At 35.4% G+C, this 72,089-nt stretch overlaps 1 protein-coding gene and 1 long non-coding RNA gene across 2 annotated transcripts; both read right to left on the bottom strand.

Moving 5' to 3' along the window:
- Positions 1-9,513: 9,513 nt before the first annotated feature.
- Positions 9,514-55,401, bottom strand: LOC120055299 (M1-specific T cell receptor alpha chain-like). The gene is made up of 6 exons (XM_039003175.1): positions 55,388-55,401; positions 53,632-53,726; positions 10,584-10,763; positions 10,388-10,432; positions 10,154-10,261; positions 9,514-9,961 (listed from the first exon to the last, which is right to left on the bottom strand). Exons 1-5 carry the CDS (start codon positions 55,399-55,401, stop codon positions 10,155-10,157), a joined length of 441 nt encoding a protein of 146 aa, XP_038859103.1. The 3' UTR covers positions 9,514-9,961; position 10,154.
- A 427-nt stretch (positions 55,402-55,828) lies between these two features.
- Positions 55,829-56,627, bottom strand: LOC120055560. Its single transcript, XR_005477701.1, has 3 exons — positions 56,524-56,627; positions 56,272-56,381; positions 55,829-56,133 (listed from the first exon to the last, which is right to left on the bottom strand). It is a non-coding gene; the product is annotated as an uncharacterized LOC120055560 (long non-coding RNA).
- Positions 56,628-72,089: the final 15,462 nt, after the last annotated feature.

Consider the following 72,089-nt stretch of genomic DNA (forward strand, 5'->3'; position numbering starts at 1 on the left):
ATGTTGTATGGTTAGCTGCAACATTCATAATTGACATATTCATATACACACTTAGCGCACATACTGAAATGTACTGTGATTTGGCATTGCAGTAGTGATACACCCATCAGCCTCTTACCTTCAATGTATTCACCTCCATTTTCCTGACACCTACTTGGCTGTTTTGTACTGTAGGGATTACTGTTGTTTTCTTGTGTTTTGTCTGTATTGTGTGTAATCCATCAGGGACCACCTTGGAGACAAGTCAAATTTGTGTTATCCCCTGGGTTGTACTCAGAGCATTATTCCCAAATGAATCAATCAATCAGTAGTTACATTGTGCTGTGGAATATTAAATAGATGATTAAATGGATTAAAGAAATGGCAGAAAACATATAAACTTTTAATCAAAAGAATGAGAAAAAGCTTGTCTTAAGATACAATTAAGAATAACTTTTGCCACTTATACACAGCCCAGTCGGTAAACTGGAGGCCATAGGATGAGAGAAATCATCTGACCTGCTTCTACTAGAAACTATTCAATAGACATTAATTTAGCAGACTATCGGTACATATAGCGCCTTGCAAAAGTAATCAGACCCCTTGGATTTATTCAAATTTTATTGCGTTACTGTCACGCCTGCTCCCGCTCCCCCTCCCTGGCGCTGTTACGTTTAATGTCCGTCAGCTAATAAACCTTCACTCCCTGTACCTGCTTCTCATCTCCTGCTTCGCTCCCTTACAGAATGAGGACACCACTACAAGAGGCATCGGGGAGTTCTTTTTGTTTTGTGGGTGACGTCGGACCCGGGGGCCGCAGCCGATGGAACTGGGGGTGCCTAAGCCAGCTCGTCAGACTTCCACGCCCTAGCTAGCTCGAGAGGTGTCCTTGCCCCGGTTGGCTCGGAAGGCTCCCATCCCACGTCATGCTTCAGCTGGCTCGTGGGGCTCCTATGCCTCAGCCAGCCCTTGAGCTTTCTTGTTTTGTTGGTGACATCGGGCTTGGATTCCGCCGCCGGGGGTGCCTAGGCCAGCTCGTCGGGCTTCCACGCCCTAGCTGGCTCGAGAGGTTTCCTTGCCTCGGCTGGCTCAGCAGGTTCCCATCCCACGTCATGCTTCAGCCGGCCCATGGGGTTTCTACGCCGCAGCGGGATCTTCAGGCTCCCACGCCTCAGCAGGTTCGCCAGGCTCCCACGCCTCTGCCGGTTTGTCAGGCTTCTACGCCCCAACCGGCTTGTCCAGTGCCCATGCCTCGGCCGGCCCATCAGGCTCGCCCAGTTGGGACGCAGGGTGGGGCCCCTAGAGGGGGGGATACTGTCACGCTTGCTCCTGCTCCCGCTCCCCCTCCCTGGCGCTCGAGGGTGGCAGGCTACCCGTCATCATACACACCTGTTACCAACATTACGTGCAGCTGCGCTCATTGGACTCACCTGGACTCCTTCACTTTGTTGATTACCCCCTGTATATCTGTCTGTTCCTTGGTTGTGTTCCCGGTGTCCGCATTATTCTGTATTGTGTTTGTTATGTGTTCCTGTCCAGACGCTGTTCCTGTTCTGTTTCATGTCCGTCAGCTATTAAACCTTCACTCTCTGTACCTGCTTCTCATCTCCTGTGTTGCTCCCTTACAGTTACAAATTGGGATTCAAATGGATTTGATAGAAGAAAAAAAATCAATAATCCACACAAAATACAATGTAATGTCAAAGTCAAAGAAAATGTGTATATTTTTTAAGATAGATAAAAAATGAATGACCAAAATATAGTCGTTGCATACTGTAAGTATCCAGACCCGTTGTTTAGGCAAGCCTAAATTAGTTCAGGATAAACATTGGGCTTAACAAAACACATAAAACTGTAAGTTACGTGGACTCACTTTGTGTGAAATAATAGGGTTTGACATGATTGTTGAATGACTAACCTTTCCTCTGTACCCCATACACACAATTCTGTAAGGTCACTTAGTCAATTATTGAATTTCAAGCACATATTCAACTACAAAAACCAGGGAGCTTTTTGAAAGCCTCCTGAAGAAGGGCAGTGATTGGTAGATGGGTAACAAAAACAAATCGGACATTGAATATATCTTTAAGCATGGTCTAGATAATAATTATGCTGTGGATTACATATTAAACCACATCAAAGATCAAAGATACAGTCATCATGCTGAACTGAACTGCAGGACAGGAATGAAACTGCTCAGGACTGTTACCATGAGGCTAATGGTGATTTCAAACGGCTACAGAGTTCAATGGCTGCGATGGGAGAAAACAACGTTGTACTGACTCCAAAATAATGACTTAAGTGACAGAGTGAAAGAAGAATACAATATACAGAATATAAATATTCCAAAACATTCAGCTTGTATGCAGCATGACACTAAAGTAATACTGCAACAACAAAAATACAGCAAAATAATAACATTTTGGGCCTAAATGCAAAGCCCTATGTTTGGGGCAAATCCAACACATCACTGAATAACAGCCTCCTTATTTCCAAGCATGGTGGTGGCTGAATCATGGTAGGGGTATGCTTGACAGGGCAAATCCTAGAGGGAAACCTGCTTCAGTCTGCTTTAGACCAGGAACTGGGAGAGGAATACACCTTTCAGCAGGACAATAAGGTGAATTCACCTAACACCAGGCCAAATCTACAATGGAGTTGCGTTCCAAGAAGAGAGTGAACGTTTCTGAGTGCCCAAGTTACAGTATTGTCTTAAATATGTTTAAAAATCTACGGAAAGACTTGAAAATAGCTGTTTAGCCATGATCCCCAACATCTTGACAGAGCTTGAATATTTTTTTTAAGAACAATGGGCAAATATTGCACAGTCTAGGAGTGCAAAACTCTTAAAGACTCAAAACTGTAATCGATGCCAAAGGTGTTTCTAACATGTATTGACTCAGGGAGCTGAATACATATGCAAAGACTATATATATATATGTGTCTTGTATATTGACATTACAGAGTATTTTGTGTATATTGTTGGCAAAAAATTACAATACAATCAATTTTAATCGCACTTTTGTAACATAATAAAATGGGAAGAAATGTAAGGGTTCTGAATCCTTTTGCAAGGCAATGTATATTGAACTACAGTATGAATAATGCTGAAGATAATTCTGGAAGCAAAATTTCAAAACACTGGTAATTCTGTATGCAAGTATGTTACAGAGGGCTTTGATTTATGAATTATGAAATCACAAAGGGTGTTCTTTAATGAAAGCCTCTCCAACAAAATTCATAAACTAAAAGCATTATATTTGGGACACATCATTCACTAAACCTTAAACCTTAACTAAATCTTGCAGTATATAATGTGGAAATGTAACAAGTTGAGGAGACTAAACTGCTTGGTGTAACCCTGGATTGTAAACTGTCATAGTCAAAATATATTGATGCAACTGTAGCTAAGATCGGGAGAGGTCTGTCCATAATAAAGTGCTGCTCTGCTTTCCTAACAATGCTATCAACAAGGCACGAAAAAGGCAGGTCCGACAGGCCCTAGTTTTGTCGCACCTGTACTACTGTCCAGTCGTGTGGTCAGGTGCCAAAAAGAGGAACTTAGGAACATTATAAGTGGCCCAGAACAGGGCAGCACGGCTGGCCCTTAAATGTACACAGAGAGCTAACATTAATAATATGCCTATCAATCTCCCCTCTACTTTGAGCCAGGAGAGATTGACATGCATATTAGTACATCTTGTATTTGTGAGAAGTATTGTCATGTTGAACCAACCGAGCTGTCTGTTTAAACTACTAGTACACAGCTCAGACACTCATGCATACCCAACAAAACATTCCACCAGAGGTCTCTTCACAGTCCCCAAGTCAAATCAAATCAAATCAAATTGTATTCGTCACATACACATGGTTAGCAGATGTTAATGCGAGTGTAGCGAAATGCTTGTGCTTCTAGTTCCGACAATGCAGTAATAACCAACGATTAATTTAACCTAACAATTTCACAAAAACTACCTTATACACACAAGTGTAAAGGGATGAAGAATATGTACATAAACATATATGAATGAGTGATGGTACAGAACGGCATAGGCAAGATGCAGTAGATGGTATCGAGTACAGTATATACATATGAGATGAGTAATGTAGGGTATGTAACATATAAAAGTGGCATTATTTAAAGTGGCTAGTGGTACATGTATTACATAAAGATATATAAAGATAAATACACCTTATGGAACAGTGGGACTGTGAAGAGAGACACACACAGGCACAAAAATATGATAACATACGCACTATGAAGACACGTACAAATGGATTTTGTGTTGTAGATATGTGGTAGTAGTGGCATGAGGGCACATACTTAATGTGCTGTGAAATCTGTTTTTTTTATTGTATATAACTGTCTTAATTTTGCTGGACCCCAGGAAGAGCAGTTGCTGCCAATGGGGATCCATAATATATACAAATACAAACAGTCTAGAGACTAGTAAATGTCCTCATATTAGTTAAATACACAGACTCAAATGTTGCCGTGTACTATCGGGTTAATCATCTCTATTGCACTCCACACTGCCCTTTCCCACCTGGACAAAAGGAACACCTACAGTTGAAGTCGGAAGTTTACATTCACTTATGTTGGAGTCATTAAAACTTGTTTTTCAACCACTCCACAAATGTCTTGTTAAAACAAACTATAGTTTTGGCAAGTCAGTTAGGACATCTACTTTGTGCATGACACCAGTCATTTTTTCACCAATTATTTACAGACAGATTATTTCACAATTCCAGTGGGTCAGAAGTTTACATACACTAAGTTGACTGTGCCTTTAAATAGCTCGGAAAATTCCTGAAAATTATGTCATGGCTTTAGAAGCTTCTGATCGGCTAATTGACATCATTTGAGTCAATTGGAGGTGTACCTGTGGATGTATTTCAAGGCCTACCTTCAAACTCAGTGCCTCTCTGCTTGACATCATGGGAAAATCAAATGAAATCAGCCAAGACCTCGGGAAAAGAATTGTGGACCTCCACAAGTCTGGTTCATCCTTGGGAGCAATTTCAAAATGCCTGAAGGTACCGCGTTCATCTGTACAAACAATAGTATGCAAGTATAAACACCATGGGACCACGCAGCCGTCGTACCGCTCAGGAGGGAGACGCATTCTGTCTTCTAGAGATTAACGTACTTTGGTGCGAAAAGTGCAAATCAATTAAATGACTTAAATGTAAAGATGGCAAGATGCAGTAGATGGTATAGAGTACAGTATATACATATGAGATGAGTAATGTAGGGTATGTAAACATTATATTAAGTGGCATTGTTTAAAGTGGCTAGTGATACATTTTTACATCAATTTCTCCATTATTAAAGTGGCTGGAGTTGAGTCAGTATGTTGGCAGCAGCCACTCAATGTTAGTGGTGGCTGTTTAACAGTCTGATGGCCTTGAGATAGAAGCTGTTTTCCAGTCCAGAACAGACTATGGGAGGTGCACAGTACTGTACAATATAAAGCCATGAATACATGGAATTATAGTCCACATCAAGTAACTCATGCAAGCAGAAACTCTGATTTAAAAAAACAGATACAAATACACCTTATGGAACACATACACAAAAATATGATAACATACGCACTATGAAGACACGTACAAATGGATTTTGTGTTGTAGATATGTGGTAGTAGTGGCATGAGGGCACATACTTAATGTGCTGTGAAATCTGTTTTTTTTATTGTATATAACTGTCTTAATTTTGCTGGACCCCAGGAAGAGCAGTTGCTGCCAATGGGGATCCATAATATATACAAATACAAACAGTCTAGAGACTAGTAAATGTCCTCATATTAGTTAAATACACAGACTCAAATGTTGCCGTGTACTATCGGGTTAATCATCTCTATTGCACTCCACACTGCCCTTTCCCACCTGGACAAAAGGAACACCTACAGTTGAAGTCGGAAGTTTACATTCACTTATGTTGGAGTCATTAAAACTTGTTTTTCAACCACTCCACAAATGTCTTGTTAAAACAAACTATAGTTTTGGCAAGTCAGTTAGGACATCTACTTTGTGCATGACACCAGTCATTTTTTCACCAATTATTTACAGACAGATTATTTCACAATTCCAGTGGGTCAGAAGTTTACATACACTAAGTTGACTGTGCCTTTAAATAGCTCGGAAAATTCCTGAAAATTATGTCATGGCTTTAGAAGCTTCTGATCGGCTAATTGACATCATTTGAGTCAATTGGAGGTGTACCTGTGGATGTATTTCAAGGCCTACCTTCAAACTCAGTGCCTCTCTGCTTGACATCATGGGAAAATCAAATGAAATCAGCCAAGACCTCGGGAAAAGAATTGTGGACCTCCACAAGTCTGGTTCATCCTTGGGAGCAATTTCAAAATGCCTGAAGGTACCGCGTTCATCTGTACAAACAATAGTATGCAAGTATAAACACCATGGGACCACGCAGCCGTCGTACCGCTCAGGAGGGAGACGCATTCTGTCTTCTAGAGATTAACGTACTTTGGTGCGAAAAGTGCAAATCAATCCCAGAACAACAGCAAAGGACCTTGTGAAGATGCTGGAGAAAACAGGTACAAAAGTATCTATATCCACAGTAAAACGAGTCCTATATCGACATAACCTGAAAGGCCTCTCAGCAAGGAAGAAGCCACTGCTCCAAAACCACCATAAAAAAGCCAGACTACGGTTTGCAACTGCACATGGGGACAAAGATCGTACTTTTTGGATAAATGTCCTCTGGTCTGATGAAACAAAAATAGAACTGTTTGGCCATAATGACCATCGTTATGTTTGGAGGAAAAAGGGGGACGCTTGCAAGCCGAAGAACACCATCCCAACCATGAAGCACGGGGGTGGCAGCATCATGTTGTACGGGTGCTTTGCTGCAGGAGGGACTGGTGCACTTCACAAAATAGATGGCATCATGAGAAAGGAAAATTATGTGGATATATTAAAGCAACATCTCAAGACATCAGTCAGGAAGTTAAAGCTTGGTCACAAATGGGTCTTCGAAATGGACAATTGCCCCAAGCATACTTCCAAAGTTGTGGCAAAATGGCTTAAGGACAACAAAGTCAAGGTATTGGAGTGGCCATCACAAAGCCCTGACCTCAATCATATAGAACATTTGTGGGCAGAACTGGAAAAAGTGTGTGCGAGCAAGGAGGCCAACAAACCTGACTCAGTTACACCAGCAGTCAGGAGGATTGGGCCAAAATTTACCCAACTTATTGTGGGAAGCTTGTGGAAGGCTACCCGAAATGTTTGACCCAAGTTAAACAATTTAAAGGAAATGCTACCAAATACTAATTGAGTGTATGTAAATTTCTGACCCACTGGGAATGTGATGAAAGAAATAAAAGCTGACATAAATCATTCTCTCTACTATTATTCTGACATTTCACATTCTTCAAATAAAGTGGTGATCCTAACTGACCTAAGACAGGGAATTTTTACTAGGATTAAGTGTCAGGAATTGTGAAAACTGAGTTTAAATGTATTTGGCTAAGGTGTATGTAAACTTCTGACTTCAACTGTATGTGAGAATGCTATTCATTGACTACAGCTCAGCGTTCAACACCATAGTGCCCTCAAAGCTCATCAATAAGCTAAGGACCCTGGGACTAAACACCTCCCTCTGCAACTGGATCCTGGACTTCCTGACTGGCCGCCCCCAGGGGGCAAGGGTAGGTAACAACACACCCGCCACACTGATCCTCAACACAGGGGACTCTCGGGGGTGCGTGCTCAGTCTCCTCCTGTACTCCCTGTTCACTCATGACTGCACGGCCAGGCACGACTCCAACACGATCATTAAGTTTGCCGTTGACACAACAGTGGTAGGCCTGATCACCGACAACTACTAGACAGCCTATATAGAGGAGGTCAGAGACCTGGCCGTGTGGTGCCAGGACAACAACCTCTCCCTCAACGTGAGATGATTGTGGACTACAGGAAAAAGAAGACCGAGCACGCCCCCATTCTCATTGACGGGGCTGCAGTGGAGCAGGTTGAGAGCTTCAAGTTGTCCACATCACCAACAAACTAACATGGTCCAAGCACACCAAGACAGTCGTGAAGAGGGCACGACAAAACCTATTCCCCCTCAGGAGACGGAAAAGATTTGGCATGGGTCCTCAGATCCTCAAAAGGTTCTACAGCTGTACTATCGAGAACATCCTGACTGGTTGCATCACTGCCTGGTATGGCAACTACTCGGCCTCCGACCGCAAGGCACTACAAAGGGTAGTGCGAATGGCCCAGTACATCACTGGGGCCAAGCTTCCTGCCATCCAGGACCTCTATTCCAGGCGGTGTCAGAGGAAGGCCCTAAAAATTGGCAAAAACTCCAACCAGCCTAGTCATAGACTGTTCTCTCTGCTACCGCACGGCAAGCAGTACTGGAGCACCAAGTCTAGGTCCAAGAGGCTCCTAAACAGCTTCTACCCCCAAGCCATAAGACTCCTGAACATCTAATCAAATGGCTACCCAGACTATTTGCATTGACCCCCCCTCTTTTACACCGCTGCTACTCTCTGTTATCATCTATGCATAGTCACTTTAATAACTCTACCTACATGTACATATTACCTCAACTAACCGGTGCCCCCGCACATTGACTCTGTACCGGTACCCCCCTGTATATAGTCTTGCTATTGTTATTTTACTGCTGTTCTTTAATTACTTGTTACTTTTATTTCTTATTCTTATCCGTATTTTTTTAACTGCATTGTTATTTAGGGGCTAGTAAGTAAGCATTTCACTGTAAGGTCTACACCTGTTGCATTTAGCGCATGTGACTAATAAATTGAAATGTGATTTGACAATGTAAAACAAAACAAAGGAAATGTACGTGTTTTATTTAAATGGAAAGAACAGGTGGTGTGGATGTGGGTTGTGGATATATTTATTAAGCTTACAGGCTGAGCAAAGGCAGCTGCCAGCAATGTGTTTAACTTTTCATTCATACTGCCTTTGCTGGTATACCCTGGAAAACCTGACACATATAATGATCAAATCAACATGGGGTTTAGTTCTTCGTCTACAAATTCAAAAATAAAACCACTTGATTCAAAAAAATATCAAAATGTTATTATAATCCTATAATTGTAATATAACTTGTTTATTATATACAAATGTGTCAATATTAATGTGGTGTACGTGCTGTTAATAAATGGGTATTCTTGCATTTATAAACATCTATACGAGAGTAACATGTTGTAAGCAATAAAAGCGTATTTATAAAGCATTTATAATAGCTTATTAATGAACATTACATTAGGTGTGTCTCTAAAACATTCAGACATGTGTTGCCTGATTAATGGGAATTATGAGGTATACTCATGAAGGAATGAAGGCATGAAGGAAATGACTTGGAGGATTTTTGTGAAAACTAATACAGTAGCTATATGAACTAAAAATGTAATCAACTTTGAATATACATTACAAACTTTAGGCAAAACAAATAACTCCATATAATGTATTTATTGAATTAATATTTTCATCAAAACAAAACACTTTACAAAGATTGTTTTTTATATCAACATACAAAAAGGAACAATTTCTTATATATTTCTGTTACATTTAGCTATATATTTTTACTCTAAAGAATAATACAAATTGAGGTTCATGATATTTCAAGCAAAGAGAGAGCATAATCAAAAACATTTTGATGTACTATCACAAGTCACAACAGTTGGAGAAAAAAAATATATATACAGATAAGCAAATTATAATACATCTTATTTATGACTTGAAGAACATGTTTACAAATCTTTCAACAGACATATTTTCTGCAAATCAATGTTGGATTCTTAATTTGAACCAATGTCTGTCTGGGAGGATAGTGATGTATTTGACATTCCAGACAATCAAGAGATTCCAATGAGTGCAATCTACTTCCTACAGTTAGAATGTAATTACAAGTCAATTCAGTAGTTCTTCTGGGAAGGATTTATTGTGTTGTCTTTGAGGGACTGATGGACATCTTCTGAAAATATATAAATAAAACAAACAAATTAGTGCATGATATACACATACACATGCTCAGAGGTAAGAGTCATGCTAAATATCAGTCTTGGAAAACAAGGCATTGTCTTGTTCACAATATACCTTTCCATGAAAATATTCAATCACTAAACCATGTTATGCCATGCAGATTGAGTTATAAAGAGAAACTCACTCTAACTCATCCACAGTCGAAGAGTCATCAGCACGTTGAAAACGATGGTCTTCAGGAACAGAATTCTCAGGCCCAGAATGGTCAGGGATAGGAAGTTGATCTTTGCATCTAGAAATGGAAATGCCATATTGATCAATATCTTATATTATAAGCAACAAGTGCCAAATAGGGTGATGTTTTTTTTTAGACGTTTGATCATATCACAAATGAGAGAGTAAATGCTCTGATATGTACCTGTGTCAAAATACCAGTTTGCTTCACATTTCTCTGAACCACCTCCTGGCAAATAGAGAAAATAAATAGTTAAGTATATCATACAGTATGGTTAGTGGCAACATTTAGAATCGTCATATTAATCTACACAAGTGATGTTCACAATGAGTGCACATAAATACGGTAATATGCTGTGATTTGAAACATCTGAAAGTACCTTCCGGGCAATTTTCTGCGAGGGCAACCTGGCTGTAGTAGCTGTCCCCATTCACTCTGGTGGCCTCTGTCTTGTTGAATTCCGAGTGCGTATTAGCATCGTGTGCGCTGAAATCTGTAGCCAGGCAAGCTGTGGTATTGCTTGAGTTCAATCTGTAGTAGGATGGCTCATGTTTCTCTCCTGTAAAACATAAAAATAAACATGTATTTAGAACTTGGGCCGCCATTTCTAAGACCTTGGTTGGATTCAAAATAGTGGCATCATGACAATGCAAAGCATGTCAAATAAAGAATGATGTTACATCGGTTAACTATGTCTGAGCATTTAAAAAATGAACTGATACAAATACAAATACAACTGATATTGGCAAAATGATGGTAGTTGGCTAGTCAACCAAGTTCCGATTCTACAACTCAAAACCATTATTTCTCATTTGCAAGAATGTTTAGAATAACTACTTTAGCCTTATGCTGTGAATATGCTGATTCCGCATTTCATTGAACTACCTGTAGTTACACTCCATAATGAGACCGTTATCAAGCTAGCTGTCACATTGGCTGTTCTAATGTACGCTACATTATCATTTTCATTTGATTTTTTTAAAGAAAAAGTGTAATCCCTTACCCAAAGATTGTCACAGACATGGACCTACCCACAAAACCTGTTTTCGTTTCTGTAACAGATTTCTTACGGGAAAATAACCAAATCATGTTGGCGAATTATATACCCCGAACATCAATTATATCAAACATATACTGTACACCCTTAACAAGGTCAGTGTCAGGTTTATGTCTTTAACTCCTGGCCTAGTTGTAAGGTTTCTTTATGAAGTGGCATTCAAGGTAGCTATCTCCGGTTTTTACACTTTATCTGTTCCTATATAACCACTAGGGGCTGCATCTTAACTTATAGATGCACGAACAAAAGTTAGGATATTGAACTAATCATGCATTGATTTAATGGGAGATTTTACTGAAAATTCAAGTCATGCCCCATGATTTCAAATTAGGATTCAGACAGACATTACAAACCTTTGGTGATCTAAGCAGGAATACTTTGTTTGTAATAATACTGAATCATTTAAATCACGTAAGAGTAAGATTTTACATAGGATGTTTCAAATGTAGTACTTACTGGCCTCAATAGTGATCTTTACCGCAGTTCCAAAAACAAGTTTATTGATTCCTGTTCCAGTCACTCACAGTGCATTAGCTGTGAGCAATACCATTTATCGTTAGCTAGCTACATCAAATTAAATCTGTAGCATAATTTAAATAAAGATGAATATATACTTTCAATTTTTGATCAATTCTAAATTATATGTAAATATGTTCAATTCACTGAATGTACATATGAGGTAGTTTAGTATTTCAAGTAATGGCTATTTTTTTGGCAAGATTGCAATTGACAATGTGTCATTTTAGCCAGTGTGCAATATGTTTATAATGTTTCTCTGAAGTACTGTACTGTAATCTACTGTTACACCATTTTCAGATTACTTTGAGATTTTGAAATACTTTTTACTCAAAACTAATAGCTTACAAATTGGATAAGATCTGGCATTTTAAACGTACTTGTCATAATGAAAATGTTGGTTCCTGAACCAAATGTGATCTTCTGATACTCATTCACACAATAACTTATTCTCATACAAAAACATAAAAGTATGGAAGGTGAAACCAATTTGTTAAAATGGTGTGTTTTGTAATTATATGTATTGTAATTCTTATAATAACGATGAGGTGTAAATGTCTACCAATAATCATTATAGATACTACAGCCCTACTTCACAGATATAGTAGCAAGTTAAATGTAAAATGTAAAATGTTACCAAGTTACCAATACATCATTTTTAAGATATATTTTCTATAATATTTATTGCTGCTACTACTATCGTAGACACATTATAAACTTACTTGAATGCACAATTAGTTGGATGCCATTTCCAAATGATATTTTGAATCCACTTGTCACACAGACATTGGCCTCATTACAAAAACAAACAACTAGATTTTACTTAAGATTGTATGTACAGTTTCCTCTTAGAATTTGCAAAGTTCAGAGATTTAGCATTTCAAGACTGAGGTTCTCACATTACTGATTTAGTATCTGTCAAAATAAGTTTAGATCTGCTCAGACTTCATGTATAGTTTCACACATCCTTAATTGGCTATCAATAACATGATACAATTCATTTGAGTCAGATGCATGTTGGTTAATGATAAGCGGCCTACATGAATAGCTGAATTGTTAATGGAGTTATAGAAATGTGTTGCTTACAATGTTGTATAGTGTATAGTCTCTGATAAAATATCAAATATGAATTGTTTAAACAATGTAGTACAAATGTAAATAGTATTACATAATACTATGAAGATATTGCACTTACTCGACAGAACAACACATTTTGTTCCACGTCCAAAAATGATTTTGTTGAAGTTGTTATTCACACAATGATATGTCCGATTGCAGAAACAACCCAACAATATTTTGTTTACCCCACAACAAGTTACTGCCTTTATTGAAATACCAAATCTTGAAATACCGAATAATAGTAAAGTATTACTAGTAAATGGACTTACTTGAATCAATTATTAATTTTGTTCCGGTCCCAAAGGTTACTTTGTCATATCCAGAATTCACACAACACTTTTCCCCATTACATAAACCTCCCTCTAACATGTGAATGAATCTGGTAAAACAATACAGTACAAACGGATCTAGTATTACTTACTACTATGTAGATATAGTACTTACTTGAAAATACAAGTTTTGTTCCAGACAGCAAGTTTTGTTCTATTATCAATTTTGTGACACTGACAAAGGTTATTATGCCATATCCAATATTTTGCCCCATTGCAAAACCTTCCTTAACAACATCAATGGGATAACTTTCCCCATGAAAACATGGGTTCTCACATTCTCAAAATGTACGAGGTAGTTCACAAATGTACGAGGTAGTTCACAAAATTGTTAAGCAATATTTAACACTTTGAAGTAGTATTGAAGATTTGTGTTAAGAATGTTAAAGTGGTCAAAAAGAAAAAGAAATCTGGGAGTGTTCTGAGTCGGGAGGGGAAAACTGAAAACTGTCTGTTATTGGTGGAGAGGTTTGGAACTTTCTTTCTTATTGGTCTTTTAACTAATTTACCGCCTGGTGATGTCACCAATCAGGCCAAAACTCCATCCCACCAAAACAGGCTGGAATTTCAGGCGGTCTTTTCAAACAGCTCTTACACTAAAAGGGCATTATCATAATTTTCACAATTTCACAGTATTATTCCAACCTCATAGTGTGGAAAGATATATAAAACCTAGAAAAATCTCGTTTTTGACTGCACTGGGCCTTTACCTATCTATAAGCGATTTCAAACATTAACTGATATAATCTTCTTCTTTTTTAACAACATGGACAGCCTGATATTGGCAAAATGGTGGTAGCTGGCTAGTCAACCAAGTTCCTACACTACAACTAAATGACCATTAGGGACTGCATCATTAACTTATAGATACAAGCACATACATAGGATATTGTGTTAATCATGCATTGGTTTAATGGGAGATTTGAATGAACATTCAAGTCATGTACCATGATCTCATTATACAATTTCAGTGAACTACAACTTGTTCCTCTGATATTGGAAATACAAAACTTTGGAATTCTAAGCAAGGAGTACTTTGATTGCCATTTGTAATAATACTGGGCCAGTAAAATCACCTAAAATTAAGGCTTTACATAGGATGTTTCAAATATAGTATATACTGATCTTTATTCCTGCTCCAAAAATGAAGTTTATTGATTCCTGTTCCACTAACACAGTGCATTAACTGTGAGCAATAACCATTTATTTAGCTAACTACATCAAATGAAAACTGTAGTAGAAATAGAATATAGAGATTTTCACAGATTTTACGTATAAAATAGTTATAAAAATAATAATATTTTTAAGTGTTGCGATTGAGATCGAGAATATCTATTTGCGAGCTTAAATCTTTTGACAATGACACTGTCATAACAAAACATGTAAAGTTATATTATTGCAAATGTAATACTTATTTTAATAAACACTTACGTGACAGGACAACAACTTTTGTTCCAGATCCAAATATGGTTTTGAAGTTGTTGTTATTCACACAATGATAGGTCAGGTTATAAAAACCTGACCCCAAAAAGCCCGGCAAAGAATTTATTAGAAATCTAATGTTTTGAAGATCTACTTATTAGATATGCTCTAGAGAAGAACATTGTATAATTAAAAGTATATTAATATATCATTATGTCATAATTAGAATTAGCAATTTTAAAAGAGATTTCACATTTCATTATCAGCAACATGATAACATTGATTTGGGTCTGAAATGTATTGGTGAATGGTAGGTGGCCAACATGAATAGTTGAATTGCAATAGATTCAGTTATAGAAATGTGTTGGTAACAATGATGTGTGTAGTGTACTGATATCTAGTTATATACTATCAAATATGAATCTGATAAAACAATACAGTACAAACGGATCTAGTATTACTTACTATTATGTAGATATAGTACTTACTTGAAAAGACAAGTTTTGTTCCAGACAGCAAGTTTTGTTCTATTATCAATTTTGTGACACTGACAAAGGTTATTATGCCATATCCAATATTTTGCCCCATTGCAAAACCTTCCTTAACAACATCAATGGGATAACTTTCCCCATGAAAACATGGGTTCTCACATTCTCAAAATGTACGAGGTAGTTCACAAATGTACGAGGTAGTTCACAAAATTGTTAAGCAATATTTAACACTTTGAAGTAGTATTGAAGATTTGTGTTCATACTAAAATATGTAAAGGCTTGGTCCTAACATACAATTGAAGTTTTAAACCTGTCAAGTGTAACTAACTTTTTTTGAGTTATTCATCAACTTACTTGCTTGTATAATTAGTTGGGTTCCAACTCCAAATGTTATCTTATATCCAGTATTCACACAGCCAATGGCCTCATTACAAGAACCCTACCTGTTAACATGATTTGACTGACCATTTGATTATAGGCCTACAATAAGATTTATTTTCCATATCAATTTTGGCAAGATTGTCAAAACTCTCACCGCTTCACTTATTTCTGATAAGAGTAATTACATTTTAACCTGGCTGAAAAATAAATTGTGTGTCCTGCCGAAAGTAGATTTTGTTCCATCCATCATTCATCCATAATTTGAAAATGTGAATACCCAATGCATCTTAACAAGTAAACCCAATAAAGGTTTGTTGCTGCTGTGAAATCAATATATATAATACTCACTTATTTCAATTATCAATTTAGTTCCTGCTCCAAATATGACTTTCCGGTTGTTAGCATTCACACATTGTATTAGTACTCAACAATAACGTACTCCACAACCTACTCCAGGTTGGAATTGTGTGATGGCTTATAGAACATCCATAAATGCATCTACAGAATAATGTCCATGTAAATGGGTACTAAATGTATTTTAAAAATGTGTTTGGACGGTAGAGTAAATATATTTGATCACTATCCTATTTTGTTTGTCAATTTGTTTAGAAATATTAATTCAAGAAATAATTTCTTAACAGACCTCATCCACCGTATTACATTAGAAAACAAGGAATTAAGTGTTCATTGTTTTGATTTGAAAGACTGCCTGTTTTATAGAGTGTCTATGAGGACATTTACAGTAACCATATCTAAATAATGTTGAATGTTTTTGTAACAAACAAGCCTTTTTGAATGCATTTTTGAATGTACTTATATATATTTTTAATACTTACTGGAATAAACTGTCATCTTTGTGCCAAGTCCAAATATAAGTTTGTTGCCTCCATAAGTCACACTGTGTTGCATCTCTTAACAATTACTGCCCCAAGTTAGTGTATTTTCTAATTTAAACAAAATGTACTACAAATGAGTTCACATTAGTGATTTACAAATTATAGTACAAAATAATAGTTGTTTGGTTGGATTATTTTCAAATATTTCTTCCTTTTTTTGAGTGGATGCAAATGCTATCAACATGTGTTATACTAGTGGGATATTATTTATTATTATTTTTGACAAGACGAGGTAAATATAACCATCTCCCCCAATTTAGTGTGACTTTCCACAGAATCAAAATCTTTGACTTGGACATTGATTTGGAAACAATGGTTGTATTTGATTCCAATTTTCCGAAATGTGAAATGGTGAGTGAAATTTAGTTCCTTACTAGATTGTATTGACAGAGCGGTTCCCCTTCCAAAGATCAGTCTTCCCGTCCCATCATTCACACAGTAACATATGACATAACAGAAACACTGATTCACTAAAGGGGTTGGGACCACTCATCCATGTCTAACTTTAAGAAACGTTTGTCATGTGGGATACTGTTTTTAAATCAAACTAATTTGTATCATTGATAATTTCCCTTCAAACACATTGAGTTCATTTAACACTGCCATAAATCATCACCCTGAAGTATTACGTCATCTGTGATTAACAGATGGTCAGGAATTACTCACTGATTTCAATGATCAATTGAATTCCTTTTCCAAAAATGACCTTCCTCAGTCCAGAGTCAGTCCCACAATGCTTGGGCCTGAACCAAAAATGCATACTGTAATAAAGCTTCAATTGCTTCAGTAAAGTTAGGTATATAAAAACGAAGTCTCTGGGTTAAACCAATTAGACATTGAATCACTTCAGTCTACGTCCAATATTTGTTTAGAAGGTTGACAATTAAAATATTGTTGATTGATTGAGCTACAGTATAATTATTTTTCAAAACTTGAGATCAACCGAGTAAATCAACAAATCTGAACCCCACAATGTTTCTTACTTGTCTCTACAGATAGTGATGTTCCACTCCCAAAGATGAACTTTCCCACTCCATCATTCACACACTAACAACAGGCTCAACAAAAACGATCACAGAGAGACCAGAGTCACCATGGAGTGACCACTCTTAATGGTGTAATTGATACTGACAACCATTCTTAAAACGCAATACATTTATGATGATCTACACCACTATCTTGTTTATGCACTTACTTGAATTGACGGTCAACTTTGTTCCCTGCCCAAACACAACTCTGTTGACTCCGACAGTCACACAGTGTTTGATATCTAAGCAAATACATGATTAGGATTTTAGACTGTCAGGATTGGTGAATATAGTATATATTTTAAATGACACTAAACTATCAACTGGTTTCTCAGATATAATTTTATCATCCACCCTTTGCAATTGCCTATTTAATGCAAGGCGTATGTTTCTTTATCTAGCTTCATCAAAGAAAACTGTAGTAAAATGTAATAAAGAGATTTTCAAAGATTTAACATATAAAATAGTTTTGTATCTAAAAAAGTATAATATTTTGAAGTGGTGCGATTGCAAAACGACGATATTTATTTAAATGTTTAAATCTATTGATAACGACACTGTAGTCTGATGAAATGTCATATAAAACTAAACATATTAAGGTTTATTACTTAAAATGCTATACTTATTTTAATATACACTTACTTGACAGCACAACAAGTTTTGTACCAAATCCAAATATGATTTTGATATTGTTGGTATTCACACAATGATATGTCAGGTTGCAAAACTTAAATACTTAACTGCAACTTGATATTTTAAAGATCTACTTATAAGATATGTTCTACAGACGAAAATTAGCGAATTACACTAATATTAATATAATAATTGTATTATAGTATTTGCAAAGTTCAGAGAGATTTAGCGTTAGTATTTGTCAAAACAACTTTAGATCTATTCTGTCAGACTTCATGTATACTTTTCATGTATACATTTCATGTATACTTTTCATGTATACTTTCTCTGTGACTTCAAGGTATAACTATCAGGAACATGATAATATTGATTTGGGTCTGATGCGTATTGGTTCATGGTTGGAGGTCTACATGAATAGTTAAATTGTTCATTGATATATACAGATGTTGCTTACAATGCTGTACAGTGTGTAGTCTACTGATATCTAGTGATATAATATCAAACATGAATGGGTTTAGACAGTACAAATATACAGTAACTAGTATTACTTATTGCTATGTTGATATTGCACTTACTTGACAAGACAACAACTTTTGTTCCAGATCCGAATGTTATTTTGTTTAAGTTGTTATTCACACAATGATATCTCTGGTTGCAAAAACAACCCAACAATGATAGCTGTTTAATGGAAATTCCAAACTGAAAACAGATGATTTAATAATCTAGTAGTTTAGAGATGTGAACTAGAAATAATCACCTCATTCGATCAATAGTTATGATTAATCTTCTAATAGTTTTTTCAACTGGATTTGGTAACACTTCTGTAGTAGCAATGTAATTGCACTAGTAACAGAATATCATTAACATGTTGTTAAATAGTAATTTAGTGATTACTTTATAATTGCATAGTAAGAGTAACACAGTTATCCCACAATAAGGAACTGCCTTTATTGAAATATCGCATCTTGAAATATAAAATAGTATTTCTAGTCAATTAAATTAACTTACTTGAATCTATTATCAATTTTGTGCCACTCCCAAATGTTATTTTGCCATATCCAGAATTCACACAACACTTTGCCCCATTGCATAAACCTTCCTTAACAACACCAATGGGATAATGTTTCCCATAAAAACACATTCTCAAACATGTAGAAATGCTGTATGAGGTGGTTCACTAACTTAGTAAGCAATGTTTTACACTTAAAAGTAGTAATGAATATTTGTGTTCATACTCAAAGACAAAAAGGCTAATTCCATTATATGTTTTACTTTGTCATTTTAGCATGTATTTTTCTTATAATTTGGAGATCTCTATTTTCCCTATCATTTTAACCTAATGCATTCATTAAGAGAAACAGTTCATGTGAAAATACTAAATCACAATTTATTGAACCTTATAAAATGTTTGAAACAAGTAAATTTGCATACTTTTTCATCAACTTACTTGCTTGTATAATTAGTTGGGTTCCGAATCCAAATATGATCTTATTTCCAGTATTCACACAGGCAATGGCCTCATGACAAAAACCTTAGCTGTTGACATGATTTGACTAACCATTTGATCATAGGCCTACAGTAGGATTTATTTTCCATATATATTTTATCAAGATTGTCAATAGTCTCACTGCTTCATTTATTTCTGATAAATGTCATACAATTTTAACCTGGCTGAACAAGTTCCCAGCCCAAAGTAGACTTTGTTCCATCTATCATTCACATAATTTGAAAATGTGAAAACCAAATGCATCATAACAAATAAACCAACAAATTGTTTGTAGCTGCTGTCAAATTATACTTATTTGAAAAATACTCACTTGATTCAATTATCAATTTAGTTCCTGCTCCAAATATTACTTTCCAGTTATTAACATTCACACATTGAATTAGTATTCAACAATAACTTACTCCACAGTTTACTCCAGGTTATAATTGTATAATAGTTTATCGAACATCAATAAATGCATCTATAGAATAATTTCCAGATAAATAGTTACTAAAAGTATTATACTAAATTTGCTTGGACAGTGGGTAAAAATATCAGATCACTATCCTATTTTGTTTGTCAATTACAACCTGGCTGAATAATAACCTTTATGCCCGCACCAAAGTAGATTTTGTTCCATCCATTGTTCACATAATTTGAAAGTTTACATGCCAGCTGCATCACAACAAATGAACCAACAAAAGGTTTGTTGTTGCTGACAAATTCATATTATTAGAAAAAATACTCACTTGTTTCAATTATCAATTTAGTTCCTGCTCCAAATATGACTTTCCGGTTGTTAGCATTCACACATTGTATTAGTACTCAACAATAACGTACTCCACAACCTACTCCAGGTTATAATTGTGTGATAGTTCAGATGACTATTCTATTTTGTTTGACTATTTTTTTAAACATATTAAATGAAAAGTTTTATTTCTTAACAGATATCATTCTTTGTTTCGCTTTAGAGAGCAACGAATTGAGTGTTGATTGTTTTGATTCTTACTTTCCCCTGATCATATATCTCCTTTAGAAGATTTTGAGATTGCATGCTTTCTAGAGTGTCTATGAAGACATTTACATCAACCATATGTAAATACTATTATCCTAAATGTTTACGTAACGAACATGGCTTTTAAGAATCAACAGCCTCTTTGCGAAAGAGGTGAAAGATAGTCTTACTAGATTCTACATTTAGTTGTGTTCCACCTCCAAAGATCAGCTTCCATGTTCCATCATTCACACAGTAAGTATGGCCAATCAAAAAACCACTGACACTGTGCATTTTTACATTCCATTTTTGTATATCTTTTGATGTTCAGTTGATTCTATTTGGAATACTTACTGGAATAAACCGTAATCTTTGTGCCAAATCAAATTATACATTTGTTGGCTTCATAAGTCACACAATGTTGCATCTCCAAGCAATTACTGGTTCAAGTTATTATGTAATTTAAACTAAATGTATCACAAGGATTAGTGACTTACTATTTATAGTAGTTTGGTTGGAATATTGTCCAATTAAGAGTACATTGATCCATCTTTGGGTGTCTAGACTTTAAACATATAAAACATACATGTTACTAGTGGGATACTATAATTGGTGATATTTTTGACAAGACAAAGCATATCAAATATATTATGTGTATAATCAGCTAGAAGCACTCACTTGTCTCAATGACCAGTTTAGTTCCAGATCCAAAGAGGACTTTCTGGAATCCAGACGCAGTCACACAATACAACAAGCCTGACCAATAACCATCTTCCCCAATTTAGTAATCAGTTAACGACACATGACTTGTCACAGAATCAACATTTTTGAGTTGGACATAGATTTGGGACGCATGGTTGTATTCGATTCCTATTTCAAGGAAAATGTCAAATTCCACTAAATATAGATGTACATGGACTTCGAACCAGTGTTTCTTCTAAATAAACATTTCCATAAATTTGAAATACATGACATTTGTCTCCTTACTAGATTGTATTGACAGTGTTGTTCCAGTTCCAAAGTTCAACCCTCGAGTTCCATCCTTCACACAGTAACATATGGCATAACAGAAACACTGTTTCACTATGTTTGGGGTTGGTACACGCATCAATGTTTTAAATGTAAGATAACGCAGTCATTTTTTTATGGATTTTTTAAACAAACTTATTTGATGACTTTGCTCACTCTTGATTAAAGTACATGTCTGGTGTCTCAGCAATTGTTGGCACCAGACATGTATTATGACATTCAACAGAATGTTGATTTCCGCAATCTACAGTTGCACTACGGTCAATGCGATCAAGCTAGTAAATCAATTAATCCTAATACCAAAGCCTAGTTTTGATGTCTTACTTGTCTCTACAAATAGTCATGTTCCACTCCCAAAGATGAGCTTACCCACTCTAAAAATAGTTCAACAAAAACAATAACAGAGACCAGAGTCACCATGGAGCGAGACTACTCTTAATGGAGTTATTGATAATTGATAGCTTATTTTCTTGAGCAAATACTGACAGTCATTCATAAAATGCAATACGTTTATGATAATCCACATCACTATCTGGTTTATGCACTTACTTGGATTGACCGTCAACTTTGTTCCCTGCCCAAACACAACTCTGACCCCAACAGTCACACAGTGTTTGTTATCTAAGCAAATACATGATTAGGAATTTCAAATGACACTCAACTTGTAATTGCCTATTTAATGCTTCAGTTGTCTTACGCAATCCTACTGTAAGTCTTTCAAATCAAAGCCACATCCACTAAAGTTTCTTACTTGTTTCTACTAACAGTGATGTTCCACTGCCAAAGATGATCTTTCCTCCTCCAGCATTCACACACTAAAAACAGGCTGAGCAAAAACTATCACTGTAAATGTTTTAGCTAGTTGAACTTGACTTAATGTTAAGTTGGATGAACTTGTATATTATAATGTCACTAGTACTTTATGACCTAGTTTTGTCAACTTAACTTGGTTCTCAGAATTGACAACTTAAACATTTAGACAGCCAGATAACTTCTGTTTTTACGTTGAAGCAATGCAGTTTTTACAGTGAAGATTACCAGATGCTACATATGAGTAGTTAGTGAGGTTATGGATATATGAGATACAGTATTAATATCTGTTTTTGGCACATATTATAAATTGGCAGCTAAAATATGTGACAATGTTTAGTTTGTGCATTTGTATGTGAATTGTCAGTCAACTTTGTTCCATTTCTCAAACACTACATTAATATTGAAATAATTGAACTTACTTGAGTCAACTATTAATTTTGTGCCTGATCCAAAGATGATTTTTAGGCCATCAGTCACACAACTAGAACCCACATTACATTAACCTTTTTGAAAAAAGACTAGTTAATCTTGTTTTATATACTGTTGTTCTGTTCATTCTGTTCATTCAGCTTTACTCCTTGACCGAATATGAGTTTGTTCGCAATATCAGTTTGCATTCATTGACTTTGTTTACGTTAGAGCACAACACTATGGGACTCATTCAAAAATTGAATTAACCTGGATCATTCAATAGCCATGTATTTATCTTAACTTAACATTCTTGTGATCTGTTGAATCTAGTACAATATTTAGACACTGATTATTGGCACAAGGAACTTTGTTTTTACTTACTGGATTTAATTATTAATCTTGTGCCTGTCCCAAAGACAATCTTGTAACCACCTCCAGTAGTCACACAGTATGAATCCATATTACATAAACTGTACAGGCTCTATGTTGACAAGTTAGAGTCAATTTGACCAATTCGGGAGATGTAATAAGTAAGTTACAATCCAATAATTTAGAAGGGACATTAGTTTTCAATTTTGATTTTGGAATTTTGGAATTTTATTTTAGTACCTCAATTGCCCGAAATGAAATGGGCCGCACATCTGATTCTGGTTACTCATAGTTTAAATAAAAACAGAGCACAGTATCAATTGGCTCAAAAAAATAACAGGTGTAACAGCTGAAGTACCATGTAACAACATGTTACTACACTGTAATAGGTGTCTGCCTGTGTAAATACTATGTAAATAGGCCACCTTTAAAAATATATATATATTTTTTAATGAACTTACTTGGGTAAACTATTAATTTTGTGCCTGTCCCAAAGATGATTTTGTTGAATCCACCACTAGTCACACAACATGAACCCACAGCACATAAACCTTTTAGCAAAATACAAGTTCATCTTCTAATGCTAAGAGCATTTCACTGGAAAATACACTGAAACTCTTTACACAGTTTAGATTATTTTTTTATGAACTTACTCAAATCAGCGGTAAATGTTGTGCCTGTTCCAAATAGGATTTTGTTGAATCACTGTGAAACAGACTGTACATGGTAACACTGTGTGGATCAGTTTGACATGATTTTATACACATTGGGTCACTTTGAAATTGGCTCTTTAAGATATGGATTTGACATCAATTGTATATTCATCCATATTGCCTCATATTTGTCCTATGTGCCTCCTTTTTGCCTTGAACAATAACTAAGAATGACCTTTTGACACAGATCTTTTCTGTCATCTTCAACAACATGTAATTTTAAGTATAAAGCAAGAACTACAAGTAACTGTCATCTCATCTAAGTCATGTTAAACTTTCCATCAATGGGCTATGTTGATACGATACCATACAGCAGGCTATTTTACGGTACTTCACCTCAGTTCAGACTAACCTCCTAAATGGATTTAAATTGAAAATTAACTTACTTGAGTTCACTATTAATTTTGTGCCTGTCCCAAAGATGATTTTGAATCCATTCGTATTCACACAACAAGAACCCACATTACATAAACCTCTTAGCAAAACAATGTTCTCATCTGCTAGGGAATTGATTTCTTCACTGAAACAATACCTTGTATATAGTCAGTTACAACTATGTGGATCACTCAACAGAAAGTTTTCTTTTGGTACCATTTTTAAAGACTGATTTTACACTTTTGGATCACTTTTCAAATCTGAATGTCTTTTGCATTTCAATTAATTACCTAATGATGTGATTTGTCCAAACGATCTCTAACACAATATTGAAAATGAACTTACTTGAGTTAACTATTACTTTTGTGCCTGTTCCAAAGATGATTTTGTTGGCTCCAAGAGTCACACATCAAGAACCCACATAACATAAACCTAGAATGTCTTCTAATAAGTGGACGATTCACTGAAATAATACCTTGAAAATAGTCCAAAGCATGATTATTTTGTCTTTATCTGAAATGCAGATCTGTAATCTACTACCAATGATGTAAGGTATCTATTAAACCATATTCTGCAGCATTTCATCAGGATAATATCATATTTACATATTTATTAATTCCATAATTTATTTTGTGTGTGTGTATTGTTGTGAATTGTTAGATATTAAGTCACTGTTGGAGCTAGGAACACAAGCATTTCACTACACCCACAATAACATCTGCTAAATAGGTGTATGCGTCCAATAACATTTGATTTGATTTGGATGAATGTTCACAGAAAAATAATCACTGCCACTTCCAGAGGTCCTCTTTGGAGAACATTTAGGAGGCTGTAAGACATAGCATTTAGAACTCCTTGGGCTTAATAATACCAGTTTACAACACATATATGTACTGTAAGTGTTCAGACTGAGACAATTTTAAATTGAAGGATTGGTATAAGTATGAGCAACAGTATTCATATCTGTTTTAAATCTTACTTGATTCCACAAAAACTGTTGTTCCACTTCCAAAGATCAGCTTTTGTGTTCCAGTATTCACACACTAACTGAAGGGTTAACAAAAACAGCAGACCCCAACAGCAGAGCTTCTAACTCATCATAATCAATATTCACATACAGTGAATTCACTGTTGTATCGTTTGTTGTTGTATTCTTGTTATTGTATTCTTAAATGACTCAACTATGATTAATCTTACCTTTTAGAATGTGTTTTTACTTGAGCTAATGATCAGCTTTATTCCTTGACTATGTTAAACCAATTAGATATTGAATCAATCTTTAGACTGCATCCAATATTTGTTTAGAAGATTGACAATTAAAATAATGTTGATATTTTGAAATACCAAGTACTGTAAAAGTATTACTAGTAAAATAAACTAACTTACTTGAATCAATTATTAATTTTGTGCCGCTCCCAAAAGTTATTTTGTCATTTCCAGAATTCACACAATACTTTTCTCCAGTACATAAACCCTCTTGTACAATGTGAATGGAACAGCTTTTCCCATTAAAGCACTCCTGGGCTCTGCCATTCTCAAAAAAAACATATATTTGGATGAGGTTCTTCACTAATTGATTCATTATTTGGTCAAGGGTTTCATATTTCAGTTCACACTCAAAGGCTTAAAGGCTTTGTTCTCACCTACAATTAAAGTTTCAAAGTTATTAATCGTACATAATAGCTCATATATTGTCATTATACTTGATCATAGTTTCATTTGGTCATTTTAACAAGTTTTGATCTTTATCTTATTTTTTCACTATCCTTTTAACTTATCATGAATCAATTAAAAGTAAAAAAATGCTCATGTGAAAACCCTTTTCGACAAATGAAATTAGTGAAGGTACTAGCATCAATTCATTTTTCTTCAACTTACGTGCTTGTACATTTAGTTGGGTTCCAACTCCAAATATGATCTTATATCCAGCATTCACACAGACAATGGCCTCATTACAAAAACCTAATCTGTTAACATGACTTGATTGAACATTTGATCATTAAGATGTATTTTCAATATCTGTTTTGTCAAGTTAACATGCTCATTGCTTTACTAATTTATGATAAAAGAAATATAATTGTATTTACAATCAGCCCATCCCAAAGTAGATGTTGACCCATCTATCATTCACACATTGAAAAAGTTGTAATAGGTCTTTTTTTATAAGTAATAAACAAACAAAAGGTTTGTTGCTGCTGTCAAATGAATGTTAATTAAAAAAAGACTCACTGCTTTCAATGATCAATTTAGTTCCTGCTCCAAATATGACTTTCCAGTTGTTATCATTCACACATTGAATTAGTACTCAACAAGAACCTACTCCAGGTTGGAATTGTGTGATGGTTCAAAGAGCATCCATAAATGCATATGCAGCATCATTTCCATGTAAATGGTTACTAAATGTATTATTAGAAGTGTTTAGACAGTGGGAAAATATATCAGATCACAGGCCTATTTAGTTTGAACATTTCTTGAAACTTTTAATGAAAACATTGAATTGCTTTAGAAAGCAAGGAGTTGAGTTTAACGATGACATTTACATCAACCATGTCTAAATACTGCTGAATGATTGTGTATCAAACAAGCATTTTAAACTACTGACTTTCTCTTGTTGGAAGAAGTGAAAGATAGTTTTTGCATTCCTTTTCTGTACATATCATCTTTGTGCCAAGTCCAAATATATGTGTTTGTCTCCACAAGTCACAGTGTTGCATCTTAGCAATGACTGGTAGAAGTTATTATGTAATTTTAACAACAATGTATTACAAAGGAGATCATTTTACTGATCTACAGTTTATAACACAAAATCATGGCAGTTTGCTTGGATTACATTGAGTATTTTGGTGTCTGCACTGTAAATATACAGTCTAAACACATATTATAGTGGTGGGATAGTACAATGTGTTATTTTTTACAATAGAAAGTATATACAGTATTTCCCGTGTATAAGCAGCTAGAAGCATTGTCTCAATGAATAGTTTAGTTCCAGATCAAAACAGGAATTTCTGGGTTGCACACTATACAACAAGCCTGACCAAAAACAATTTTCACCAATTTAGTAATCAGATTAAAATGAAGAGTTTTTCACGGAATCTAGAAACTATGGTTCTATTTGATTCCTATTAGGCTACCTGGTGAAACCCGGGGCGGCAGGTAGCCTAGTGGTCAGAGCGTTGGACTAGTAACCAAAAGGTTGCAAGATCAAATCCCTGAGCTGACAAGGTAAAAATATGTCATTCTGCTCCTAGGCCGTCATTGTAAATAAGAATGTTCTAAACTGACTTGCCAAGTTAAATAAAGGTTTTAAAAAATGTAAGTATCAGATTAAACAATTTGCTTCTTCTAAGTAAAGATTTCAGAAATTTGAAATAGTGAGTTAAATTAAGTTCCTTACTAGATTGTATTGACAGTGTGGTTCCCCTTCCAAAGATCAGTCTTTGAGTCCCATCATTCACACAGTAATATATGGCATAACAGAAACACTGTTTCACTAAAGGGGTTAGGACTACTCATAAATATTTAACTTAAATGTTTGTGAAGTGGGATACTGTTTTCAAATCAAACTAATTTGGGTTGTTGATATTTTCCCTTCCAACACATTGAGTTCAATTATCATTGCCATAAACCATCACGTATTATGTCATCTGTGATTGACAGAATCTACCAAGGTCAGGAATAACTCACTGGTTTCAATGATCAATTCAGTTCCTGCTCCAAAAATGACCTTCCCCAGTCCAGAGTCAGTCACACAATGATTGGGGCTTAACCAAAAATGTATTGTTTGCAGCCTGTATACTGTAATAACGTTAGGTATATCAAAATGAAATCTCTGAATCAAACCAATTGCATATTGAATCACTCTTCAGCCTATGTCCAATGTGTAAAATAGCCTACTCATTGGTATCGCATCAACATAGCCTATTGATTGAAAGTTCAACATGACTTAGATGAGATGAAAGTTACTTATAGTTCTTGCTTTGTATATAAAATGAAATGTTGAAGCTCACTAAGATCTGGGCTGTTGCTGTGTCAGAAAAGGTCCTTGATAATATTATTATTTATTTATCAAGGCAAAAAGGAGGCAAATAGGACAAAAACATTTTTAACTGTTGATTGATTGAATATTTTTTGTGTCTTACTTGTCTCTACAGATAGTGATGTTCCACTCCCAAAGATGAGCTTTCCCACTCCATCATTCACACACTAACAACTGTCTCAACAAAAACGATCACAGAGAGACCAGAGTTACCAAGTAGCAACTACTCTTAATTGTGTTATTGCTATTTCATAGTGTATTTTTTGTGTGAATACTGAAAGCCATTCTTAAAACGCAATACATGTATGATGATCCACACCACTATCTTGTTTATGCACTTGCATGAATTGACCGTCAACATTGTCCCATGCCCAAACACAATCCTGTTGACTCCAACAGTCACACAATGTTTGATATTTACCAGTAAGCAAATACATGATTAGGAATATGGATTGTCAGGATTGGTGAATTAAGAATATATTTAAAATGACACTGAACTTGTCGGAATAGAAAAACTACTATCAACTAGTATTTTTCTCAGACATCATTTTAACGTCCACTCTTGTAATTCCGTATTTAATGCTAAGAATAAATTGTTGCTTTAGTTGAGCCTAAATAAAGACATTTCAACATGGTTTCTTACTTGTTTCTACAAACAGTGATGTTCCACTGCCAAAGATGATCTTTCCTCCTCCAGCATACACACACTAAAAACAGGCTGAGCAAGAACTATCACTGTCATTTTTTATATATTTAAACTTGAAAGTATAAATTGCTTAGTTTTTTCAACTCAAATTGATTCTCTGAGTTACCATAACTTAGAAATGTAAGTCAGCATTGTAGCTCTGTTTCTATATTAAACCTATGCAGTTTTTCTCATGTAGATTACTAGCTACTACATAGTCTGTGGTGTTATGGATAATTGATGCAGTAATGTTTGCAAATACTATCAATTGGTAGCTATCCTCAAAGGATTGACAATGTATGTGTATGTGCAGTTTGTGCATTTACTTGAGTTGACATTCAACTTTGTTCCATTTCCCCAACATTACGTATATTTTTTATTAAATTAACTTACTTGAGCCGACTCTCAATGTTGTGCCTGATCCAAAGATCATTTTAAGGCCATCAGCAATCACACGACTATATTACATGAACCTTCTGGCAATAGACTAGTTCATCCTCTAATAATGCTAAACTTTAACGGAAAAACACACTGAAACTTGTACACAGGAATTGTTTTCGACAATATTAGAGCAATTTAAATAATGTACTTACTTGAGTCAACTATTAATTGTGTTCCTCTCCCAAAGATGATTTTACCATTGCCACCAGTAGTCACACAACATGAACCCACAGTACATTAACTATAAAGCAAAGTAACTTTGATCTATGGATCCTTCAACTCAACATTTGATTTAGAATCACATTATTTCCCAGTAAGTACTTCTTGTTGTGAGCCTTCATGTTACCATATCAATAAGATGAAAAAATGACTTGGTGTGTTGGACCAAAGGGACATGGCAATGTCACAAACTACTATTTTTCTGCATGTTTTGGGCGCTAAAGACAAATTATTGATGTAATACTTACTGGTTTCAATAACTAGTTTGGTCCCTGTTCCAAAGATTACTTTACTGCTTGTTTGAGTCACACAATGCATCTGCCTTGAACAATATCTATGAAGGACCTTTTTTTTACTCAATAACAAGACAGATCTTAGTGAGCTGCAACAATATATAACTAAACAAAGCTGGAACTACAGTGCTTTTGGTTACATTCAAATAATATTTGGGTGATTATTTTGTCTTTATTTGAAGTTGAGGAACTGGTTATACGTAAATACTGTTGTTCCTATTCCAGTATGATCAACATTGGTAGTCCTGTTTATGTTTTTATAATGTTATGTTGCACACTTACGTGAGTCAATAGTCACCTTTATTCCTTGACCGAATATACGTTTTTTCGCACTTGTCACACAGTGTTAGATCACTTATCAATTATGGAGAACTAACTTATATTTTGGTGACTAATTCCATCAGGTTGCATATATTCACTTGTTTTACATTAGTGCAGAACACTATGGGCTCAACATGTTTTGAATTAACCTGGATCATTCAGAACCTATGTATTTATCCTAACTGAAATCTGTTAAAACTAGTACAACATTTAGACGGTGATTACTGGCACAACGCACAAAAAAATAAGGAACTTACTGGATTCAATTATTAATCTCGTGCCTTTCCCAAAGATTGTCTTGGTACCACTTCCAGCAGTCACACAGTATGAATTCACGTTACATAAACTGTGCAAGGTCTATGTTGACAAGTTAGGGTCAACTCGGTCAATTCAGGAGATTAAATTCAATTACAATTCAATAAATGAACAAAAAACATTTATTTTCAAATATGATTTTTCAACTCTTTATTTTTTTACCGGAATTGATTGTAATGAAATGTAATCGGTCCCCAACTCTGATTTTGATTAATCATTGTTGGAATAAAAATAAATATCTCAGAGTTAATTGGCACAACAAAAAAACAGGTATTACAGTTTAGTACCTTTTGTATCACAAAATCTTGTATCACATCGCCTCTTTCTAAAGATCTATTTTAAATGCACTGTATAAAATAATATGAATATGTATATACTGTATGAATAGTGTGTAAGGAGTGTTTTTGTTGTCTCTTGGTGTCTTTCCTATATATAAGTCTTATTTTAATTGTATTTTGTAATTAATGTAATATATTATGTCGTTCTAGTCTATCACTGTTCTGTACTTTGTCATGTATTGGTACTCTTTATGTGGATCTCAGGAAGAACAGCTGCTGCATGTTCAGTAGATAATGGGGATCCTAATAAACTAAACTAAACCCTATTCCTACACTTAGTGTCTGCCTGTGTAAATACTAGAGAAATAAGCCATCTTAAGGTTTTAGTCACAAATGTGAATCATTCAATTAACTAACTTGAATCAAGTATTCTGCTAATTATTTTCAATTATAATTTTTTCATGTTTGATCTGGAATTTTATATGAGTACCTGAATTGACTGAAATGAAATGGAATTGTCCCAAACTCTGATTATGGCTACTCGTGGATGAAATAAAAAACAAATAGCACATTATCAATTAGCAAAAAAATTCAACAATGTACTTTGTAACTCTATGTTAATACACTGTACTTAGTGTCTGCCTGTGTAAATACATATATATAAATAGGCCACATTAATGTTTTAGTCACTCATTTGATTAATTAAATAAACTTACTTGAGTGAACTTTTAATTTTGTGCCTGTCCCAAAGATGATTTTGTTGAATCCATCAGTAGTCACACAACATTAACCCACATTACATAAACATTTAACAAAAGAATAGTTCTCAATCTAAGGCTAAAAGCATTTCACTGAAAAATACACTGAAACTTTTGAGTTTTTAAAACAATTATGAAAAATGAACTTACTCGAATCAACAGTAAGTGTTGTCCCTTTCCCAAAGATGATTTTGTTAAGTCCACCACTAGTCACACAACAATACCTCACATTACATAAACTTCTTAGCAAAAGACAAATTCATCTAATTAGAGGACAATTAGTGTCGCTGTGAAACCTACTGTAAATAGCGTGGATCAGTTTAACATGAGAACGATAGACTTGGATTTGTTAGATTTTATACACATTTGGGTCGCTTTGAAAATAGCTCTTTTAAGATATGGATCTAATATAAATTGTATATCCATCCTTATTGCCTCATATTTGCCTCCTTTTTGACTTGAACAAAAATACTGATTTTACACTTTTAAATAATTTTTTTAAACATAAATGTCTGTTTCAAACATTTCCTTTCAACTCAAACTACCTCATGATGTGAGTTGTCCTAAAGTTATTTAAACACAATATTGAAAATGAACTTACTTGAGTTAACTATTACTTTTGTGCCTGTTCCAAAGATGATTTTGTAGGTTCCACTAGTCACACATCAAGAACCCACATAACATAAACCTAGAATGACTTCTAATAAGTGGACGATTCACTGAAATAATACATTGAAAATAGTCCAAAGTATGATTATTTTGTCTTTATCTGAATTGTGGATCTGTGATCTACTACCAATGATATAAGATATCTATTAAACCATATTCTACAGCATTCTATCAAGATAATGATCAATGGATTAATGTTCACAGAATAATAACCAATACCACGTCTAGAGGTCCTCTTTGGAGAACATTTGGGAAGCTTATTCAGATCCTTCTTACACGGGAAAATGTAAGATTTAGCATTTAGAATACTTTGGGGGTAATAATACCAGTTCACAACACATACAGGTAAGAGGTCAGACTGAGACATCATTTTAAGGTGAAGGATTGGTATAAGTATGAGCTACAGTATTAAAACTGTTTTAAATCTTACTTGATTGCACAAAAAGTGTTGTTCCACTTCCAAAGATCAGCTTTTGTCCGCCAGTATTCACACACTAACTGAAGGCTTAACAAAAACAGCAAACCCCAACAGCAGAGCTTCTAACTCATCATAATCAATATTCACATACAGTGAATACACTGTTGTATCGTTTGTTATTGTATTATTCTATGTTATTGTATTCTTAACTAAATGATCCAACTATGATTCATCTTTTAACATGTATTTCACTTACTTGAGTGAATGATCAGCTTTGTTCCTTGACCAAGTATGAATTTATTCCCATATGACACACAGTGTTAGATACCATAGCAATTAATCATGGAGAACTTTAAAACACACACTTTTGATTGACTGACTATCTGACTCTTATTAAAGCAACATATTGAAACACATCTTGACATAATATATGTTTTTATCTCGGGCACAATTTACTTTCATAAAAATTCTATTGAATCTTATTAATGTGTACCAGTTGGGAAGGGATTTTGCTTACCTGTTGACACAGTTAACATTGTTCCTTTTCCAAACACTAACTTTTCTCCCACAGTCACACACTGTTGTATTGCCATACAGAAACAGCCTACCACAGCTAACTATGGTGTTCATGGTGGACTTATTGATCATTGCAATAGCTACCTCTATCTTTCAGTATATACAAAAATGCATTTCTCCCTCTTTTGCATAATATATTTATTGCAATAACCTAATATTTCACTAAAATGTTAAATCCACCGAATATTAACTGCATTTTGACACTGATAATTGAGTGAAGGGGGAAAATGTATGAACTTACTGGATTCAATAAGTAATCTGGTGCCTGTCCCAAAGATAAGTTTGCCAAAACCACCTCCAGTAGTCACACAACATGAATCCACACAACATAAACGGTACACTGTCTACGCTGAAAAGCTGCTCGTAGTTTGTTTTCAACATATTGAGGTTGAATGAAGAATATAACAACTAATATAGATGTAATGATATTCACTAATAGCTATGTTCTGAGTCTATTACAGCCTGTTTTAGGCAAAATCATAAAAATATATATAATCACTACATAATCAGGAATGCAATATTGAAATGTTTTCTCATGACAAAAAAATATATCTTTGTCTTTGATTGTATTATATGAAGTAACAAAGCTTGAATGATTTATTTTACTGGCTGAAGTACACATACTGTAGAATTAGCTCAACTGCACCCCCAAAATTGAAATGCATCTGAAAATGCTTTGGTTTACAGCACCCACTTCGAACAAAATTAACTATTTGACGCTCTGTATATCAATTTGTTGAATGTAATGAAGAATTTTTTTGTCAATTTTCATCAACTTACTTGCTTGTATAATTAGTTGGGTTCCAACTCCAAATGTTATCTTATATCCAGTATTCACACAGCCAATGGCCTCATTACAAGAACCCTACCTGTTAACATGATTTGACTGACCATTTGATTATAGGCCTACAATAAGATCTATTTTCCATATCAATTTTGGCAAGATTGTTAATACTTTCAATGCTTGACTAATTTATGATAAAGATAATACAATTTAACCTGGCTGAACAATAACTTTTGAGCCCAGCCCAAAGTAGATTTTGTTCCGTCCATCATTCACATCATTTGAAAGTTTGAATACCCACTGCATCATACCAAATACACAAAATAAAGCTTTGTGGCTGCTGTCAAATTCATTTACAAACATAAATGTTTAAAATACTCACTTGTTTCAATTATCAATTTACTTCCTTCTCCAAATATGACTTTCTGGTTGTTAACATTCACACATTGAATTAGCACTCAACAATAACCTACTCCCACAACCTACTCCAGGTTGTAATTGTGTGATAGCTTATAGAACATCCATAAATGCATCTACAGAATAATGTCCATGTAAATGGGTACTAAATGTATTACTATAAATATGTTTGGACCGTGGGTGAATGTATCACTATACTATTTAGTTTGTCAATTTGTTTAGAAACATTAAACGCAAGAAAAGATTTCTTAACAGACATCGTATTACATTAGAAAACAAGGAATTGAGTGCAGATTATTTTAATGAACGTATCTCAATTAACAGTTTAGTTCCAGATCCAAGTGGGACTTTCTGGATTCCCGATGCAGTCACACAATGATATTGTGTGACCAATAACAATTTCCACCAATTTAGTGTAATCAGTTTAAAATGAAGGTCTTTTCACATAATCAAAATCTTTGATTTGATCATTGATTTGGAAACCATTGCTGTATTTGATTCCTATTATAAGAAAAATATTACTTCTGTTAAGTAAAGATAATTCAGAAATTGTAAATGTTGAGTGAAATTAAGTTCCTTACTAGATTGTATTGAGAGTGTGGTTCCCCTTCCAAAGATCAGTCTTCGTGTCCCATCATTCACACAGTAACATATGACATAACAGAAACACTGTTTCGCTATAGTGGGTTTGGACCACTCATCCATGTTTAACTTGAACATGTTTGTGAAGTAGGATACTGTTTTTAAGTCAAACTAATTTGGGCTGTTGATATTTTTCCTTCAAACACATTGAGTTCACTTAACATTGTCATAAATCTTTTGTGAATCAACCAAGGTCAGGAATTACTCACTGGTTTCAATGATCAATTCAATTCCTGTTCCAAAAATGACCTTCCTTATTCCAGAGTCAGTCACACAATGCTTGGGCCTGAACCAAAAACGATTTGTATGCAGCATACATACTGTAGTAACGCTTCAGTTGTTTCAAGAATCTTAGGTATATAAAAATGTAACTCAATTAAACCAATTAGATATTGAATCACTCTTCAGTCTCCATCCAAAATGTGTTTAGAAGATTATTTTAATTGTGAATGTAATAATGTTGACTGATTGATCTACAGTATATGTATTTTTCAAGAGTTGGTGAAATAAATACATTTCAACCCCACATAAGGTAAGATATAATATGTTTTGTTTCTTACTTGTCTCTACAGATAGTGATGTTCCACTGCCAAAGATGAGCTTTCCCACTCCAACATTCACACACTAAAAAAAGGCTCAACAAAAACAAGCACAGAGAGACCATGTTCGCCACTCTTAAATGTGTTATTTTTTTGCAAATACTGTCAGACATTCATAAAATGCTCTCGATTTATGACGATTAACACCACTATCTTATTTTTGCACTTGCTTAAATTGACATTAAACTTTGTTCCATTTTCCCAACATTACTTAAATACTTGAATTAAATGGACTTACTTGAGTCAACAACAAATTTTGTACCTGATCCACACATTATTTTTAGGCCATCAGTCACATAACTAGAACCCACATTACATGAACCTTTTGGCAATAGCATAGTTCATCCTCTAATAATGGTGAAATTTAGCTGGAAAAACACACTGAAACTATATAAAACAATATTAGAGCATTATAAAAAATGTACTTACTTGAGTCAACTATTAATTGTGTGCCTGTCCCAAAGATAATTTTTCTTTGGCCACCACCAGTAGTCACACAACATGAACCCACAGCACATAAACTATAAAGCAAAAGTACTTTGATTTATGGATCCTTCAACTCAACATTTGAGTAGTACATTATTTCCCAGTAATATTTACAAATATTATAAATTGGCAGCGATCCTAAAATAATTGACAATGTATGTGCAGTAATGTGAATTTACTTGAGTTGACAGTCAACTTTAACCATTCCCCTTACATTACATAAATATTGAATTAAATGAACTTACTTGAGTCAACTATAAATGTTGTGCCTGATCCAAAGATGATTTTTCGGCCATCAGTCACACAACTAGAACCCACATTACGTAAACCTTTTGACAAAAGACTACTGTAGTTCATATTTTAATAATGGTGAAAATACTACACTGAAAAATATACTGAACTTGTACACAGTTGAGATTTTTTTACCTCAACATGAAATTGATATAAAAAATGAACTTACTTGAGTCAACTATTAATTGTGTGCCTCTCCCAAAGATCATTTTACTGAGGCCACCAGTAGTCACACAACATGAACCCACAGCACATAAACTATAAAGCAAAGTAACTTTGATCTATGGATCCTTCAACTCAACATTTGATTTGGAATCACATTATTTCCCAGTAAGTACTTCTTGTTGTGAGCCTTTATGTTACCATATCAATAAGATGAAAAAATGACTTGGTGTGTTGGACCAAAGGGACATGGCAATGTCACTAACTACTATTTTTCTGCATGTTTGGGGCAATAAAGACAAATTATTGATGTAATACTTACTGGTTTCAATAACTAGTTTGGTCCCTGTTCCAAAGATTACTTTCCTACTTGCTTGAGTCACACAATGCATCTGCCTTGAACAATATCTATGAAGGACCTTTTTTTACTCAATAACAAGACAGATCTTAGTGAGCTGCAACAATATATAACTAAACAAAGCTGTAACTACAGTGCTTTTGTTACATTGAAATAATATTTGGGTGATTATTTTGTCTTTATTTGAAGTTGAGGAACTGGTTATACGTAAATACTGTTGTTCCTATTCCAGTATGATCAACATCGGTAGTCCTGTTTATGTTTTTATAATGTTATGATGCACACTTACGTGAGTCAATAGTCACCTTTATTCCTTGACCGAATATACGTTTTTTCGCACTTGTCACACAATGTTAGATCACTTATCAATTACTCATGAAGAACTAGCTTGTATTTTGGTTGACTAATTCTATCAGTTTGCTTAAATTCACTTGTTTTACATTAGTGCAGAACACTATGGACTCATTAAAAAAATGAATTAACCTGGATCATTCAATACCCATGTATTTATCCGAACTGAAATCTGTTCAATCTAGTACATTTAGACGGTGATTATTGGCACAATGCACAGAAAATAATTAACTTACTGGATTTGAGTATTAATCTTGTGCCTGTCCCAAAGATAATCTTGGAACCACCTCCAACAGTCACACAGTATGAATTCACATTACATAAACTAAACTGTTTTCCCTGAATTTGTTATCATGAAATGTATTCAGCCACAACTCTGATTTTGATTCATCCTTGTTGGAATAAAAACAAATATCTCAGAGTTAATTGGCACAGAAAACAGGGATTACAGTAAAGTACTGTAACACCAAATCTTGCATCTCATCTTTCTAAATATCTATTTTAACTGTACTGTATATAAGAATATGAATATGTATATATGAATAGTGTTTAAATAGTGTTTTTGTTGTCTCTTGGTGTCGTTCCTATATATAACTACTATTTTATTTGTATTTTGAATTGAATATAATATCTTATGTTGTTCTTGTTTATTACTCTTCTGGTCTTTGTCATGTATATTTGGATTTGTTAGATTTTGTACACATTTGGGTCACTTTGAAAATAGCTCTTTTAAGATATGGATCTAATATAAATTGTATATCCATCCTTATTGCCTCATATTTGCCTCCTTTTTGACTTGAACAAAAACTATGAAAGACCTTTCCTGACACAGCAACAGCCCAGGTCTTAGTCAGCTTCAACAACAACAAAAAGTAACTTTCTTTCCATCTAAGTAATGTTGAATGTGGATTACTAAAATCGCTTAGCAAAATCAATGTTCTCATCTGCTATTGAATTGATTTCTTCACTGAAATAATACCTTGAATATAGTCAATTAAAACTGTGTAGATCATTCAACAGAAAAACAGTCGATTTATAAAGACTCATTTTGCACTTTTTCAAATGACTTTTTAAACATAAATGTCTGTTTAAAACATTTCAATTCAATTTAAAACTACCTCATAATGTGAGTTGTCCTAAAGTTCTTCAACACAATATTGAAAATGAACTTACTTGAGTTAACTATTACTTTTGTGCCTGTTCCAAAGATGATTTTGTTGGCTGCACCAGTCACACATCAAGAACCCACATAGCATAAACCTAGAATGTCTTCTAATAAGTGGACGATTCACTGAAATAATACCTTGAAAATTATCCAAAGTATGATTATTTTGTCTTTATCTGAATTGTGGATCTGTGATCTACTACCAATGATATAAGATATCTATTAAACCATATTCTACAGCATTCTATCAAGATAAGGATCAATGGATTAATGTTCACAGAATAATAACCAATGCCACGTCTAGAGGTCCTCTTTGGAGAACATTTGGGAAGCTTATTCAGATCATTCTTACAAGGAAAAATGTAAGATTTTGCAATTAGAATTATTTGGAGGTAATAATACCAGTTCACAACACATATAAGTGGTCAGACTGAGACAACATTTTAAATTGAAGGATTAGTAAAATTTGAGCAACAGTTTTAATATCTGTTTTAAATCTTACTTGATTGCACAAAAACTTCTGTTCCACTTCCAAAGATCAGCTTTTGTCCGCCAGTATTCACACACTAACTGAAGGCTTAACAAAAACAGCAGACCCCAACAGCAGAGCTTCTAACTCATCATAATCAGTATTCACATACAGTGAATACACTGTTGTATCGTTTGTTATTGTATTATTGTTATTGTATTCTTAATTAAATGATCCAACTACAGTATTATTAATCTTTTAACATGTATTTCACTTACTTGAGTCAATGATCAGCTTTGTTCTTTGACCAAGTATGAATTTATTCCCATATGACACACAGTGTTAGATACCATAGCAATTAATCATGGAGAAAACACATACTTTTGATTGACTGACTATCTGACTCTTATTAAAGCAACATATTGACACACATTTTGACAAAATATACGTTTTTGTGGTCGTTTACTGTTTTTTTTAAATATCCCAGGCACAATTTACTATCATAAAAATGTAAGTGAATCTATTTAATGTGTACCAGTTGGGAAGGAATTTTGCTTACCTGTTGATACAGTTAACTGTATTCCTTTTCCAAACACTAACTTTTGTCCCACAGTCACACACTGTTATATATCCATACAGAAACAGCCTACCGTAGCTAACTATGGTGAAGATGGTGGACTTATTGATCATTGCAATAGCTACCTCTGTCTTGCATTATATACTAAAATGTGTTTCTCACTCTTTAGCATAATATATTCATTGCAATAACCTAATATTTCACTAAAATGTTAAATCCACCGAATATTAAATGCATTTTGATACTGATAATTGAGTGAAGGGAGAAAATGTATGAACTTACTGGATTCAATAAGTAATCTGGTGCCTGTCCCAAAGATAAGTTTGCCAGAACCAACTCCAGTAGTCACACAACATGAACCCACACAACATAAACTGCACACTGTCTATGCTGAAAAGCTGCTCATAGTTTGTATTCAACAAATTGAGGTTGAATGAAGAATATAACAACTAATATAGATGTAATGGTATTCACTAATAGCTATGTTCTGTGCCTATTATAGCCTGTGTTATGTAAATTCATAACAAAAAAGATTACTTAATCAAGAATGCCATATTGACATGTTTTCTCATGGTAAAAATATAGACGTTTCTCTTTGATTGTATTATATTAAGTAACAAAGCTTGTTTGACTTATTTCACTGGCTGAAGTACACATACTGTAGAATTAGCTCAACTGCACCCCCAAAAATGTAACATCTGAAAATGCTGGGGTTTACACCAGAGCTCAGTAGTTACAGCACCACTTTCTAACAAAATTAACAATTTAACGCTCTGTAAATCAATTTATTGAATGTAATAAAATTAATTGATTGTTTGATACATTTTCATGAACTTACTTGATTGTATAATTAGTTGGGTTCCAACTCCAAATGTTAATTTATTTCCAGTATTCACACAGCCAATGGCCTCATGACAAAAACCTTACCTCTTGACATGATTTCACTGACCATCTGATCATAGGCCTACAGTCATATTTATTTTCCATATATATTTTATCAAGATTGTCAATACTCTCACCACTTCACTTATTTCTGATAAAGATAATATCATTTCAACCTGGCTGAACAATAACTTTAGTAACCTGCCCAAAGTAGATCATTACAAATGAACCCAATAAAGGTTTGTGTCTGCTGTCAAATGAATGTATGTATATATATAAATACTCACTTGTTTCAATTACCAATTTAGTTCCTGCTCCAAATATGACTTTCTGGTTGTTAGTAATCACACATTGAATTAGACCTCAACAATAACCTACTTCACAACCTACTTCAGAATAGAATTGTGTGATAGTTTCTAAAACACCCATAAATGCATCTACAGAATCATTTCCATATCAATTGTTACTAAATGTTTTATTATGAAAATGTTTGGACAGTGAGTAAATATATCACTATACTATTTTGTTTGTCTATTTGTTTAGAAACATGTCAGGCATGAAGAAAATGTCTTAACAGACATCGTACATCATATTACATTAGAAAGCAAGGAATGTTGAGAGTTGATTGTTTTGAATTTGAGGATTGCATGCTTTCTAGTGTATATGAGGACATTTACATTAACCATATCTAAATAATATTGAATGTTTGTGTAACAAACAAGACTTTTAACGAATTGATATTCTTTTGATGGAAGTGGTAAAAGATAGTCTTACTAGATTCTATATATAGTTGTGTTCCACTTCCAAAGATCAGATTCCATGTATTCACACGGTATGGCCGATCAAAAAACACAGGCAACTTAGATTTTTTTTTTGCAATCCTTTTTTGAAAATGTTATGTACTTGTAATATTTTTGGAATACTTACTGGGGAAAAAACATAATCTTTGTGCCAAGTCCAAATATAACTTTGTTGTCTCCATAAGTCACACATTGTTGCATATCTTAGCAATTACTGGTACAAGTTACTATCGAATTTAAACAAAATTGTATTACAAAGGAGAGAACATAATCATGGTAGTTTGGTTGGATTACATTGATTATTTAGGTGTCTGCACTGTAAATATACAGTATAAACATATTATAGTAGTGGGATTGTATCATTTGTGTTATTTTTTACAATAGAAAGTGTATACAGTATCTCCCGTGTATAATCAGCTAGAAGCACTCACTTGTCTCAATGAATAGTTTAGTTCCAGATCCAAAGAGGACTTTCTGGATTCCAGATGTAGTCACACAATACAACAAGCCTGACCAATAACCATCTTCCCCAATTTAGTGTAATCATTTGAAAATGCAGGGCTTGTCACAGACAATGACTTAGAAAGTATGGTAGTATTTGATTCTTATTGTAAGAAACATATCAGATTCAACTATTTATTTCTGTAAAGTAAAAATATTTTCAGGAATTTGAAATGGTGAGTGAAATTTAGTTCCTTACTAGATTGGCAGTGGAACGACACTGTCAATACAAAGATCAGTCTTCGTGTCCCAACATTCATTCAGTAACATATGACATAACAGAAACACTGGGATTGGGACTACTCATAAATATTTTACTTAAAATGTTTGTGAAGTAGGATACTGTTTTTAAATCAAACTAATTTAGGTTGTTGATAATTTCCCTTCAAACACATTGAGTTCATGTAACATTGCCATAAATCATTAGCCTGAAGTATTATGTCATCTGTGATTAACAGAATCAACCAAAGTCAGGAGTTACTCACTGGTTTCAATGATCAATTCAATTCCTGTTCCAAAAATGACCTTCTTCAGTCCAGAGTCAGTCCCACAATGCTTGGGCCTGAACCAAAAGGTAATTGTATGCAGCATGCATATTGTAATAAAGATTCAGTTGTTTAAATAATGTTAGGAATATAAAAATTAAGTCTTCGGATTAAACCAATTAGATATTGAATCACTCTTCCATCTACATCCAATATTTGTTTAGAAGATTGACAGTTAAAATATTGTTTATTGATTGATTTTAAGAATATTTATTTTTCAAGAGTTGATGAGATCAACCTAGATAACTAATTCTCAACCTTACCTAAAGCAATATTTAATATTATTTGTTTTATAAAACACACTACATTTATGACACTTAACACCACTATCTTGTTTATACACTTACTTAAATTGATAATCAACGTTGTTACATTACCCCAACATTACATAAATATTAAATAAAATTAACTTACTTGAGTCAACAATTAATTTTGTACCTGATCCAAAGATCATTTTTAGGCCATCAGTCACACAACTAGAACTCACATTACATAAACCTTTTGGCAATAGACTAGTTCGTCCTCTAATAATGGTGAAATTTTGCTGGAAAAACACACTGGAACTTGTACACAGGAATTTTCCAAAATATTAAAACAATATAAAAATGGACTTACTTGAGTCAACTATTAATTGTGTGCCTGCGCCAAAGATAATTTTACTGTTGCCACCACCAGTAGTCACACAACACGAACCAACAGCACATAAACTATAAAGCAAAAGTACCTTGATTTATGGATCCTTCAACTCAACATTTGTACATTATTTCCCAGTAATATTTACAAATATTATAAATTGGCAGCGATCCTAAAATAATTGACAATGTATGTGCAGTAATGTGAATTTACTTGAGTTGACAGTCAACTTTAACCATTCCCCTTACATTACATAAATATTGAATTAAATGAACTTACTTGAGTCAACTATAAATGTTGTGCCTGATCCAAAGATGATTTTTCGGCCATCAGTCACACAACTAGAACCCACATTACATAAACCTTTTGACAAAAGACTACTGTAGTTCATATTTTAATAACGGTGAAAATACTACACTGAAAAATATACTGAACTTGTACACAGTTGAGATTTTTTTACCTCAACATTGCATGTATATAAAAAGTGAACTTACTTGAGTCAACTATTAATTTTGTACCTGTCCCAAAGATGATTTTATCGAGGCCACCAGTAGTCACACAACACGAACCTACATTACATAAACTACTATGCAGCAAAATTACTTTGATCTATTGATTCATTAAGTCAGATCTTTTTTTATTTTTTATTCCAGTAAGTACTTCTTGTGAGCCTCTATTTTACTATATCAGTAAGATGAGACAATAACTTGCTTTGTTGGACCAAAGAGACATGGCAACGTCACAAATTACTATTTTTCTGCATGTTTGAGGCGCTATTGATGTAATACTTACTGGTTTCAATAACTAGTTTGGTCCCTGTTCCAAAGATTACTTTCCTACTTGTTTAAGTCACACAATGCATCTGCCTTGAACAATATCTACGAAGGACCTTTTCTTACACAATAACAAGACAGATCTTAGTGAGCTGCAACAATAGATACGTTGAGAATCTGTAAACACTGTTGTTCTACTTCCAAATATCACTAATACCTATTCATATAATATCATTTTCATAATGTGAAGGGTTACACACTTGTTAAATTGCACAACCATGATTAATCCAATCTTTTAAATTGCATTTGCACTTACGTGAGTCAATGGTCAGCTTTGTTCCTTGACCGAATATGACTTTGCTCCCACTTGTCACACAGTGCTTGACACCTTAACAATTACTCATGTAAATAAATGGTCTTTACATTTTGGTTGACTAAATCTATCAGTTTGTATGCATTAACTTTTTTACTTTAGTTTTCAACACTACAAACTCACAAAAAAAATCTAAGTAATCATTCAATAGCCATAACTTAATATTTGGTTAAATCTGTTGAATCTAGTACAACATTCAGACTGTGATTATTAGCACAATGCACAAAAAAAGTATTAACTTACTGGATTCAATTATTAATCTTGTGCCTTTCCCAAAGATAATCTTGTCACCACCTCCAGTAGTCACACAGCATGATTCCACATGACATAAACTGTACAGGGTCTATGCTTACAAGAATTATGGCAATTCAGTCAATTCAGGAAATGAAAGTAAATGACCATTTAATAATTTAAAAGGGACGATTATTTTCAATTATGATTTTTTAACTCTTGATCTGAAATGTAGTTTTACTAGCTGAATTGACTATAATGAAATCGGCCCCCAACTCTGACTTTAACTACTCGTAGTTGGAATAAAAACATCATAGCACATGATCAATTAGCACAAAAAACAAACAGGTATAACACCTGTAGTACAATGTAAATAGACCACCTTTTAAGGTTTTTGTCACTAATGTGATTAATTTAATGAACTTACTTGAGTCAACTATTAATTTTGTGCCTTTCCCAAAGATGACTTTGTTGACTCCATCAGCAGTCACACAACATGAACCCACAGCACATAAACCTTTTAGCAAAATACTAGTTGATCTTCTAAGGCTAAGAGCATTTCACTGGAAAATACACTGAAACTCTTACAGTTTAGCTTTTTGCCCCCCAAAATAATTTTGAAATACAAACTTACTCGAATCAACTATTAGTTTTGTGTCTGTTCCAAAGATGATTTGGTTGAATCCACCACTAGTCACACAACATGAACTCACAATACATAAAACTTTTAGCATAAGACTAATTCATCTTCTAAATAGTGGGAAATGAGTTCACTGTGAATCAGACTGAAAACATTAGGCCAAATACTGTGCGGATCAGTTTAACATAGATGGACTTGGATTTTTGGGGATTTCATACACATTTGGATCACTTTGAAAATGTCTCTTTTAAGATATGGATATGATATCAATTATTTATCTTTATTGCCAACATTGTTTGTCTGTTTCTGTTTAATCACATTATTTACCATAAACTGCCTCATTCTATGAGAAACTATGCAACAATATGAATACGATTAAACAATGATCTGGCTTGTTGGACCGAACGGATGAGACAATGTCACTAACTCCTCTCTTTCTACATGTTTTGTGGTCAAAAGCTATTCTCAATGTAATACTTACTGGTTGAAAATTCAGTTTGGTCACTGATCCACATTTTCTGACACAGCAACAGCCCAGATCTTAGTCAGCTTCACCAATATGTCATTTTAAAAACAAAGCTAGAACTACAAGTAACTTTTGTTCCATCTAATCAATATGCTATGTGGATGCGATACCATAGAGTAGGCTATTTTATGGTATATAAACTCAGCTCAGACTAATCTTTTATGTGTATTTTAATATTTTTCCCCAATATTAAAACAATATTAAAAATTAACTTACTTGAGTCAACTATTAATTGTGTTCCTCTCCCAAAGATCATTTTACCGTTGTTACCAGTAGTCACACAACATGAACCCACAGCACATTAACTATAAAGCAAAGTAACTTTGATTTATGGATCCTTCAACTCAACATTTGATTTGGAATCACAGTATTTTCCAGTAAGTACTTCATAATATGAGCCTTAATGTTACTAATCACTCATATGATGTTGTTTTCAGATTAAACAATGACTTGGTTAATTGGACTACTTCTTTTCTGCATGTTTGGGACACTAGACAAATGATGTAATACTTACTGGTTTCAATAACTAGTTTGGTCCCTGTTCCAAAGATTACTTTACTGCTTGACAGAGTCACACAATGCATCTGCCTTGAACAATATCTATGAAGGACCTTTTCTTACACAATAACAAGACAGATCTTAGTGAGCTGCAACAATAGATAACTAAACAAAGTTGTAACTACAGTGCTTTTGGTTACATTCAAATAATATTTGCGTGATTATTTTGTCTTTATCTGAAGTTGGGAATCTGGTTATCGGTAACAGTGTCGTTCTACTTCCAAATATCACTAATAAATATTCATATAATATAGTTTTAATGATGTGAAAGGTTGCACAACCATGATTAATCCAATATTTTATTAAATTGCATTTGCACTTACGTGAGTCAACAGTCAACTTTATTCCTTGACCGAAAATGAGTTTGTTCGCACTTGTCACACAGTGATAGACGTCTTAGCAATTACTCATGGACACAACTTTGGACACAAATGGTCTTTAGATTTTGGTTGATTAAATCTCTCAGTTTGCATACATGGACTTGTTTTACATTAGTTTACAACATTATGGATTTATTTTAAATGAACCTCGATCATTCAATAGCCAGGTATTTATCCTAACTTGTGTTAAATCTGTTGAATCTAGTACAACTTTTAGACAGTGATTATTGGCACAATGACATAAAAAATTATTTACTTACTGGATTCAATTATTAATCTTGTGCCTTTCCCAAAGACAATCTTGTTACCACCTCCAGTAGTCACACAGCATGAATCCACATGACATAAACTGTACAGAGTCTATGCTTACAAGAATTAGGGCAATTCAGTCTATTAAGGAAATCAATGTAAATTACAATTCAATAATTTAAAAGGGATATTTATGTTCAATTATGATTTAAATGATTGATCTGACATTTTATTTTACTTCCTGAATTGACTGGAGTGAAGTGTAATCGGCCCCCAACAGACTTTGACTACTGATAGTTGGAATAAAAACAAGTAGCACATGATCAAGTAGCACAAAAAACAGGTATAACAGCTGTAGTACTATGTAACATGTTACTGCACTGTAATTGGTGTCTGCGCGTGGGAATCTATGTAAATAGACCACCTTTTAAGGTTTTTGTCACTAATGTGATTAATTTAATGAACTTACTTGAGTCAACTTTTAATTTTGTGCCTGTCCCAAAGAAGATTTTGTTGACTCCACCAGCAGTCACACAACATGAACCCACATCACATAAACCTTTTAGCAAAATACTAGTTCATCTTCTAAGGCTAAGAGCATTTCACTGAAAAATACACTGAAACTCTTTACACAGTTTAGATTATTTTCCCCCCAAAATGATTTTGCCTGATTATTTTGTCTTTATCTGAAGTTGAGAATCTGGTTATCCGTAACACTGTTGTTCTACTTCCAAATACCACTAATAAATACTAACATAATATTGCTTTTGTAATGTGAAAGGTTGCACACATGTTAAATTGCACAACCATGATTAACCCAGTCTTCTAAATTGCATTTGCACTTACGTGAGTTAATAGTCAGCTTTACTCCTTGACCGAATATGACTTTGTTCGTGCTTGTCACACAGTGTTATATTCCTTAGCAATTACTCATGCACACAACTTCGGACACAAATGGTCTTTACATTTTGGTTGAATAATTCTATCAGTTTGCATACATTAACTTGTTATACATTAGTTCACAAAACTATGGACTGATAAAAAAATATAACTTACTTGAGGTAACTATTAATTTTGTGCCTGTCCCAAAGATGATTTTGAATCCACCCGTATTCACACAACAAGAACCCACATTACATAAACCTCTTAGCAAAATAATGTTCTCATCTGCTAGGGAATTGATTTCTTCACTGAAACAATGCCTTGTATATAGTCAATTAAAACTGTGTGAATCACTCAATAGAAAAACAACTTAAAGACTGATTTTACACTTTTGGATCACTTTTCAAATCTGAATGTCTTTTGCGTTTGAATTAATTACCTAATGATGTGATTTGTCCAAACGATCTTTAACACAATATTGAAAATAAACTTACTTGAGTTAACTATTACTTTTGTGCCTGTTCCAAAGATGATTTTGTTGGCTCCAAGAGTCACACATCAAGAACCCACATAACATAAACCTAGAATGTCTTCTAATAAGTGGACGATTCACTGAAATAATACCTTGAAAATAGTAATAAACTATGATTATTTTGTCTTTATCTGAATTGTGGATCTGTGATCTTATTTCAATGACGTAACATATCTATTAAACCATATTCTACAGCCTTTCATCAGGATAATGATCAATGCCACTTGTAGAGGTCCTCTTTGGAGAACATTTGGGAGGCTTATTTCTATAACTATTTCAAGGGAAAATGTAAGATATTGCATTTAGAATTCTTTGGGAGTAATACTATCATTTTACAACACATATACGTGGTCAGACTGGAACATAATTTTAAGGTGAAGGATTGGTATAAGTATGAGCAACAGTATTAATATCTGTTTTAAATCTTACTTGATTCCACAAAAACTGTTGTTCCACTTCCAAAGATCAGCTTTTGTGTTCCAGTATTCACACACTAACTGAAGGGTTAACAAAAACAGCAGACCCCCAACAGCAAAGCTTCTAACGCATCATAATCAATATTCACATACAGTGAATACAGTGTTATATAGTTCTTTTTGTATTTTGCTTATGTTATTGTATTCTTAAATGACAACTATGATTAATATCATATTATTAATGAATTTTCACTTACTTGAGTGAATGATCAGCTTTGTTCCTTGACCAAGTATGAATTTATTCCCGTATGACACACAGTGTTAGATACCATAGCAATTAATCATGGAGTGATTTTTAAACACACCGTTTTGATTGACTGACTATCTGATTCTAATTGAAGCACAACATATTGAAGAATATTTTGACATAATGTATGTTTTTGGGGTAGTTATTGTGTTTAGAAAAATATCTCGGGCACAATTTGCTTTCATAAAAATGTAATTGAATCTATTTAATGTGTACCAGTTGGGAAGGGATTTTGCTTACCTGTTGATACAGTTAACTGTATTCCTTTTCCAAACACTAACTTTTGTCCCACAGTCACACACTGTTATATATCCATACAGAAACAGCCTACCGTAGCTAACTATGGTGAAGATGGTGGACTTATTGATCATTGCAATAGCTACCTCTGTCTTTCAGTATATTCAAATCTATTTCAGACTCTTTTACATAGGCCTAGTATAAACTAATATTTCACTACAATTTTCAAATATTAAATGCATTTTATTACTGATAATTGAGTGAAGGGGGAAAATGTATGAACTTACTGGATTCAATAAGTAATCTGGTGCCTGTCCCAAAGATAAGTTTGCCAGAACCACCTCCAGTAGTCACACAACATGAATCCACACAACATAAACTGTACACTGTCTATGCTGAAAAGCTGCTTATAGTTTGTATTCAACAAATTGAGATTGAATGAAGAATATAACAACTAATATAGATTTCATGATATTCACTAATAGCCATGTTTTAAGTCTAGTTTAGCCTTTTTTATGGCATTCTTGATTATGTAGTGATTATGTAATCAATTCCTTACAATTGATTACATAATCAAGAATGCCATATTGACATGTTTTCTCATGACAAATGTAGATCTCTCTTTCTTAGATAATATTATATAAGGTAACAATGTTTGTTTGACTAATTTCACTGGTTCAAGCACATTTACAAATAGCTCAACTGCACCCATAAAATCTGAATTGCTGGAGTTGATACCAGAGCTCAGTCGTTACAGCACCCCCCTTGAACAAAATAAACAATTCAATTGATGCTCTGTATATCCATTCATCAAATGATTGGAATGAATACAGACATAACCCTTTACCAAGAAGACGTTTTGATTCAGTTATAAACTCATTTTAGGGAGATATTTGTTTCTAGTTTAAAATCCAACGGACATTTAAAGAAATCAAACAATAACTTAATAAAGTAATGCATATAGGTTCTTACTTGTCTCAATTATTAACTTTGTTCCTGTTCCAAATGTAAGCTTCCCTCCAGAGTTAGACACACAGTGGTAGATTGCAATACATTTACAACATGCTTTACTAGATGGTCTTCTTTTCATTTTCTAAATGTCCTTATTTCTCATGAACAACTTATTAGGAAGTTATAAAAATGCACAGTATTTTGTTTTATTTACCGGATTCAACTAACAATTGGGTTCCATTTCCAAAGATAAGCCTGTTACTATTCCCCCTTGTCACACAGTACTTTGTTTTACTTACCAGATTCAACTAACAAATGGGTTCCATTTCCAAAGATAATCCTGTTACTATTCCCCATTGTCACACAGTGTTTTGTTACCAGCTAAAAACCAGATGCCAAATTCGAACATGACAAAATAATGGAATAGTGTTTTAAAATAGTGTGATTTTTTTATATTAACTCCCTCTACTTCATCTACAGTATATTTACAGTGAATTACAGATTTTACTTACGTGTCTCTACAACCACTTTAGTTCCACTTCCAAAAATAAGCTTGTATCCCCCCTGGGCAGACACACTGAGCTACACACCTTACCAAATACTCTAAAATGTAAGTGTGATAGAGGGTAGACCAACTACCAATATGTAATCATTCTAACAAGGTAAATTACAGTAAATGGTAAATAATCAATTAACCTTTTATAGATGTGAAGATTTTAAACTCGTACCACCAATATTGTAATTCATTTTGTCATATTACTCTGTATCAATTAGCATACTTGATCATGTAAGCCTACAGTCATCATGACGTTACACCACACATACTTATTTCATAATGCCATAATTAAACCTTAATTTCCGTCCTTATTTCTACATAGAACTTCACACAAACCTCTGAGCAACACCATATCAAAGCTAATTATTTCACATGCTTATAGACATGCAAAACCATGAAAATAATGAACATTCTCAAAAAGGCCCTTTGACTTTCTTTCTAAAGCAAACTGTACTTACTGCTTAGTACTAGTAGCCTTGTGCCTCTCCCAAAAATGATCTTTGTACCGGCATCATTCACACAGCCTGACACACCAGTATATAAACTCCCAATGCATAGGTCACCTCATCTCAGCAGAAAACACTTCAAATTACAATCTGAACCTGTCCAAACTGATTCAGTATAAAATCAGTACAAAAAAATATTAAAATAAGTTTAAATTATGATGATGGATTCATCACCTACCAGTATTTATGAACAGTTGGGTTCCCCTACCAAACACAAGTTTTCCTGCTGTCCCAGTAGTCACACAGCATTAAACTGCAGTACAATTACAGCAGTTTGTTGTGCACTTATATAATACTGTAAGTCTTGAGACGAGACAATGCATTTTTAACTCATTCTCAGATATATCTTGAAATCACTCAACCAACCAACTTCAGGTTGTTATTTGAATAGAAGTTCTGCCCTTTATCCACACAAAGCCAACACTGTAGTTAGTTTAGGCTGATTACCTGATTTGTGTATCTCACTATTTATTTAATTAGGGTAGTTGTTAAAGAAAAGTCCCAGTGATGTTATACTTGAAATAATCTCACCTTTCTCTACAAACAGTTGAGTCCCACGTGCAAAAGTAATTTTGTCACTTGTTCTTGTCACACAGTGTATTCTTGCTCACTAAAAACCTGATTTGCCCAGACTTCCTGACTAGACATTTTAAGTCACTATTTTAAGTAACTTCTCACTATTAAGTTCTGGTTACCCAATGGAAACAACATCCAAAAAAGTAAAACGTAGGAACATAGAAAGTTTTGTTAACTTTTTAAGAGAACTTAGAGTTTTTGGGGTTAAATCCAAATAATACCATATATTTTACTGTTGGGAATACATTTAATTCAGTATTTAAGCGAGAAATATATTAAACTTACGTGTCTCCACAATCATTTTTGTTCCACTCCCAAAAATAAGCTTTACTCCCCCCTGGGTATTCACACTGAGATACAGACCATGACGATTACTCTGTACTAAAAATGGACCATTTCCAAATCATCTCTTCATAGATAACAAAATGCTAAATATGGACTGAAATTAAAACTGAAAATGTTTAAATATTAAGTAATATTATAATGCATTTTGCTACATTCTACTGTATGAATTGGAATTATTTTATCAGCTAAGCCTAATGAAGTTACCACACACAGACTTATTTCATAATGCCATGATGAAACCTTAATATTTGCCCCTATATCTATGTAGACCTTGACACAAACCTTTGAGCAACACCATATGAAAGCCTTTTTTCCTTTCTTACATGCTTATAGACATGCAAACCCATGAAAATACTGAACAAGGACTGCATGATATTATTCAAAAAGGCAGTTTGACCTTCTTTCTAAAGCAAACTGGGTTTACCGCTTAGTGCCAGTAGCCTTGTGCTTCTCTCAAAAACAATAGTATCATTCACACAGCCTGACACAATGAATAGTTCACCTCATCTCAGCAGAAAACAGTTGAAAATTACAATCTGAATCTGTCCAAACTGATTCGGTATTAAATCAATGCTAAAAAGATACAAATACGTTTAAAATATGATGATGGATACATCACCTACCAGTATTTATGAACAGTTTGGTTCCCCTGCCAAATATTAATTTTCCTGTTGTTCCAGTAGTCACACAGTGTCAAACTGCAGTACAATTACAGCAGTTTGTTGTGCACCTATACAATATTGTAATACTTCATGAGACAATGCATTTTTATCTCATTCTCAGATATATCTTGAAATAACTCAAACCAACTTTAGGTTGTTATTTGAATATTGAATATAAATGTTCTGCCCTTTATCCACAAAGCCAACATTGTAGTTAGCTTAGGCTACTGGTTACCTGATTTGTGTATCTCACTATTTATTTATCTATGGTATTTGTTTAAAATAAGTGTCCCAGTGATGTTAAACAATCTCACCTTTTTCTACAAACAGTTGAGTCCCACGTGCAAAATAAATTTTTTCACTTGTCACACAGCGTATATTTGCTCACTAAAAACCTGATTTGCCATGACTTCCTGACTACATATTTTTAGTCACTATTTGAATTCACTTCCCACTATTAAGTTCATCTTAACCAACTGAAAAATATATTTAAAACAAATATATATGAAAAACGTATGAACACAGTTTTGTTGACTTTTTAGGATTATATTTAGTTACTCTAATTTTTAAAAATGAGAAATTCAAATAATTTGTTTGTTAGGAATGCATTTTAAAGCATTTAAGCAAAAAAATATTAAACTTACGTGTCCCCACAATCATTTTGATTCCATTCCCAAAATGTATCTTTCCTGCCCCCTGAGCAGTCACACTGAGATACAGACCATGACATTTACTCTGTACTGACAATGGACCATTTCCAAATCAGCTTAGAAAACAAAAATCTCATGGAAAAGAAAAATCGAAATATGTTATGAAATTAAAACTGAAAATGTTTAAGTAGTAAGTATTAAGCATTGAGCAGAAGAGCAGATTTTAACACAAACAGTTAATTCCCAATAACGTTGTAAAATGAATTTGAGAGAGCTATATTCTCCACTGTTGCAACACATAGCTGAGAAATGACACAATATTGAAAACAATAAGTAATACTTACGGGATTGCACAATGACATTCACTCCAGATCCAAAAATCAGCTTATTGTTAGACCCAGCCGACCACAGTGCTACACTCCTGTACACAAATCCTCTTCTTCACTACAGGGTCAACAAAACAGTTTTAGGGTCAAGTCGAAGACATTATTCAAGATATACCAAGCAATCTCAGTCAGTATTTTAGTCACATACAAGAATTTGAAAAACAAAAACTTAAAAACTTCAGATAATCAGAGCCATATTAATGTGGTTCATAACAAACTGTACAATACTTCACAATGTATCATTTTTTTCAATGCATCATTTATAGTCTTATATCTTGCAGCACGTGCAAGTATAAGATGATGTAAATATCCACTTAGTGATTTTCATATATTCCACATTCAAGAACTCTACATAACTACATAAATCTCTTGTTGCACTTACATGACTGCAGCTCTTCTGTTCCTTTGAGAAATGAAGTCCTTGGCTGAGGAAAAGCTCTCACACTGCAAACTCTCAAAATAAATACAGTTAGTGTCACCAATCCACCATTATTTGATTGTTTTACATTGCCTTACATACATACATAGCCCTTGCACCTATAAACTGTGTTTCAAATTAATGTGTAATATTTGCTATATGATCTTTGGATAACTGTAATTAAATAAAGTACCTTTAAGTCTGTGTGCTCTTTGCTGAATACCGGCATGTTCTTCCATTCAGGACTCATTTATACTTCTCTTTATCATACTTCTTTGTCTTGCAGGAAAGGATCAGGATATCAGATATATAATGTACATACTTTTGACCTACTGGCCTACATTGCTCCACGGAAGAGACCACAAATTCCAAGCCTCACCTGTGGCCTACATTAGGTAGACCTTAGTCTTGTGTGCCAGTCTCATAGTGTTGAAAGAGATCAGGTAGACCTAGGAAAGGTTTAGACTTTCAACACCATAGTTTTTAGGACCAGTTATTGGCTACTCGACCATGTGTGTGGAGAAAAGATCAGGTTGAGTCCCAAATGGAACCCTATCCCCTATATAGTGAAGTACTTTTGACCAGGGCTCCTGGGGCCTCTAGATGTGTACTACATGTGCATCTTCACCAAAATGTACCAATAACATGACAAATATGATGTATTTATTCATTTAATAAAACACTTGAACACCAAAAAGCTGCAAATTCACAAGCAAAATGTATTACGGTGGTTCAATTGATCATATAGAAGATACACAACTGAAAACACAATACTGCATGACATTTTTCCTCACATCATCTCTCTATGCCTCCTTCTCAAAATGCATTAGAGGAGAAGGAACCAGAAAGAGACAAAGAGGGAGGACATGAAGAATCAAGAAAATACTATTAAGATACACGCAGTGAAGCAATACTCAGGGCCCAGTTTTTCAAAAATGTTCTGGATTTGGCAGATCGGATAGGATTAAGTGCATAAAAATAGAATGAATAGAACGGACAAATAGTTGACTTGATTCCCGTTCCTGTCAGTCTATTTCTATGCATTTAATCCTATCCAATAGGCAAAATCCAGACAGATAACTTTTGAAAAACTGAGATCAGGTGATTTAGTGGTCACAATGTCAACAAAGAAAAATACATTTGCAACCAGCAGAGGGCAACATCATCTTATATTTTAAAATGTGCACTTCTCTACTAAATCTGAAAGCCAAATGATTAGTCCTAAGCAAATGTTTCTGGTAAACCGGAGTCTGACTACTACTTTCCAACCATTTTAGTCATTTGATAGACATTCACCTTTTCACATTCATAATGGTTTAGATTAGAATAAAAAAGCTGTGTCTGTTTATTTCTATACATTTACAGCTCCCATATACGATTATAAAATGTTTGACTGATATCAGACACACATGTAATTGCAAATGATTTTCATAATACAATTCATCAACCATTATAAGGTGTGTGTTTCTCACTATCATGTGTGTTTCTCGCTATTGTTACTTCTTGAGCACGCATGCAAATAAAGTAACTGATGGAGCCATTTCTTGGAAGTCAAGGTGTCTTATAGATCTTTATCTGTTCATTTGGTTTGACTGTTCATATGGTTTCAATGTACTGGTGAAAATGTGGTTTAAATTCTCTATTGACAGGTTTTGTGCATTTAGAAACAACTGCAACGTATTCACGTACAAAACTTGATCAATGTACAATTACATTATTGTTTGAAATCATTTTTGGAGTCTTTATACACTTGATGACAACTTGCAGTTAAAGATATAATACAAGTAAATATAAATATTATAACATAATATAAAATGATATAGAATATAAAATGTAACCTAATGTTTAATACCAAACAATCACATGCATTACATGTGTATTTAGTATCTAGTATTTCCAAAATGTAAGCAGAGGAATTGCAGCATTCAACCCTGAAAAGTCAGATACTAATATTGTTGAAGCTCTTGATAAAACCACAAGGCAGGTTTGACAAACTGGATGCAAAGCAGAACTGAAAAGTAGGAGTCCAAGTGAAAAAATGTCTGTAAATAGAATAATTGCGAATTATTCTGTAATGCAATCAAGCAAATTATTATATATTATACTTTTTCTTTACAGCTGTCATTTAATCAATTTATGTCAACAATCGGTTAAACAAAAACAGAGTTCATTTCACTTACCTAGAACACCAGGGCCTTGACAGTAAATAGCACATTAAATGCCACGGCTTTGGCAAACAGCACTCTCAAACCATATACAACCAAGGATGTGAAGTTCATCTTGGTATAATCTGTAAGAAACAAGTGTCATTTCAGTGTTTTGCACACTTAGACTTGCTGAAACGTAAACATGTGTGCATTATACAGTAAATGTGCGGCAGTACAATTGACTTTACACCATGTTTTTATGAAGTGTAGCAAAGTATCACCAACCGGTATAGTTGGTGGCAGTAGCATTGTTGAGGGGTTCATCTTTGCAATTGACAGAAGCAGTTGTAGCCGTGGTGTTATCTGAAAGCCAATAAGTGATTATTAAAAGTTATTTCTCATCATGTCATTTACAGCCATCTTTACCATTCTCGATGAATGATCGAGATGTTCATTGATAAATATACTTATTTAATTAATTGTTCAAAGCCACAGTAATAATGTGAGGTATTATTGTATATAAATTATTACAGTTAGACACATCTGCAACATCATCTTTATCAACAACGCGCTTCTTGACGCCCTTCATCTCACAACCCTTGATATTCTCTTTGGAGAATGCGGCAAAGAAGTAGGTACGTGTGGAAGATAAAGCTGCCTTGGTTGTGTCGAGACCGACAGTTTTATTATTCCCCAGGGTCAGTTTCATGTTTTCCATCTTAGGAAAGAAGCCTGTAGCCAGGCACACATCAGGCTGGTCATCATCCCCTATCTTGTGTAGTGGTGTGAGGATGGACAGTGTTGGGCTGGCAGAAGCTCCATCTGGAAAATACAATAGGTTTAGGTTGATTTAAACATCTTGCTAAATATGCAGAAACACAAAAAAAATGATATGTCACACAATATATTTAAAAAAAACAGGTACAAATGTATGATCTAAATCAGGGATGGGCAACTTTGATGGGGGCCACAAAATCTGGGCTCATCATAATGGGGCCGCGGTTGCTAGCGGGTCTGCGTACCCACATTACAAGCAAAACAATCTTTGTGACAGCAAAGATACATTTTCCAAGTTTTAGAGTACAGTTTGTGCAATTCTACACATTTTGCCATGTGGTGTAGAGAAACTGTTGCAGTTTTAAAGCAAGTTGCTGCAATTGAACACATTTTTCCATGTGGTGGAGAAATGATTTAGCAATTTTATAACAAATGTCATGTTGTTCTACTCATATTACCATGGGGTGAAAGAGGAAAATAAAGTGTTTTACAGCAGATTTTCCGCAAATCTACACATTTGCCATAAGGTGTAGAGAAATATTTGCCGTTTTTAATATGATTGATATTTATGTGAGACTGAGTAACAAAATCAATGAGGGTCCCTGGCCAGTGATTCGACCATGATAAAAAGTTTAGATAGCTGGCCACGAAACTAATTTAGCAATCTAAAAAATGTTAGCGGACATGGGCTAATTGACTGACTATCAGTGACTGACATAACAAGAGAAAAACTGCTGATTCACAGCCACATTTAGAAATGGCACTTGGTGTAACCTACTAATGTAACTTATCTTGGGGGGGGGGTATATTTATTTATTATATATTATTTATTTATTTATTTTAATACCCAGATTTATTTTTATTCTGTATAATCTGATGGACAGTTTGCTTGAAGTATTTCAGTAACTTAAATGATCAGACAAAGAAAATGAGAACTGGCCCCACATCACAAATCAACTTGTAACTTCCAACATTATGTATTTTCTGTAAGATAAAACCATTTGGTGTGGTAGATTTAGGCGGTTCATATACTGAAATACTGAATGATTATCATTATTAATACCATTATCTATCCAGCGCAGGCTCATTGAGAAAAATATATTTTACATGTGACATGGTACGAGACAGCAATAGCACAGCAATGTTATAAATCATTTGAAATATTCAAAAACATAGTGTGATAACTGAGAGCTTGGTCCAAAACTAAAGCTTTTGTTGCACATTCACAGCCTGTTTGCAAATCTCATCTAAAATATAAGGCTTTCTCCCAAAACATTTGTAACATAGGCTACTTGTGTCAAATTAACACACTTTCACCCCCTAGATATTTTAGATTTTCACAAATTTCCTAATTACTCAGTAATAACATGTTAATTATTGCATATTGAGAATTTACTTACTGGGTTGAACAATGAGATTGATGGCTTTTCCAAATGTCAGTTTATCTGCACTGTGGAACATGTCAGTACAAAAACCTCTTACATCTGGTTTGTATAATTACAGCGTTATGTCACTTCCAAATACAGTTTGGGACTAATTGCAGAGTCAAGATGGTAACCTAGGACATGTTTATGTTTAAAAAATATATTTTCACACTTTCATAATCAAAGTTGTAAAACTAAGGCTAAGACCAACTTGAACAAATAACTAGATATATTGCCATGTTTGCAAAGATAATGAACTAACTACTTACCAAAACTGTAGTGCAATTTGTTTGCCCAGTAGTGTCAGGTGCCTTGTTGACTTTTAAGGTTCTGAACATAGAAATTATGTTGAGGGTTTTTGTACAACGCAACATGAATATTCAGTCACTGTGGTAACCCACTCCACACTGTGAGAAAACGTAGCACAAAAACCCATACACATTGATATCATCAACCTTTGGATAGGTGTCATAGAATGACAATGTTTCTTGATAGACAGGTAGCATTTCCTTAGCATTCTGAAAAGTTTAAAAAGTCAATGATAAAAAAATATGTTAAAACGTTTTTCTACTTTTTTTTCTGTCTGTGAATCAGGCCCTTTAGGGAAAAAGCCATTCAAGCACCGTCTGAACCCCCTTTAAAGCGGCAATCAGCAGTTGAAACAATAACAAAGCAACTCCCCGCCACTGTTTCGGTAGAAAGCTGAGGGATGGTGCTAGAGAAATGTAACCACTCAAATTCATAGACAGAGCTATGGATGCAAGGACTGACCATCCATGACATTTACATTTTAACCATGTTTTGAGGCTATATAGTGTTTGTTTATATTACATTTGTTTACAAACAGTGGAGTAAAACGAGCTTATAATTTGGGTTCTGTTGGTGTATGACAATTGCTCATGAGCTCATGAGGCATTTATAAGCTATATTCTTCAAGAATCAATGGGCAGCCAGCCTACTTATCATTAAAAGTCCCAAAATGTATGCAGCAAATGCAAGTAAGTGTCATCTAACGAAGTTTAACTATACTTCCTTACGTACATTTACTGTAGGCGTAAATGATCAAAGGATCCAGCCCTAACCTTTTGTGTAAAACATTTTAGTGGCCTCCCTCTTGATGGTGGAGCTCACATTTTTTAGTTTTAAAGCAAGTTTGCTGCAATTATACATATTTTGCCATGGGGCGGAGAGAAGATTGTGCATTTTATAACAAATTTCCAGTCTACCGATAGTTTTGTCACACAAACTGTTGCAATAAAAGGCAAACTTACTGGTTTGCGCATGCGCTCTATACAACAGTTCACTTATCAAGTGGACACTGGACAGCAGTGTTGTGTTTGAGACCACCTAAAGCGAGACAGAGTCAAGACCATGATTGTAATTAAGTCAGATCGCCACCATAATACACTGCTCAAAAAAATAAAGGGAACACTTAAACAACACAATGTAACTCCAAGTCAATCACACTTCTGTGAAATCAAACTGTCCACTTAGGAAGCAACACTGATTGACAATAAATTTCACATGCTGTTGTGCAAATGGAATAGACAAAAGGTGGAAATTATAGGCAATTAGCAAGACACCCCCAAAAAAGGAGTGATTCTGCAGGTGGTGATCACAGACCACTTCTCAGTTCCTATGCTTCCTGGCTGATGTTTTGGTCACTTTTGAATGCTGGCGGTGCTCTCACTCTAGTGGTAGCATGAGACGGAGTCTACAACCCACACAAGTGGCTCAGGTAGTGCAGTTCATCCAGGATGGCACATCAATGCGAGCTGTGGCAAAAAGGTTTGCTGTGTCTGTCAGCGTAGTGTCCAGAGCATGGAGGCGCTACCAGAAGACAGGCCAGTACATCAGGAGACGTGGAGGAGGCCGTAGGAGGGCAACAACCCAGCAGCAGGACCGCTCCCTCCGCCTTTGTGTAAGGAGGTGCACTGCCAGAGCCCTGCAAAATGACCTCCAGCAGGCCACAAATGTGCATGTGTCAGCATATGGTCTCACAAGGGGTCTGAGGATCTCATCTCGGTACCTAATGGCAGTCAGGCTACCTCTGGCGAGCACATGGAGGGCTGTGCGGCCCCACAAAGAAATGCCACCCCACACCATGACTGACCCATCGCCAAACCGGTCATGCTGGAGGATGTTGCAGGCAGCAGAACGTTCTCCACAGCGTCTCCAGACTCTGTCACGTCTGTCACATGTGCTCATGTGCTCAGTGTGAACCTGCTTTCATCTGTGAAGAGCACAGGACGCCAGTGGCGAATTTGCCAATCTTGGTGTTCTCTAGCAAATGCCAACCGTCCTGCACGGTGTTGGGCTGTAAGCACAACCCCCACCTGTGGACGTCGGGCCCTCATACCACCCTCATGGAGTCTGTTTCTGACCGTTTGAGCAGACACATGCACATTTGTGGCCTGCTGGAGGTCATTTTGCAGGGCTCTAGCAGTGCACCTCCTTGCACAAAGGCGGAGGTAGCGGTCCTGCTGCTGGGTTGTTGCCCTCCTACGGCCTCCTCCACGTCTCCTGATGTACTGGCCTGTCTCCTGGTAGCGCCTCCATGCTCTGGACACTACGCTGACAGACACAGCAAACCTTTTTGCCACAGCTCGCATTGATGTGCCATCCTGGATGAACTGCACTACCTGAGCCACTTCTGTGGGTAGTAGACTCCGTCTCATGCTACCACTAGAGTGAGAGCACTGCCAGCATTCAAAAGTGACCAAAACATCAGCCAGGAAGCATAGGAACTGAGAAGTGGTCTGTGATCACCACCTGCAGAATCACTCCTTTTTTGGGGGTGTCTTGCTAATTGCCTATAATTTCCACCTTTTGTCTATTCCATTTGCACAACAGCATGTGAAATTTATTGTCAATCAGTGTTGCTTCCTAAGTGGACAGTTTGATTTCACAGAAGTGTGATTGACTTGGAGTTACATTGTGTTGTTTAAGTGTTCCCTTTATTTTTTTGAGCAGTGTAAAATAACATGTAGATATGGATTCTTTAGGCATTCAAAATGTTTTTTAAAAATGCATGCTGAGAAATAGAGAGCCACTCTACAAATTGTCACTAAGCAACCTCCGGTCTGCCCTTAGCGAGTGCATGACAAAAAATGTTTTGCCCAGACTCCCATACTAGTGGAGAAAGAAAATTCCCACAAGGGTGACAAGGTTTGAGGATATCTTTCAACAAATAAAGGACAGTAATGTTATGAGTAAAGTATGAACCATACTTTATAAATGTGTCATGAAAGAAGCGTGTATTTGGCCTGGCAAAGCAGTTTTGTGTGTTGACTGAACAGGGGTTAATAAGTATGAGTTTTCTCCTCCGCTGGTCTCAGGAAGAAATAAATTACTAGTCCTCATGCTCCAATCATCATTGTCCGAGACAAAGTCAAGACCCAATCAAAATGTATTCGACACCCAGGCAAGACCAAGACACTCAATACATGGCCTCGAGACCGGACTTGAGAGTACTACAACACTGCTGGACAGGTTAGGTTAAATTATGAAATTGAGAAGAGAAAGATCAATTTTATTTGTTAATTGGCAGCTAAGCACCGATCATCATGTCACTAGCATACAAATAAAGTCCCTCTATTGGAAAGGAGCATCAAGCTAATAACCGTGCACTTTCATCACCCTGTAGCCTAAACTGTGCATCTTTTCATAGCATCGCTTGTTTTGAGCGCAATTCATCACATAATACATTTTACCGACACTAAGAGATCCCACCATGTCAAACGAGCAAATTGTCTGTCACCATTTATAAAATTGTACCGAAACTTCGTGTTTCCATCACACTTTCCATTTTTTTTTTTATGAATAATGACTTTATTCGCATAAAAACTGTGGATGGAAACGTGATTAGCGACTGACATAAGATAAAAACTGATGATGCACAACCAAATTTCGAAATTGCACCTTGTGTATTCTTCTTTTCTAACGCTCAACAGTGTGTTTGTTTTTGGTCGCGGGGGGCCGTAAGCGGTGGCTAATCTCACGTAGTGGCTAAGGCCAGCCCGGATGATCAGTTGTATTTCTTTTAGTTTTTGTTCAGGTACATACCTAGTTTGAATCAATGTGGTACGCCAATCCACACACTGAAATACCCCTCAGCAAAAACTCTTCAATCATTTGAGATATTAACAGGTGACTTGCGCATGTGGAAAGCTAGGGTTTCCTGTGTGTGGTGGGGAGGGAGGGTGACAAGTCTGTGTGAAAATGTAAAGTTCTTGCTCAGTTCTTCTTGATAGCAATAAGCCTACATAACACAGTCAAAATTATCCATTTAATGGATAGTTACGTTTAGTTACTTTCTATACAAATTCTAAACCAGTACAGCATGAATGGAGACCATACACAAATGTATTGTACATGCTTTTGTCCTGAATAGGGAGAGCTGGGAAAAGTAAACTTGGTGCACAAATTACCATAATACTTTGAGAAACCATACATACAGTATGTGATAGTCGGGTCATTCCATATGATTATAATCACTTTCTGACTGAACCCCTTTCATACATGTTTGCCCATGGTGGAGGTGGTCAGAAAGTGACTTTTTGGACCTGAATGCCAAAACATTCAGAAGCTAGAGGTGCTCAACTTGACCCATTTGAAAGTTTACAAACAGGGTTGTCAAACTGTTTAATGGTTTATTGAAAAAAAAAGTTTAATAAAAATTGCAATTTTCTTTTTGTTTTAATATCAATTATCTAAAAACACGTGAACTCAGATTTTTCAAATTTTCACAAATGTTGTAGCTTAGACCCTATTTTACATCATCTGAAATGTTTATGTTGTTCCCACCATCGGTTGAGACACGGAATACTCTAATACAGGGTGGGCGTCATTTCAATCATAGATATAGAATTCATAGAACGTATTCAAATAATTCAGACCCCTGCAATTTAGCTGGTACACCATAGACATTCAAATTACATTTAACCTCCAATTACTAGCAGAAAGCTGGCCGAAAGCTGTCGAAGGTCAACTTGAATGGGAATGTATATTCTATTATGAATATTTCTATGATTTCAATACGTTTTCTATGGAGGATTGACAGAATAATTTATAACAATGGATATTCCCAATCAAGCCAACATTCTCTGATGTGTGGACCTCCAACCATCTTTGTGGTACAATTTGAAAGTTTTAATTTCAACTTCATTCACATTTTAGTACATTTACAATGCATTCAGAAAGCATTCAGACCCCTTGACATTTTCCACATTTTGTCACGTTATAGCCTTATTATAAAATTGATTAAATATTTCCCCCCCCTCAATCTACACACGATACCCCATAATGAAAAAGCAAAAACCGGTTTAGACATTTTTGCGAAATTATTAAAAATAAAAAACCGAAATGCCTTATTTACATAAGTATTCAGACCATTTGCTATGAGACTCGAAATTGAGCTCAGGTACATCCCCTTTCCACTGACCATCCTTGAGATGTCTCTACAACTTGATTGGAGTCCACCTGTGGTAAATTCAATTGATTGGACATGATTTGGAAAGGCACACACCTGTCTATATAAGGTCCCACAGTTGACAGTGCATGTCAGAGTAAAAACCAAGCCATGAAGTCGAAGGAATTGTTCAAGACAGGATTGTGTTGAGGCACAAATCTGGGGAAGGGTAACAAAAAATGTCTGCAGCATTGAAAGTCCCCAAGAACAGAGTGGCCTCCATCATTCGTAAATTGAAGAAGTTTGGAAACCCCAAGACTCATCCTAGAGCTGCCCGCCCAGCCAACTGAGCAATCGGGGTGAAGGGCCCTGGTCAGGGAGGTGACCAAGAACCCAATGATCACTCTGACAGAGTGTGTGGAATGGTACTGCTTGACCTACAGAAGGCCTTTGATACAGTTAACCACTGTCTCCTAATCTCCAAAACTGGAGGCACTGGGGTTAAGCAGTATCCCTCTAGGCTGGGTAAAGTCATATTTAAATCAGGAAGGGAGCAAGTAGTAGAGGTTAATGGTTCACTGTCTCAGGCAAAACCAATGAGTTGTGGCGTTACGCAGGGGTGTGCTTGGGCCTCTGCTGTTTTTATTGTATATTAACGATATGAAAGATGCTTGTTCTTGCCATCTTTTTCTTTATGCGGATGAATCTACACGTCTGGTGTCTCACAAAATTTAAACTACGTTGGAGAGCATACTTAACACAGAGCTTACTAACATTAGCAAATGGCTTGGAGATAAGCTATCTCTGCACTTAGGGAAAACTGAAGCAATTATTTGGGGATCCAGACCTAAATTGTGTAGGTCGTCTGAAATCAGAGGAGTTAGGGGGTGAGGTGCTGACTACTAAAACCTCTGTTAGCTACTTGAGATGTATCCTTGATGGAAGCTTGGGAGGTGTGAGCATGGCCAATAAGGTGCTAGGGAAGGTTAATGCCAGGACTAAGTTTTTGGCTAGAAAGTCCAAGCTGCTTGATAAGGACTCCATGAAAGTGCTAGCTACTGCCCTCATTCAATGACATTTTGACTATGCTAGTACTTCCTGGTTTGGGGGCTTATCTAAATTTATGAAGGGGAAGCTCCAGATATCCCAGAATAAGCTGATCAGGGTAGTATTGAAGGTGAGTCCACGTACTCACACAGGCAGGAGCTGCTTTCGGGAATTAAACTGGCTGCTGTTGATAATGGGATATGGAGAAGGGTGAGCCGGTCAAGGATCGATTCAGACAAGGTGATAAATTGTATGACAAGCGACAGTTTAATTATGAGTAAAGATATCTGGTACAAGCGTATACGGTCTCGTTCCTTTAGCTCATAGAGAGCCTCCAGAAAAAGCCCAGATAACAGAGTGCATAGACATTTTATACACCACAGAAAGTAGGTTGAGTCTGGATGTTCTGGTCCTCTGGTTGGTTCTGGACAGGTTGTTGTCTTCTCAGATTGGTCCTGATGAGCTGGGCGTCATCCTTCTGAGTCTTGCAGCAGAAGTTCTTTGTTACCAAATGTTCAGCTAAGCAGGAGATTTTGTGTGTGCGTAGACATTCCCATTTTAATCAGTGTTTATGAAAGGTTTATGTCAGCCCTCTGTCCTTGGGTATGTGTGTGTCTTATTATCTCGTGAAATGCAGACCCAAGCACCCTTTTCTTATCAGTGTTTATGAAAGGTTTACGTCAGCCCTCTGTCCTTGGGTGTGTGTGGGTCTGTGTCTCGTGAAATGAGTTTGTGAGAAACCCTGTTTTGAAAGAAGTTAGTTATAACAATGTAATAGCAATATGCTTGTGTTATTTTAAATGGTATTTATTACACTGCCTGTTGAGGCTAGGGTGTCCCAGATACGACTAGGTTTGGTTTACAGGAGTATTTATGGTCCTGTGCCCAGATATAAGTGATTACTTTCCTCATGTTAGGGATACACACAATCACAGCACCAAATCAGGTGTTGCTGATGTGTGCTTATACAGGTGTTAAAATTTCCAAATACATTTTTAAAAGTAGCTAAATTCGTCAGGGTATTCTGAAAATATGCTAAAACTAGCAACAAAATTGCTAGGTGGGCATCACTGGTTGGTGGCGCTCACTGGGCTATATTTGGCTATAAGAGAGGGAGGTCTGAATAGTTGAATCATGAAAGTTTTGTGATAGCTCTTTATTGATTTCTAGTTTGATTGTTTAGGTAACACCAGTGAAATTTAACAGGAAGTTAAGGTATACTAACATTATAATCTGTTTCCATTATGTGGAACCATGACAGGTCCACAAAGGGGATTGCAGGTTGAGTTGATTTTATTTTAAAGGGACAGTGCACGGTTATCACAGTTGTGTGTGTCTAATAGCAGGGTATTCCTATCAAGCATTTTGGGGAGACTGTTTGAAGAGAGACTGAATGGGTTTTAGATATAACCATTAAGGAAATGTAAAACTAATGTTTCGAGGGAGTACAATATAATTATCATAATAATTAGGTTTTGTTTGTAGTAAACGTTTGGGTTTGAGGGGATTTCCATGTTTCCCAGAGACAAGATATCTTAAAGGGGTACACTCACATATGGAATATTATCTTTCAACAAATAAAGGACAGTAATGTTATGAGTAAAGTATGAACCATACTTTATGTGTCATGAAAGAAGCGTGTATTTGGCCTGGCAAAGCAGTTTTGTGTGTTGACTGAACAGGGGTTAATAAGTATGAGTTTTCTCCTCCGCTGGTCTCAGGAAGAAATAAATTACTAGTCCTCATGCTCCAATCATCATTGTCCGAGACAAAGTCAAGACCCAATCAAAATGTATTCGACACCCAGGCAAGACCAAGACACTCAATACATGGCCTCGAGACCGGACTTGAGAGTACTACAACACTGCTGGACAGGTTAGGTTAAATTATGAAATTGAGAAGAGAAAGATCAATTTTATTTGTTAATTGGCAGCTAAGCACCGATCATCATGTCACTAGCATACAAATAAAGTCCCTCTATTGGAAAGGAGCATCAAGCTAATAACCGTGCACTTTCATCACCCTGTAGCCTAAACTGTGCATCTTTTCATAGCATCGCTTGTTTTGAGCGCAATTCATCACATAATACATTTTACCGACACTAAGAGATCCCACCATGTCGAACGAACAAATTGTGTCACCATTTATAAAATTGTACCGAAACTTCGTGTTTCCATCACACTTTCCATTTTTTTTTTTTAAATGCGGCATGACTTTATTCGCATAAAAACTGTGGATGGAAACGTGATTAGCGACTGACATAAGATAAAAACTGATGATGCACAACCAAATTTCGAAATTGCACCTTGTGTATTCTTCTATTCTAACGCTCAACAGTGTGTTTGTTTTTGGTCACGGGGGGCCGTAAGCGGTGGCTTATCTCACGTAGTGGCTAAGGCCAGCCCGGATGATCAGTTGTATTTCTTTTAGTTTTTGTTCAGGTACATACCTAGTTTGAATCAATGTGGTACCCCACTCCACACACTGAAATACCCCTCAGCAAAAACTCTTCAATCATTTGAGATATTAACAGGTGACTTGCGCATGTGGAAAGCTAGGGTTTCCTGTGTGTGGTGGGGAGGGAGGGTGACAAGTCTGTGTGAAAATGTAAAGTTCTTGCTCAGTTCTTCTTGATAGCAATAAGCCTACATAACACAGTCAAAATTATCCATTTAATGGATAGTTACGTTTAGTTACTTTCTATACATATTCTAAACCAGTACAGCATGAATGGAGACCATACACAAATGTATTGTACATGCTTTTGTCCTGAATAGGGAGAGCTGGGAAAAGTAATCTTGGTGCACAAATTACCATAATACTTTGAGAAACCATACATACAGTATGTGATAGTCGGGTCATTCCATATGATTATAATCATTTTCTGACTGAACCCCTTTCATACATGTTTGCCCATGGTGGAGGTGGTCAGAAAGTGACTTTTTGGACCTGAATGCCAAAACATTCAGAAGCTAGAGGTGCTCAACTTGACCCATTTAAATTTTACAAACAGGGTTGTCAAACTGTTTAATGGTTTATTGAAAAAAAATGTTTAATAAAAATTGCAATTTTCTTTTTGTTTTAATATCAATTATCTAAAAACACGTGAACTCAGATTTTTAAAATTTTCACAAATGTTGTAGCTTAGACCCTATTTTACATCATCTGAAATGTTTATGTTGTGCCCACCATCGGTTGAGACACGGAATATTCTAATACAGGGTGGGCGTCATTTCAATCACAGATATAGAATTCATAGAACGTATTCAAATAATTCAGACCCCTGCATTTAGCTGGTACACCATAGACATTCAAATTACATTTAACCTCCAATTACTAGCAGAAAGCTGGCCGAAAGCTGTCGAAGGTCAACTTGAATGGGAATGTATGTTCTATTATGAATATTTCTATGATTTCAATACATTTTCTATGGAGAATTGACAGAATAATTTATAACAATGGATATTCCCAATCAAGCCAACATTCTCTGATGTGTGGACCTCCAACCATCTTTGTGGTACAATTTGAAAGTTTTATTTTCAACTTCATTCACATTTTAGTACATTTACAATGCATTCAGAAAGCATTCAGACCCCTTGACATTTTCCACATGTTGTCACGTTACAGCCTTATTCTAAAATTGATTAAATATTTTTCCCCCTCAATCTACACACAATACCCCATAATGAAAAAGCGAAAACAGGTTTAGACATTTTTGCGAATTTATTAAAAATAAAAAACAGAAATGCCTTATTTACATAAGTATTCAGACCATTTGCTATGAGACTCGAAATTTAGCTCAGGTACATCCTCTTTCCACTGACCATCCTTGAGATGTCTCTACAACTTGATTGGAGTCCACCTGTGGTAAATTCAATTGATTGGACATGATTTGGAAAGGCACACACCTGTCTATATAAGGTCCCACAGTTGACAGTGCATGTCAGAGTAAAAACCAAGCCATGAGGTCGAAGGAATTGTTCAAGACAGGATTGTGTTGAGGCACAAATCTGGGGAAGGGTAACAAAATGTCTGCAGCATTGAAAGTCCCCAAGAACAGAGTGGCCTCCATCATTCGTAAATTTAAGAAGTTTGGAAACCCCAAGACTCATCCTAGAGCTGGCCGCCCAGCCAACTGAGCAATCGGGGTGAAGGGCCCTGGTCAGGGAGGTGACCAAGAACCCAATGATCACTCTGACAGAGTGTGTGGAATGGTACTGCTTGACCTACAGAAGGCCTTTGATACAGTTAACCACTGTCTCCTAATCTCCAAACTGGAGGCACTGGGGTTAAGCAGTATCCCTCTAGGCTGGGTAAAGTCATATTTAAAATCAGGAAGGGAGCAAGTAGTAGAGGTTAATGGTTCACTGTCTCAGGCAAAACCAATGAGTTGTGGCGTTACGCAGGGGTGTGCTTGGGCCTCTGCTGTTTTTATTGTATATTAACGATATGAAAGATGCTTGTTCTTGCCATCTTTTTCTTTATGCGGATGACTCTACACTTCTGGTGTCTCACAAAATTTAAACTATGTTGGAGAGCATACTTAGCACAGAGCTTACTAACATTAGCAAATGGCTTGGAGATAAGCTATCTCTGCACTTAGGGAAAACTGAAGCAATTATCTTTGGATCCAGACCTAAATTGTGTAGGTCGTCTGAAATCAGGAGTTAGGGGGTGAGGTGCTGACTACTAAAACCTCTGTTAGCTACTTGAGATGTATCCTTGATGGAAGCTTGGGAGGTGTGAGCATGGCCAATAAGGTGCTAGGGAAGGTTAATGCCAGGACTAAGTTTTTGGCTAGAAAGTCCAAGCTGCTTGATAAGGACTCCATGAAAGTGCTAGCTACTGCCCTCATTCAATGACATTTTGACTATGCTAGTACTTCCTGGTTTGGGGGCTTATCTAAATTTATGAAGGGGAAGCTCCAGATATCCCAGAATAAGCTGATCAGGGTAGTATTGAAGGTGAGTCCACGTACTCACACAGGCAGGAGCTGCTTTCAGGAACTAAACTGGCTGCCTGTTGAGGCTAGGGTGTCCCAGATACGACTAGGTTTGGTTCACAGGAGTATTTATGGTCCTGCGCCCAGATATCTAAGTGATTACTTTCCTCATGTTAGGGATACACACAATCACAGCACCAGATCAGGTGTTGCTGATGTGTGCTTATACAGGTGTTAAAATGTCCAAATACATTTTTAAAAGTAGCTAAATTCGTCAGGGTAGTCTGAAAAGATGCTAAAACTAACAACAAAATTGCTAGGTGGGCATCACTGGTTGGTGGCGCTCACTGGGCTATATTTGGCATTAAGAGAGGGAGGTCTGAATAGTTGAATCATGAAAGTTTTGTGATAGCTCTTTATTGATTTCTAGTTTGATTGTTTAGGTAACACCAGTGAAATTTAACAGGAAGTTAAGGTATACTAACATTAAAATCTGTTTCCATTATGTGGAACAATGACAGGTCCACAAAGGGGATTGCAGGTTGAGTTGATTTTATTTTAAAGGGACAGTGCACGGTTATCACAGTTGTGTGTGTCTAATAGCAGGGTATTCCTATCAAGCATTTTGGGGAGACTGTTTGAAGAGAGACTGAATGGGTTTTAGATATAACCATTAAGGAAATTTAAAACTAATGTTGTTTCGAGGGAGTACAATAGAATTATCATAATAATTAGGTTTTGTTTGTAGTAAACGTTTGGGTTTGAGGGGATTTCCATGTTTCCCAGAGACAAGATATCTTAAAGGGGTACACTCACATATGGAATATTAGGAGTTTTATTTTCTGAAGTTTTAATTAAACACGTGAATTCTTTAGATAAAGGGCTCTTTAATATGTCTAATATAGTATGTAACACGGCTGTAAAAGGGTGGTATAACCTTTGACCTCTATCATGGCTTTCCCTTGTGGTCTGATCAGCCTCAGGGGAGGGCCATTTGGATAATGAATTTGTGGTCATTTGTGATACTGATTTCAAGGTAAATTAATTATGATGGAGTTTATAGCTCTTGGACATAATTGTAGTTTGAACCACAGAGGAGAAAGTGGAATTGAGACAGGATAAATTATGGGAAGCGGGGAAATAGACTCTAGTGAGGAAGAGGTTCAGGATTCTGTTGTAAACACTGACTGAAGGTTTCGAATAGGCTACTATTGATTTGGTATTACAACAGGAACAGAAATCCTATTTATCATCGATAATAAATAGGGGAAGATATGGTCCTTTGAGGTTTGGACAGGACATATTTTAAGCCAATAGGGCAGGAAAATAGATTGAGATGGAAAAAGTGATTTTATAAGAAAAATAAATGTGTTGCCGTTCTTAGGGATGGTAAATCACTGTAGATAATGGATCCCACACTATGCAACATATATAAAATTATTGATGAGACTGATTTAAGATTAGCCCACGTTATTGTTAGATAAAATACAGTGGAGTCCCGAAGGAGAGATGTCATTAGTACAGAAAACATATGCAATGTTTAGCATTCGTTTTGGCTTTATTTAATCATTAGAATTTTTTATTTGAGTAGAAAGTTGACAGGGATATATGGCATCTGTGTTGATCCAGGATAATTGAGGGTTCTTGGAATGATGAACTATTGTCGAGCATGGGTACCATACTTTTCCTTGCATACAGAACAACTTAGTGAGTTGATTTATGGTAAAGCTATGGCAGCAAAAGATAAGATCGAGTGGACGGAGGAAGCTGAGAAACAGTTTGTAGACATAAAAAAGTTATTGACATCTAGCTCTGTTCTAGGGTTTCCCCAGATATGATGGTCCCTTCACCCAGACAGGAGACTGTAGGGAGTGGTTCAGGACGTCAGTACTAACTCAGGAACACGGGGGAAAGCAAGCCTATTGCTTTCTACTCCTCCCGTTTAGATGAAGTAGCCCAAGCCACGCCACTATGTTTGTAGACTGTGGTGGCTGCTGCACGGGCTGTGGAGGATTCACCCTCTCTAGTACTGTATCATGAATTGACGTGAAGGGTACCGCATGCCGTATCGATTTTATTATTGGAACATAAGATGGCTTATATGTCACCAGAGAGAAGGGTGTCCGGTATGATAATTCTGTTGAGCATGCCGAATCTAACAATTGAACGGTGTACTACCTTAAACCCCCCACTTTGATCCCCATAGCCACTGATGGGTGCCCCCATGACTGTGTAGCGGAAACTGAGAAAG

This window comes from Salvelinus namaycush, chromosome 11 (genome assembly GCF_016432855.1).
Source record: "Salvelinus namaycush isolate Seneca chromosome 11, SaNama_1.0, whole genome shotgun sequence".
Lineage (NCBI taxonomy): Eukaryota > Metazoa > Chordata > Actinopteri > Salmoniformes > Salmonidae > Salvelinus > Salvelinus namaycush.

What these genes read in the sequence shown, in the direction of transcription:
- LOC120055299 (XM_039003175.1), bottom strand. An exon ending in CGCAGAAAATTGCCCGGAAG is followed by an intron (nt 10,433 to 10,583) that starts GTACTTTCAGAT and finishes TCTATTTGCCAG; the next exon opens with GAGGTGGTTCAGAGAAATGT. An exon ending in AAACTGGTATTTTGACACAG is followed by an intron (nt 10,262 to 10,387) that starts GTACATATCAGA and finishes TTCCATTTCTAG; the next exon opens with ATGCAAAGATCAACTTCCTA.